At 56.7% G+C, this 51,402-nt stretch overlaps 3 protein-coding genes across 4 annotated transcripts; 1 reads left to right on the forward strand and 2 right to left on the reverse strand.

The window, feature by feature from the left end:
• Positions 1-1,318: 1,318 nt before the first annotated feature.
• Bcar1 (BCAR1 scaffold protein, Cas family member) lies at positions 1,319-34,197 on the forward strand. 2 transcript variants are annotated; one of them, XM_090357268.1, is made up of 7 exons: positions 1,319-1,454; positions 23,221-23,853; positions 29,160-29,321; positions 29,440-29,556; positions 29,740-30,837; positions 31,164-31,253; positions 33,222-34,196. In XM_090357268.1, the coding sequence occupies exons 1-7, from the start codon at positions 1,443-1,445 to the stop codon at positions 33,732-33,734; spliced, it is 2,625 nt and encodes an 874-aa protein (XP_090213394.1). In that variant the 5' UTR covers positions 1,319-1,442; the 3' UTR covers positions 33,735-34,196. The 2 variants fall into 2 exon arrangements, with proteins under 2 accessions (XP_090213394.1, XP_090213393.1); XM_090357267.1 differs by lacking the exon at positions 1,319-1,454 and adding an exon at positions 15,488-15,646 and having other exon boundaries at positions 33,222-34,197.
• Positions 34,198-35,356: 1,159 nt separating this feature from the next.
• LOC150046857 (chymotrypsinogen B-like) lies at positions 35,357-38,122 on the reverse strand. The gene is made up of 7 exons (XM_090357272.1): positions 38,059-38,122; positions 36,942-37,045; positions 36,764-36,843; positions 36,607-36,685; positions 36,320-36,500; positions 36,100-36,233; positions 35,357-35,588 (listed from the first exon to the last, which is right to left on the reverse strand). Exons 1-7 carry the CDS (start codon positions 38,120-38,122, stop codon positions 35,427-35,429), a joined length of 804 nt encoding a protein of 267 aa, XP_090213398.1. The 3' UTR covers positions 35,357-35,426.
• A 3,931-nt stretch (positions 38,123-42,053) lies between these two features.
• LOC150046858 (chymotrypsinogen B-like) lies at positions 42,054-43,661 on the reverse strand. The gene is made up of 5 exons (XM_090356978.1): positions 43,647-43,661; positions 43,479-43,558; positions 43,030-43,391; positions 42,805-42,938; positions 42,054-42,292 (listed from the first exon to the last, which is right to left on the reverse strand). Exons 1-5 carry the CDS (start codon positions 43,659-43,661, stop codon positions 42,131-42,133), a joined length of 753 nt encoding a protein of 250 aa, XP_090213104.1. The 3' UTR covers positions 42,054-42,130.
• Positions 43,662-51,402: the final 7,741 nt, after the last annotated feature.

Below are 51,402 nucleotides of genomic sequence, written 5' to 3' on the forward strand. Positions count from 1 at the left end.
CGGGTAGGCACGGGCAGGGCTAGGTGCCAGACACACACAGAGCACCCTTTGAGGACGTGGCAGCTGTCAGCCCGGGCCCCTCCCCCCCTGGTGGCTGTGGCCTTGTTTGGCCTTTCCAACAACACCTAGCCAAAGCAGTGGGCTGAGGACACTAAGGTACCTAAGTGGGAGTTCCACTCCAGAGGTCAGAGGGGCCAACCCTGCAGAAAGGAGCCTCTTACCAGTGCTGGACCAGGCTGCTGTCCAGGCTCTTCTCAAGACCCCCCTGGTTGGGTGAATGAGGCTGACCCACCCCTGGAGGACAAAGGAGCAAAGTATTCTGGTAATTTGGAGATGGGGGATTTTAAAGTCTGGGGAGCTGGACTAGCCCTCTGGAGAGGCCAGCATGCCTGGCTCCTCTTCCTCCAGTCACCTGGGGCTCCCTGCCATTCCACGAACCCGGAGCACTTGCACCCACAGAGGTGTTTCTTAGGGGGCTCCTTAGGTGGGCAGTCAAGGATGCGCCCTGTGTGCTTCGCTGAGAAGGTGTTTTGGAACCCATGTCAGGTGTGGCACAGTGAAGAAGCGGGGAGGAGGGGGGAAGGTGCAGGAGGCTCAGGAGGCTGAGATCTGAGTGTCACCGTGGGAAGCCAACTCACCAGGCAGAAAAGTGAGAGATTCTACTCTCCAGTCCTCCAAAAGGCCAGAAGCGCCTCAAGTGCTGCAGCACCAGCTTGGAAGGGAAAACGCTCGTGGACCGCACGAGTCCAGGAATGGGGGCCGGGGCAGATCGCTGTCCGGGGCTCCAAAGGAGCCAGGGTTGCTCCTGGAGGGGGATGGGGAGCTCCGAGGAGCCCTGGGCGGCGCTGGCGGGGTACTGGGGACCCCCGGCTCCCCCTCCGTCCCGGGCGGGCACCTGGGAACGCCCTCGGCCTGGCCAAGCCCCGCCCCGGCCCGGGCCGGCTGGCTGGAGCGGGGATCCGGGCCGGGCCAGGGCGCCGCGGCCCGCGCCCAGCAGCAGCGCGGGGGACCGGCCGGGTGGGGGTGGGGCTCCGCTTCCAGAACCGGCTGGGCGGAGCGGATGGAATCTCGTCTCGGGGCGGACGTGGCCCCGGAAGCCTCCCAGTCCAGGTGTCGGCACCTAGGCTCTTCGCCGCATTGGGCCGACAGAAAAATGCCGGGGTCCGGGGTCCTCGCCTTTAACGCGGCCCGCGGCGGAGCAGCCGCGAGGGGGAGGGGCGGCGCGGGTGGCGCATGCGCGGCGCGGAGGCGCGGCCGGACGGTCCGGCTGCCGGGAGCGCGCACGGGAGCGCGCACAGCCCCGCGGGCCGCCGCCGCCGCCTGGACGCCGGGACCCGGCGCCGCGGCTCGAGAGCGGCGCGGGTCGACCCGAGCCGCGGGCCCCGATCCTTGAGCCTTTCGTCCTTTCAGCTGCCCTCCGGGCCTCGGGAGCGGCGGCCAAGATGTCCGTGCCCGTGAGTACCGCCGCCGCCGGGGACCCCGACCCCGCGGCCCCGCGGCCCCGCGCCCCGGCCTGCGCCCCCGCGCCGCCCGCCGCAGGCCCGAGGCCGGCGCACGGCCGGGCTGGGGCTCGCGCCCCGGGTTGTGTCCCCGGGGTGGGGAGCAGGTTGGGGGCGGCGCCCTCGAGCCGGCCTCGCCGTCCCGCGCGCCCTGCCCTCCTCTTCCCGGAGACCGGGTCGGGCCGGGGAGGACGAGGGGGGGACCTTCCCGGGACGGCTGGGTCGCCAGGGTCTTTGTTGGTGTCCTGAATATTCGGGGAGCCCCCGCCGCCTCCCCCCGGGACTCGGGCCTAGTGGGAAGCGGTCCCTGTCACCCCCCTGGGAGCCCAGGGCCGGGTCTGCTGGGCCCGGCAAGCGTGGGGAGGTCGGGGCTGTGCCGATCGCCGCTCTGTTGTGGCTCTTGGGTCCCCAGCTGGGTGGCCAGGCCCGGGGCAGGGTCTGCCCTGTCCCCCGAGAGCCCCCCTGGGGGAGGGCAGCGTGGACCTGTGGGAACCCTGGACCCTTCCCTCCCACACCCCCCCCCCCACTGATCCACACACTTTCTGGGAAGTTTCCTTCCCTCCCTGAACCCCCAGGGCCCTCTGCCCAGCAGCCTCCTTCCCCGTCATCCTGTCTGTGGGGGCTTCTCTGACGTCCTGACACCCCTCCTTCCTAGCCCAGCAAGCAGACTTGAGCAGTTACCAGCCCCATGGCTCCATACTTGGGCCTGACCGCCCTGGGCTTCCGGGTCCCACATCCTTCCTGCTGGCCAGTCATCCTGACGACCTGAGGTGATCAGCCCGATTTCCAGATGGACAGACTGAGGTGGGAGACCATGGCACTGGGTCCTGCTGCCGGAAGAGCCACCCACCATGTGCAGCCCTAGTCTCCAGCCATTGTTTCTCTGCTGAGTCAAGGGCCTTTCCCTCTGATAGGAAGGGCAGCCGGCCAGAGCTGCATCACACCTGAGGGTCTCCATCCAGGCACAGAAACAGACAGGGCAGGGCATGTGGCCTCTTAATTAACTGCCACAGTGTGTGTATGTAGATTCCTGGAGGAGAGATGCTGTGTAAGTGCAAAGCATTGTTATTATAGAATTAAAGATCCTCACTCCTGCCCGCCTCCAGAAGTGGTAATAATGCAGAGTTACAGATGGAAAAATTAGGGCTTCCAGGCGTGTGGATAGGAGCCCCCAACCCCCATCCGTTCTGGTTCAGAGCATAATTGCTTCATCTCTAGAAAGAAAAGACGGAAAATGCCTGCCAAGCCTCTCTTCTATGCGCTGCTTTTCTACAAAGCTTTGGATTGGATTTTTCCCTGGCCCCAAAGCATCAGGGCACCAAACAGCCCTGACCCTTGGGACACTGATGGGATGGATGATATGGACCCACTAAGCCTGCTAGAAGGTGAGGGTCTCCAGGGCGGTAGTAAACAGAATGCCACTCTGACCACATCAGAGCCTGACTGGGTCTTTATTTGGGAGGTCTGTGTTTGGTTTGCTTGCCCAGTCAGTGCAGCGCTCTGGATGGGGAGTCTGGGGTGACATGGAGATCTCTTGGGCAGCTGTCCTCAGTTCTCTTGACACTCAGTGGCCCCCTCTGTAATTAGAGAGGGTAGGAGGGTCTAGTCTGTCTCCTCCATGGCCAGCTTCAGCTTGTAGCCACAACCCTCAGACATCCTGCAGGGGTGACTGGGCTTTCTCCTGAGACCCTGGGTAGTGTCTCAGGTGGTGGACTAGAAGTTCATATCTGGGGCAGAAAATTGCTTTCGTGTGCTGGAGAGGTTCATCGGAAGCTTCCAGGTTGGGCTGCTTTGTCTCTCCTTGCTCTTGGAACCAGAGTGGTGACTGCCATGTGGGCCTGGGAAACCCGGTTGGGTTTTAAGCAAACCCATTCATTTGGGCAGGCTTTTCCTGGCTGGAGCTGACGCAGGCATTTTGACCCACAGAAATTACAAGATGCTTCAGAAGGAGATGGGAGAGAGGAGGTTGGGATGAGCTGGGCCGCTAGGTCCCGGAGCTGGGGCAGAAGGCACTAAGGCTTTCTGTTCAGTGATCCTTCTTCTGAGCACTAAGAGCAGTGCTCAGGCACTGCTAGAGACCAAACTCAGAGAACAACTACTGGAGAACAGCTCTAGATTGTTCTCTGACATCTGCTTTACTCCTGGGCATGGCTGTCCAGAGCTGATCTGCCTTTTCTCTGACATTCACACTTGAACATGGTTGTCACTCACTTGAGACCCTAGCCAGCACTGGCAGGGGACAGTGTTTTAGAGTGGCAAGAGGCCAGAGGCCAGCTCCCAGCTTTCCTCTGTGGTTGATTTTCACCTCTTGTTTCCTGTCTGTGAGGTGGGAGTGCCCCCTCCCGCTCCTCTGTGCTCCTTTTCCCAGGGCTGGGTCCTTTGAAGGAGGGGTGCTGGTCAGTCAGTGTGGAGCTTGTCCAGTGTGCTGGGCATGGTCGGGGCCTCCCGGGGTCATATGGCCAGTAAGAGGTGGGACAGGGTGGAAACCAGGCCTGGTGGAATTCAAAGCCATAAAGTGACCGTCATCTTGGTTGGCCTCTCTAATTGCAAAGGCTGCAGCCTGTTGGCCTAGGCTGCTAAGAGTTTGACTCTGCTTGTGGTTTTCCCAGCATGACTTAGTGTAAGCTTCACTTTTTTCTAGTGCTGGGGATCCAACCGAGGGCACACTTACTTGTAACTCTGTTTGTGTCTTTGTAAGACAGGCGACTTGGGCTGGGAGAGACCAGGCAGCATGCCCAGACCTGGGCCAGCTAGACTTTCCAGGTCAGTCTGGCCTTGACCCAACTCCAGCAGTAGCCAGTGGAGATCAGTGAACTGGGTGTACACCTGCTTGAGCCCTGACCAGTGATCCTGGGGTCCCCTCTGGGCCTGGCTCTGGGCCAGCTGGTACTGTGAGTGGGAAAGCTGGCCAAGGAGCCACAGAAGGCTGCCCTGAGGCTCACAGCTAGCCCAGGCAGCTGGGGCCTCACAGAAAGAGCACAGAGATAGGGAGGGGAAAATGGCCAAGTCCAAAGTCCTCAGCCTTACCCTCTCCTACAGGACCTTGGCTCTGCCTCCCCGCCCTTTGTAGGAACTGATCAGGTCCAGCCCTGTGCCTTCTGTCCTCTTGCTCACCCAGACAGCACTGGCCCTGATAGGCCCCGCACATCCATGGCTTTGCATAGGTAGGATTAGGGCTGGGGGTGAGTCACACCTAGCAAGCACTTGGCCTTGAGTTCAAAATACATAGCTAAATAAGTAAACAAGGAATATAACCAGGCACAGCAATCCTAGCTAATCAGGAGACTGAAATCTGAGGATCTTGGTTTGAAGCCAGCCTGAAAAGGGAGATCTGTATGACTCTTGTTTCTAATTAATCACTAAAAATAGAGGTGAAGCTGTGTAGCTTGAGTGGTAGAGTGCTAACGTACCGTGTAGAAGCTCAGGGACCGAGCCCAGGCTCTGAATCCGAACTTCAGGATGCATCCAGGCACGGGTGGCTCACTCCTGTAATCCTAGCTACTCAGGAGGCTGAGACCTGAGGATTACAGTTAGAAGCCAGCCCAGGCAGGAAAGTCCATGAGACTTCAATTAACCACCAGAAAGCTAGAAGTGGAGCTGTGGCTCAAAATGGTAGATCCCAGGGACGACACCCAGGCCCTGAATTCAAGCCTTGTGACTGACCCTTTCTCTTCTCCCACCCTCCCCCCCCCTCAGGCTGAGTTCATATTCCAAGACCAGCATGGGGAGGAGGGCCGGGGATGAAAATAAAGATGGGGTCTTCTGCTGCTGCCAGGTCTCCTCTGAGACTGGGGACTTATCCCAGCAAGGACTCTTCCTCTGGCTCCTCACACTGCTCACCTCCCAGTTTATCTCTGGCCACCTGCTGAGGTATGGGATCTGTGTGGGCAGGTGGCTGGCTGCCTCCCGATGCAAGAGGGTCCTGAGAGGCCGCTTCAGAGGGTCTGTTCGGTAGGTCAGCAGCAAGAGCTCTAGAACAGTGCTGGCTGTGTGCCTGGAGTGGGTTGCAGAACCTTCATGCACTTCAGCTTCTCTCCCATCTGTGTTCTGGGCCTAAAGTTTGGGGAAACCCCTGGTGAGTGAGGAGTGCAGGAAGCTGTTGGGAAGAGGTTCTCCTAGCGGCTGCTGGTGTGAGGTTGTCACCTTTTCCTGCCTGTCAGGTGGTGGGGGCTAAGAACCCTTCCCTGATTCCTGCCCAAGACAAGGGGCTCCTGTCCTCTGTGCCCCTGCCTCAGTCGTGGTTCTCACCAAGGCCTTAGGAATGGGATGCCCAGGCCCATTCCTTGCCTTGGCACCACAGACTGAGACCATTCCCTCTTTTTTTTTTTTTTTTGCTAGTTCTAGGGCTTGACCTCAGGGCCTGGACACTGTTTCTGAGCTTTTTTTGCTCTGGGCTTGTGCTGTACCATTTGACCCCAGCTCCACTTCCAGCTTTTGTAGTGGTTAATTAATTGGAGGTAAGAGTCTCATTCTTACCTGCCTAAGCCGGTTTCAAACCTCCTGTCCTAACCTCCTGAGTAGTTAGGATTACAGGTGTGAGCCCCTGGCGGGAAACCCTCATGGGGATATCAGCTGCCACTCCTCATACACCCTGTATCCCAAGCCAGTTGGAGACCCAGGCAGGCCAGGAGCCGAGCAGGGCAGCGGGCAGTAAACTCCCAGGAGTGGTACAGGCTGGTCCTCAGGCATGACATGCAGCAGCCTATCCCATGTCACCCGCCAATCATGGTCCCTCCGGTGAGCACGGAGGTAGGGGTAGCACTTCAGAACTCTCACTGCCCACCTAGGGCTGAGGATGTGTGCATTCAGTGGGCAGCTGTGCCCCTCTCCTGCCTCTGCGCTCTTGCACGCCTTGCTGTGGCTTTGTCACCCTGCCCCTCAACGCTTGTCTCTGCATCTCCACCTCCTCCCAGTCTTGATGCCTTGCTGTGGCTTTGTCACAGCTGCTTGCTTTCATTGCATCCTAGCCAAACCCCGCTGCTTCTTTGTCTCACTCTTGTTCATTGTTTACTGGGGCATTGCCTCTCTCTCCCCAGGGTAAAATGGGACAGGTTAGGAACCTTAATCCACAAGGGTGCCTACTCTGACCCGAGGGACGGATCTCAGGTACTTAATCTCTTTTCTAGGGAGGATTAGAGACCAACAAGGCTTTTCCATCATTCTAATTTGTTAATTAATCCTTGTCAAATTCCAAGAAGTATTCAAAGTGGAAGCCACCGATAGTCTTAGAGCATCAAAAGATTGAAAGCTATGTAATGTACGGGAAGGAAAAAAAAATTCAGAAGGCTTTGGATAAGTACGAATAAAAATTTAACTTTAAAAGTCAGACACTGGTGCCTCACATCTGTAATAATAGCTACTCAAGAGACTCAGATCTGAGAATCACAGTTCAAAGCCAGCCAGGGCAGGACTTTTATCTTCAATTAAACACCAAAAAAGTTGGAAATGGAGCTGTGGCTCAAGTGATAGAGGACAAAAGCCCAGGGACAGGGGCCACTGAGTTCAAACCCTAGGACCAGCACTAAGTAAGTAAGTAAGTAAATAAATAAAATGTAACCTTAAGCTCCTGCCAGCCAGGACAAAAGAGTAACATAGTAGGTTTAGAGTAGCACCACCACCTGTGAGTTGTGTGTTCCTTTCTGCTTTTGTTGTTTTTAATTCCAAAATAGTACATGTGGCCATTCATTGTTTTCTTCTGTGCTTTATTTTTGTCTGTTGAGACCTTTAATGAGGTAGATTTTTACATATCATGAAACATAGAACCATTGGTGTTAAGATATGTAATTGGATGAGATTTTTGTTTTTTAATCAGTCTTGGGGCTTGATCTCAGGGCCTGGGTGCTGTTTTTGAGCTCTTGCTGAGGGTAGCCATATACCACTTTGAGCCGTAGCTTCACTTCTGGGTTTTTTAATTTTTAATTTAAATTTTTTTGGGGGCGGGTGGCTTGGGCCCAGGGCCTGAGCACTGTCCTTGGACTTTCTCAAGGCTAGAGCTTTACCACTTGAGCTTCAGCACTACTTCTGGCTTTTTTCTATGCATGTGGTACCGAGGAATCGAACCCGGGTCTTCATGCATGCTAGGCAAGCACTCAACCACTAGGCCAAACTCCCTCCCCTGACTTCTGTTTTTTTGAGTGGCTGATTGGAGATAATCTCATGGGGCCTTTTCTGATCAGGCTAGCTGGGAACCATGATCTTCAGATCCTAGCCTCCTGAGTTGAGCGTTTTTGGTTGTTTTTTCCTCCTGTTCCTGGGGCTTGAACTCAGGCCTAGGCCCTGTTCTTGAGCTTCTTTTGCTTAAGGCCACTCAGTGGCCATTGTCCCTGGGCTTTTGTCCTCTACCACTTGAGCCACAGTACCACTTCCAGCATTTTCTGTGTATGTGGTACTGAGGAATCGAACTCAGGGCTTCGTGTAAGCTAGGCTAGCACTGTACACTGAGCCACATTCCCAGCCTGTTTTTAGTTTATTGGAGATAAGTCTTTCATGGGCTTTTCTGTACAGCCTGTCTTCAAACCACTATGAACTCTCTAGTTGATGGATAGCCTTTGTCTACTATGTATTCCTTTAAACACTGGTATGTTATTGGCATATGCCCTGCTCAAGTATTTTATAAAATGTAGCTGATCATGTAACTCCAGGCATGCCCAGAAAGTTTCTGGTACTCCCAAATTCTGAATCTACCAAAGTTGCTTGTTCAGAAATTTGGTTTGACCACAGTCCTCCAGGTTTGACTTTGAATGTTCTCTTCCCGGGTTACCTGGGAAGAAGGGCTAATGCTATTGAGTCATTATGTCTCCCGTCTAGCCAGAGATCCTGGCTAGCAGGGTACAGAAAAGCAGGAGGAGAAAGATGATAGAGTTTAGAATCCTGTCCTCCTCCCTGCCTTCCCCAGGCTGGCCCTCCACGGAAACACCGAGCCAAGCAGACACACCTGACCGCTCCCGCTACAACTCTGGGAGCCCCAAGCCCAGTGGACAGCCCATCTCCACCTCTCAAGAAACCAGGACAGGAAATGAGTTGTCAGAGCTACTTGGGCGCCTAGGCCCTCGCCGCTCAGCTCTTCATACCCGAGGAAAGAGCTGCTCACTGCTCACCCGTGTTGTGCTTCTTTTCTGCCTAAAGAATCTAAGCAAGATTCACAAATGTGCTCAAATGCCTCTGCCTCAGACTGCTCCCATATGCCTTGTAGGTCAGCACCTCTCCTTCTGGTCACCCTTCTGCTTTGTTCCCCTCCAAGGCCTTCTTATTGCCAGGAGGTGGGGTTACCTGTGCATGCCCCACAGCCACGGCGGGAAGGTCTCCAGGAGGGGACTGTTTGCGTGCAGGTTTCTAGTAGGGCACCTGGCATGCAGTAGATGTTCATTCTGTAGGGGTGGATGATAGAGGTGGACCTTACAACTAGCCACCCCACATGTGGGACTGAGACCCTGTCCACTGTCAGTCAGCATTGACTGTGGAGCTCAAGGTGATACCTCTCCAAAGATGTGGTCCTAGAGCTCCACTTGAGCTTTGAGGTTTGGGGGAAGGAAGGGACTCTCAGACACCTGAAGAGGGGCGCATATATACATATGTATATGTATATACACATACACACACACACACACACACACACACACACACACACACACACACACACACATATATATATCTCCAATCTTGGGGGCTTGAACTCAGGGCCTGGGCACTGCTCTTGAGCTTTCTCAAGGCTAGCACTCTACCACTTGATCCACAGCACCACTTCTGGCTTTTTGTGTGTATGTGATACTGAGGAATCAAACCCAGGTCTTCATGCATGCTAGGACAAGCAGTCTACCACTAGGTCATGCTCCTGGCCCAAGAGGGGCATCTTTGCAGAGGCTGAGGAGATGACGAAGGACTTGGTGAGAGGTAGGCCCAGAGGGGTCCCCTTGATCCCTGGGATGTGATGTGCAGCAGGGTGGGTCTGGACTGTGACCAGGCTGGGTGGCTGTGCTGCTGGCCATGGGATACCAGCGTGTCCTGGCCTGCCTGTGCCACCAGCAGCCTTGGGCCAGCGCAGGCCAGGTTGTTGACTGATGTCTTCACCAGCTGTGCAGACTGAGGCTGTGCTTGAGGTCCCAAGGCCAGCTGGACTCATTGACGTCTGCTCCTGCCTGTGAGCACTGAGCCTGGGCGAGGCCTTGGCCTGGATATCTGGGGCAACACAAAGGCCTGCTCTGTAGACTAGAGCAGGCCCAGGTGGGATGGCTCTGCACTTGTCCAAGGAGGAAGCTTCTCTCATCCACTCTTTCCTGTGCCCCATCCTGGATCCCTCAGGCCCCAGGCCCTGCTGATCCGCGACTTTCCTGATCCCCTAGCTGGCGGAACCTAGCAGAGACAGGCATTTCTCTTCTCTCCACGTACATCGCTGTGCACAGGCACCCGTGTTACGGATGTGGCTAAGGGGTGGGCAGCAGATGGCATGTGAAGTCACCCCTCTGCCTGATCTCCTAGAGCTGGTTGCCATGGGAGAGGCAGGAGCATATGGCTTGGCTGGGAGGCATCTTGACCACACCCTGTCCCTGCCCACCCAGCCTGTAAGACTGGAGCAGGGGCAGCCACGGCAGCTGAGCTTTCTCTCCGAGGCCGGGAACCTGCACTCCTCCCCCCTCCCCCCTTGTTCCCCTTTGTCCCTCACTTCTGCCAGTCCAGCTCTTCCCTGGAGTTCTGAAGGGCTAATGAGAATGCAAGCACTTGACCTCAGAGTCAGCAGAGAAGACAAGGCCTTAGGTCCAGCTCCCTGGGTGGAGTCAGAGCCACTAGGCAGTGTCTAGGTGTCTTTTTGCTTTTAGCTGGGGCCTTTGCACTCTACTCTCCACCTTAGAAAAAAACAATGGAAATAACTGAAGATGTGGGACACTGGATTTCCTGGTCCCCAGGCCCAGGTCTGGGGTACAGGGGACCTGAATCAGTTTGTCCTAGCATTCCCCACCTCCGCTTGCCCCCAGAGCTGTATGTCTGTAGCTGGTAGCTCCTTTCTTTTTATTTATTTTTTATTGTTGGGGTAATGTATAGAGGGGTTACAGTTACATTCACCAGATTGTAGGTGCATTACTTCTCACACATTGATACCTCTTCTGGCAGCTCCTTTCTTTATCCAAGTCCAGGTCTCTGGTCGTTGGCCTGAGCCATCGATCGTGCGGAATCTGTCAGTGATGACAGACTGTCTCGTTGGTCACGCCAGTTTGGAAAGGTTGATGACAAAGCTCTGTGTGGCTGACAGCGTCACCCCTTCTCCCCAAAGAAGGGCATACTCTGCTGCTTGGGATCACCTGGGAGTTTTTCTATGGGTGGCTGGATGGGCAGTTAAGGATGTGAGCTCTGCCACTTCCTGGCAGAATGAGCTGGTGCAGGCACTGTCCTCTGAGACAGGGTTGTGTCTTTCCATTCAGATTCCCAGGAAGCGTGGACACTGACTGTGAAAACAGCCAGATTTACTTCTTTGTGCTACCCACAAGGGGCCCTGTATTCTCACCCAGGTTTGGAGCCTGCCACTTTAGAGGATGGCCCAGAAGGGAGGTGACAGTGCCTGTGGCCTTCCAAAGACATGGTGTCTTCCTGTCCCCACAAACACTTACCTCCGGCCTCAGGAAATCCCATCCTAGTGCCACTCCCATAGCCTCCCGAAGCCTGACCGTCTAGCCCACCCTCACACTGCTGGAGCCGCGCTTCGGGGAGAGGCTGTGTGCTGTGCTCTCTTTCCACTTCCTGTATATGTGTGTATATATATATATATACATATATATATGTATATATATACATATATATATGTATATATATATAGTTATTGGTCGTGGGGTTTGAACTCTGGGCCTGGGCACTGTCCCTCAGCTCTTCAGCTCAAGGCTATTGCTTTACCCCTTGAGCCACAGCACAACTTCCCATTTTCTGTTGGTTAATTGGAGATTAGAGTCTCACAGTCTTTAGTACCCAGGCTGGCTTTAAACTGTTGGGCCAGGAGTTTGGCCCAGGGGTAGAGTGCTTGCCTAGCATGCACAAAGACCTGTGTTTGATTCCTTGGTACTACATACATAAAAAGCACAGGCAGTGGTGCTGTGGCTCAAGCGGTAGAGCACTAGCCTTGAAGAAAGCCCAAGGACAGTGGTTAGGCCCTGAGTTCAAGCCCCAGGACTGGCACAGTTTTATATAAACTGTGATCCTCAGATCTCAGCCTCCTCCGTAGCTAGGATTGCAAGCATGAGCCACTGTCCCCAGCCGAAAATAGCCTTCTTTGGAGCTGTGCAGTCTCCTTTGAGGGGCTTGATTTGGCTCACCCATCCCCTAGGATTGGGCATTTGTATTATGCTGCTGTCTTTTACTGTTGAAAATGCTTCAGTGGACATTGTTGGGCACCAAGGAAGAATTGTTCTAGCTAGGCACTCCTATAATCCCAGCTGATCAGGAGGCTGAGATCTGAGGATTTAGGTTGGAATTCAACCCAAGACTTACTTTCAGTTAGCCAGCCAAAAAACTGAAAGTAGAAGCGTGGCTAAAGTGGTAGAGTGCCAGCTTTGGACTGAAGAAGACAAGTAAGAGCTCAAGGCCCAGTACCAGCAAGTGTGTAGACATACACACACACACCCACACGCACACTCACACGTAACCCCTAAAAGAGATTAGCTCTGTTGTGCCCTGAATCTGTGCTGAAGCTAAGGCTCAGAAAGCACAAACCCTGCCCCAGGCTTTTATGCCCACCTAGGCTCCAGTAGGAGCGGCTGGGGATGCTTTAATGGCCCATCAAACATGACTACACTAGGCCCAAGGGACTGGTACAAGTGTGAGTTCATCCTCAGCCTTGTAGGAGGTGCCAGGCCATTCCTAGGGGGCTGGCAGCTGTCAAGGAGAGCAGGGTGCTCTCGTGTGGTTTGCTCCCCCCATCCTTCGGCAGCCCTCTACCCCAGCTCAGCTTCAGCTGGGCTCTCTCTCCTCTCTGCCAGACCCACCATGGGTAGCCTATACCCACCTGTGTGGGTATTGCAGTCCTGCGTGGGTACCTGTATGCCTGTGTGGATACCTGTACACCTGTGTGGGTGCCTGCACTGGGTGTTTGTAGGCACACATGTTTGACTACCTCATTATACCTGCGACTGGGGCAGCCTTCCGTTTCCTCCTCAAAGCTACCTCTGAGGCCCCACTCAATAAACAGATTCACTGCATTCCGTTCTCACCACACACACGGGGCATGGTGAGGGGCTGGCTGTCAGTGCTGAGTGCAGTTCTGTCTGCATCTCAGCTCTCTGTTGCTAACACCCCTAAGTATGGCAGGAGCCTTTGGCTTTTAGCCTGAACTGGCCTTTGTCCCTAGTTCTCTGCCTGCTGCAAAGTAACCAAGATGGCAGAGGTCTGGTAGTTCCACCATCCTGGCTGCTCTCTCTGTCCCTTCTTTTTTTTTTTTTTTGCCAGCCCTGGGCTTGAGCTCAGGGCCTGAGCACTGTCCTTGGACTCTCTCAAGGCTAGAGCTCTACCACTTGAGCCTCAGCACCACTTCCGGCTTTTTTCTATGTATGTGGTACCGAGGAATCGAACCCGGGTCTTCATGCATGCTAGGCAAACACTTTAACCATTAGGCCAAACTCCCGGCCCCTCTCTCTGTCCCTTCTGTGCGTGGGGGATGGGGTGAGGAAAGGGCCCATCATTTGGGCCTTCGGTCTCCTCGTCTGTAAAATGGGGTCCATGCTGAAGCCCATCGGGCAGGATTACTGTGGGTGTGGACTGAGTGCATCTGCCACAGGGCACTGTATCTCTGTTGGCCCTGAGGCAGGCCTGGGGTACAGTGAGGGGGGTTTGTCTTCCATAACTCTAGTGAGTGCCCCTCCCCCTCCAGCCTGGGAGGGTGCCCCCCCTCACAGTGGGGTGTCAGTTCTGGGGCCTTGTTTCTGAAGCGGAAATGCCATTCTAGGAGGCACAGGCTGGGGGGGGGGGTTGTTTAAGTGGAAAAGGAGCAAATTTTTGAAATGCCTGAGCTTGAGCCCACATCCCCTCCCCCGCTGCCGCCTCCTCCTCCTCCTCCTCCTCTTCCTCCTCTTCTTCCCACAGCAGCCCCACCCCCACTGTCACTTTAACACTGTTTTGGAATGAGGTCTCCCATTCCCAGGGTCCTAATCACCCCCCTTTCTGTAGTGCCCTCTTTTGGTCAGCTGGAAGGAAGCAGTCACCAGCCTTTTGTGTGCCTGCTCCTCCCCTCAGAAGTGGAGACCCACACAGACAGATACTTGTACGTAGATCATTGGGTTCAGTCGTTCAGTCGTGCTTCCTGCAGCCTTACGTGCTGGCCACTCACTCCAGGCTGAAGGGTTGGGAGGGAAAGAGGAAGGGGGCAGGGGCAGGTACAAGGCCTGGGGACCAGCAGGAGATGTTCCTGGCTGTGTTGAGAGTGACATAGATGGCTAGTCTTGGGGAGGGCACAGGGTACTGTCTAGCTGTCCCTTACAGAACTTCGGGTCACAGCTTCTTATTCACTCCCATGATGTGAGTTCTGCCCAGTAGTTTCTAAGCCAGAGCCTGGGGGAAATGCAAACACCTGGTTTTTCAGGAGGGTTGGGAACTGAGCATCTGTTCTAAGCATTTTTCCAGAAGGCTTGTGCTGGCCCTTCCTCTTGGATTTTGCAGATGAGAAAGGAGTCCAGAGGGAGAGAGCCTGCCCAGGTGAAACATCAGACCCTGGACTGTGGGCTAGGCTGAACTGCGAGTGACAGTTGCCTGTCAAGTAGAAGGTAGGGCCTGAGTAGGTGGCCTTAGGCTTGTGTGTATGGCCCAGGCCTTTCCTGCTGAGTGAAGCCTGGTCTCCTCCATTGCTTCCCTGGTACTGGAAGGTGCTCAAGACTGCTGATTGTTGCGGGCTTGGAGCAGGTTCTAGCTCAGTTCTTCTCACCTTTCACTGTGTGTGGCTAGGCTATACTCAGACTCTCACACCCTGATTACATGGTGTGACATCATTGATGTGCAACTTAACAAAGTGTGTAAGGGAGGACTTAGGAGAATGGACCATTCTCCAGCTTCCCTGGGATGGCTTTTTGTTCTCTCTCATTTTCAACATATACACACATACTCATTCTGTCTCACACACAATTTGCTGAAGTAGATGGGTTGGAGCAGGTGCAGGGAAGATTCTGAACAGTGTTTTTTTTGTTGTTGTTGGTTTTTTTTGCCAGTCCTGGGCTTGAGCTCAGGGCCTGAGCACTGTCCTTGGACTTTCTCAAGGCTAGAGCTCTACCGCTGGAGCCTCAGCACCACTTCTGGCTTTTTTTTCTATGTATGTGGTCCCGAGGCACACTACCACTAGGCCAAACTCCCGGCCATTCTGAACAGTTTTAGACCTGGGCTGGGCTGGGCTGACTCAGGATTGGGGGGGGGGGCACTGCGACTTGAGCAGGGAGCTTGGACTTCAGGAGCTGAAAGGTGGGAGACGGTTCTTGTCTGGTGCAGGTAGGCGAGGGTGAGCCCTGGCCTTGCTTTGCTGGAATCCCCAAGGGTGGGGGACTTCCCCGGGAGGGGAGGAGAGCTGCTCCTAGAAGGGCTGTCGCGGACCGGGCCGCCTGCTCCGCCTGCAGTGGCGGTTCTTCTTCCCCCCTTTCCCCGAATTCAGATCTGAGTCGAGGGTCGGCTGGCGGGGGAGGCCAGCGGGTGTCCGTCGGAAAGGTGGGCGCTGCAGGAGGGAAAGGCCACCCCGTGTTCCCGAGGTGTGGGCGCGGCGGGGCCGCGGCGGGGCGTGTTCCCGGCGGCGGCGGTGGTGCTGTGGGAAGCGGACGAGTGGTGCAGGAAGAGGGATTTCCCGTGCTGGAGGCCGCCGCCGGGCGGGGCCGAGCCGGCCAGCCCAGGACCGGGCGCGCCCACCTCTCCCACGGCGCGTGCGCGCGCTCGCGCGCTCCCGGACCGCGGCTCATTTGCATGGGGATCCGCGGTGGCCAATGGACGCGCGGGGCCGGGCATGCCGGGAGCTGGGCTGCGCCAGTCCGCCGGCGGTGGCGGCGCCGGGCGGAGCGAGGTGGGACCGGCTCTGGGCGGCGGAGGCTTCCCGACCCGGAGTCTCGGCCCGGGCTGCCACGGCGCGCTGGGGGCTCCGAGCCCGCGCAGCCGGGGCGGCTGGGTGTGCGCTCGGCGGGCAGCCGGACACCATGAACTACCTGGTGAGTGCGTGGGCCGGGCGCGCGGCCGCCGTCCCCCCCCCCCCCCGCGCTGGAAGGGTTAAGCCAGCGGCATTTCCTGCGGGACCCGCGGGTCCTGGGAACCGCCGGCCGGGCTGCCGCGGGCTCCCGGGGCGTCCCGGAGCCGGGGCTCCCCGGCGACCGGGGAAGTCGCTGGTGGGCAGCCCGCCCGCCCGCCCGTGCCCTCGCGGGCTGCTTGTGACCTTGGGCCTCGGTGTCCTCGACCCGGAGGGGCTCCCGGGCGGAGAGGGGGCCGCCCGGCCGCGCCGCAATTTCGGAGCGCCCCGACTCGGGGTTGGGGTCGAGCGGGGTCGTCGGCGCGGCCGCCGCGCTCCGGCGTTAGTGATTCACCGCCGCCCGCCGCCCGCCGGCGCTGGATTCCCGGAGCGGGGCGAGGGCGGGGCGCCAAGCTCGGGGACCCGCGTCCAGGCAGCCCGGCCCCGGGCCGCGCTGACCCGCCGCGGGGCACGCTGGCCGACGGGAAGGTGCGGGGCGCAGGCAGGATTTGGGGTGCACGTCGGGGAAGCTCCCGGCCCGGCAGCCCGCGGAACCTGGGTGTCCGGTTGGGCTTCAATAGCCCCATCTCCCGGCCGCTCGCTGCGGAGGCTGAGCCCAGGCCCCGTTGTGCCGGCCTGTGCCTAGGGCTGCAGGTGGTTGGGAGGCCGGGTGGGTTGGCCCCAGGGGAGGTTGGGGTGCGAACCCACTTCTAGGGCGACAGGTTTCCTTGTTTCTGTGCCCCTGATGGTGGGGAAAGGTCTAGCCGAGAGGCACGCCTGACCCCAAGTTTGCTGCGGCTGTGCTCCCCTTCACCCAATGGCCGTGCGTCATCCGTCCCTTCCGAGTCCAGCCAGGTGAGAGGGTTCCTCACCGGCCCCGGCTGGGGGACGGAGGGCTGCTGGGCCCGTGAAGCGGGCATGGTGTCTGGAGAGTCAGAGCTGGGCGCAGGAGGGGCCCTTGGAGAGTCTACCTCTGGCTGACCCGGTTAAGGAGGGAGTCCACCGGAGCTGGGTGGAGGCAGGGCAGGGCAATGGCAGATTCTGCCAGGAAAGTCGCCTTCAGCTAGGGGAGGAGGACTGTAGCCTCTGGCATTGCTGGTTTTGCACCATCTTCGTAGGTAACCAAGGGATTGGAGTTAGGGTAGCCTCCTGTTTGCCCAGGAAAGACTCGCGAGATAGCCTCACATTGCACTTACATGGAGAGTACAGATGAGGAAACTGAGGCAGAGGGACATTTTTTTCTCTGAACTGGGTCTAGAACCTAGTCTCCATGTGTTTTTCCATGTATGTCTTTGCTCCTTGCCAGGAATGGGGACACCCAGAGCTGTGAGGAACTGTTAACTTGATGGACCTCTTTGTCTCTAAGGCTGGGGTCCTTGAGGTCCTCTTTTTTTCTTTTTTTTTGGCAGTCCTGGGACGTGAACTCAGGGCCTAAGCACTGTCCTTGGGCTTTCCTCAAGGCAAACACTCTACCACTTGAGCCACAGCACCACTTCCAGCTTTTCTGTGAATGTGGTACGGAGGAATTGAACCCTGGTCTTCATGCATGCTAGGCAAGCACTCTACCACAAGGCCAAACTCCTGGCACCAATCGTTATTCTTTCAGTAAGTCCCACCACTTTTTTCCTGGGCCTGGACAGCTCCCTCCTCAGCTCAAGCTGTTCAGCAGGGGAAGTGGGCTCTTTCAAAGCATCCTGGGAGAGCCCGTGTGAATGTCAGACTTGGGGCATGGCAGCAAGGTAGTAGAGTAGTGATCATTCTCCATTAAAGGCATTGGACATGCCTCATTTCCTCCAGGTCTTTAGATCCACAGATAAGGGACATGATTGAAGGGGAAGCTTTGCTCTCCATTCTGTCCTGAGCATTGAGAAGAGCTGGATTATGTTTTTGTTTTTGTCCTTTTTCTTAACACATACATACTACCCCCATACATACTACCAGACAAGAAATAGGCCACAGTGGAGCCTAGGTGGGAGAAGTTCTGAAGAGGGATTATGGAGTAGGGCCCATCTCCATGGAGCACCCTAGAAACCACAGGTTTGGTAATCATTGTTTTAAGCCAAAGAACCTTACTTTTTTTTAAAATATATTTTTATTGTAATTAATAGAAGGGTTACATGATATTTGCCAGATAAATGGTGCCTTAATTCCCACACATTGATACCCTTTCACATGTCATGGTCCCCATTTCCCTTCCCCCCTCCCCCACCCCTAAGAACCTTACTTTTTGTGGCATTGTCTCCCTCTGTCCCTGCTTAGGCCTTATGACCTACTAAAGGCTATGAACTAGAACTAGAGAATGGCAGAGCTCCAGAGAGGTTCAGCTGGGAAGATGGAAAAACTAAGACTTCGTATAGAGTGAAGTCCCTGTCTCTTCTGCTGACCCTTCTGTGATGATCAAGTCTAGTCTGGTTCTGTCCCTAAGTGAAGGATCTGCCTTTCTGATCCTGGTGTCTGTGGCAGGACACCACACCATCAAAGTGACTTGAGCCAGTCCACAAACCTCCAACAGGGCCCTGGGATCTGGGAAGAACAGCTCTAGAGTATACTGAGGTCTGCAGGTGCCATATCCTGTAGCAGGAGGGCCCCCTTCATGTCACTTCGTCTCTGCGCAGCCTCCCCAGCCTGGTGCTTGGACACTTTGTCCAGAGTTGGGGCAGGGTTGTAGAGTAGGTTGTCAGGGACTTGCTCTGGCTCTTCTCTGGCCCTGGACCAAGGTCATCTGTCATTGCTGCTGCAGCCAAGGTGAGACCATGCTTGTGCAAGGCAGTTCCTGGATGTGATTTCCCCCCCCCCCCCCAGGTGGCTTCCTTTCCATTCTTTCCTTCTCCGGGTCTTTTTTTTCTGGCTAAGTCTCAGGAATGGAACTGAGGACCAGCACATTGCTCCTGCTTTGTGCCAAGGCCTCACATACTCCTGAGGCAGGCAGGCAGGCAGGCAGGCAGGCAGGCTGGCTGGCTGGTTCCCCTTGGGACTAGACCCAGATGCTGGCTGCTCAGTTATCCATGGGAGTGAAAGGGAGGGTGCTGGTAAGGCTGATTTGTCTAAGGTCTACCCTGGACATCTGCACTGGGAAGGAAAGGGATGTCGTCAGCCAGTGCCCCCTTGGGTCCTGGGTCAGAGCAAGGGATGGTCAGCATGTCAGCTAGGGGTTCTGCTGCATATGGGTTGCTCACGAGTAAGGGGTGACTGTGGGCGCATATCCATTGGGTCTGTATCCATAGCCACCAGGCGCTCTTGTAGGGCAAGCAAACAGAATCTCCCAGAAATAAACTTGGCCCGTGTTTGCAGTGGTTGTGGGTATGAAGGGAGCCAGTGTTTGTTGAGTGCCCACTGTGTATATGGCTCTGTACTTTGAGTGGGTGCCCTGTGTGTGTGTGTGTGTGTGTGTGTTGGAGTGGGAACAAGGCAGCATGGGGAAAGCCTGTGAAATTTCCATTCATGGGTTCTGTGAATCTAAGCATTACCCCAGGAGTCCAGCCTCCACTATCTCCCAACCCCAGATCTGCCTCCCTTGCTTCCTGCCTCTTCAACCCTGGCTGAATCTGAGCCTTCAGTCTCCTAGGGTCACTGAGGGTAAAGTGAGATGATCATTTCGGAGGAGAGCCTGTCTTTGGCCTGGGGTTATTGTTAGGAGGCTGCTCCTTGTCCCTCTCTCTGGCTACTCTCCTGGCTCACTTGGGGCTGGCTTGTGAGTGTTGAGTACATATTCCTGCAGAGGCTTCTGTGGTCAGTGGTACTGTAGGCCCTCCCGGAGGCCTACAGTGGAGAACTCTGGAGTGTCTTCTGCCTTCAGCTCTCCCTGCTACTGGCTTGCACTTCCCATGCCCCCCACCCTCTAGTCAGGGTGTGGAGTGCCTACAGAACCTCGAGGGTTTTTGGAGGCAGTGCTGAGAAAGGCTGAATAACCATCGGATGAGTGCAGCACTCTTCAGGGCGTGGTTCTGGCATGAGGTGCTCTGTGACACAGGAAGAGTCATTCTCAGAGCCAGGCAGAGCAACCCTGTCAGCTCCTGTGTGCAACGCCAGTATGTTTGGAGCAAGCCTGGCTGGGAACACTGTGCCGGACCAACAAGTACCTGCTCTGTGCATCTCCCTCTCCTCCAGTACGGGGGTTTCAGAGCTCCACCTGCTAGGCTGGCACTCTACCTATTGAGCCAGACCTCCAGCACTTTTCTTTTTGCCAGCTATTTTGGAAGATAAAGTCTAGTGAACTCTTCTGCCCTGATTAGCCTTGAATGGCTGATCCTCCAGACCCGTCTCTTCAGTAGCTGTAACATACCGTAAATCAGACCTGGTGCCCCATGCCAGGTGCCAAGCAAGTGCTCTACTACTGAGCCACACCTCAGCCATGGCACATTATTGTTTGTTTCCTTTCAGCCCTTACAATGGGGCTGAAAGCTCATGGGTGGCTTTGTTGAATTTAGACCTACACTGTCTCTTTGTGCTTGGGCAGAAGCAAAGCCACACTGTTAAGCTTGTGAGACCAGGGCTGCCATCTTGGGCTCTGGTTGGCCAGCGAGGAAGGGACCTGCTCGAGGCCATACAGCTGAGGGAGGGAGAGTGGGAGCCAGTTCTGAGCTGAGGTGCTGTTCCGGACTTGAGAGAGAAGGAACTGCAGGGCCCTGTGGAGGCAGAGAGGCTGAGAGGGTGGTGTGTGGGCAGCCCAAGCAGTTGGTAGTCAGGCACCAGCAGTGCCCAGGACCCAGGCCAGGCAGGGTAGAGGCTGCCACTGGGGCTCTGATGCAGGCTGAGGAGCGACTGGTGCCAGGCACTTGATTGCCACGTGCTCAGTCCTGGAGGTGCTTCCTGCCTGGCTCCAGCTGCCCAGAACAGTACTGTTGTGCTGCCAGCACACAGCAGGCTGAGCTCATGCTGTTAGGGGGTGGGGGGGGGGCACCAGGACTCACCTGGCCAGCCAGTCTTCTCCCTGGACTTCACCCTAAGCAGAGACCTGCACCCCATGGCTTCCCTGCCTTTGCCCCCCATGGCCTGCCTGAGGGCCTGGCTCTGCCTCAGGGGGCGGCACTGCCAGCCTGCACTCCACTTGAATCCAGAGGGGCCAGCCCCTCTGTCTACACTCCTAGCCTCTGACTTGGCTGGAGGGGAATTCTTCAGTGACTCACTGTGCTGGCACTTCCTGTGGTCACCGGGATTGGGGGACGGCCCCAGGTCAGGGAGTGAGGGTGGGCCTGGTGTCCCGCCCCTCGGGATGTGATTGCTGGAGGCAAGCTGCAGACCATATTTGGGAAATTTACGTTTCTTGCTGGGAGCTTGGGGATGGGGACCCTGAGAGCTGGTGGGTCTTAGGCAGTGCCTGCCTATTCCTCCAGGGCTCTGGCCATTAGGCCTGCTGGAGCCTCTAGCTCTGTCTCATCCTGCCTAGCCCATGAGGGGATCCAGTGCTTGCTTTTTCTAGGCATGTATTTTCTTTTTCAAGCTCCAAATAAGAAGTGCTACTGGAGAAAGACTGCAAAATAAAAAAAGAAAGCAAACTTCTATCATCTTGAACATTACCCATGATATTTGCTCTCTTCCCCCATTTTAAATTTTTGAATGCTTTTTTTTTTTTTTGGTCTAATTTAAGTCAGTTTTATGCTTTGTTTTGTTTTGGATCAGTCGGACTATGTTATGTACCTAAATGATCCTCAAACCCTCAAACTTAAAACCTCCTGCCCCAAGTCCCAGGTAGGTGGGTATGATCACACCTAGCTTCAGTGCTTTTGTTGTTGCTGCTGATATGAGGTTTGAACTCTGGCCTCTTGCTTGTTCAGCTTGTTTGCTCAGCTGGCACCCAAACACTTGAGACACACCTCTAGCTTTTTTTTTCCTTTTAAATTGTTATTGTGAAGGTATTGTATAGAGGGATTATATTTACGTAAGTCCTTGTTATCCCTTCTCTCCCTCTCCTAGTTATTCCTTCTTTTGCTGGTTATTTGGAGATAGAGTCTCGGACATTTTTGTCTGGACCTTGCTCATGATGAATGTCCAGGCATTGAGTTCAAGATCCAAATTCCCTCCTCTCCCTGCCATAAAAGAAGCACTTTTCAGCTTCTGCTGTAACAGCTAGAATGACCTGAATATGATACTGCAATCGTTTCTAGACTTCTAGTCCATGAGTAGTGTGTGTAGCAAGGTACACGGGACAGAGCTACGATGGCACGCTTCTGGAGTATGCACAATTTCAAAGTTAGGGATTATTTCTAGAATTTCTTTTCTTTTTCTTTCTTTCTGTCGTGGGCTTAAACTCTGGGTCTGGGCACTGTCCCTAAACTCTTCAGTTCAAGGCTACCTACCGCTCTATCCCTTGTGCCACAGCACCGCTTCCAGTTTTCTGGTAGGACTGTCAAGGACTTTAGTGCCAGGGCTGGCTTTGAATTGCGATTCTCAGATCTCAGCCCCCTGAACAGCTAGGATTACAGGCGTGAGCCATCAGCACCTGGCTAGGCAAATGAATTTTAACTGTGTTAAGTCATCCCACCATGATCTTGGTACATTACATACATGCATACACATGAGTAGACTCTCTCTCACTCTCACACACACTCTCTCTCTCTCTCTCTCTCTCACTCTCTCTCTCTCTCTCTCTCTCAACTTAGTACTAGGAGTTGAACTGAGGACCAGGGACTGTGCTTACTGGGCAGGCACCATCACTTGAGCCATACCTTGAGTTATTTTTGCTTTAGTTTGAGATAGGTTTTATGTTTTGTGTTTACTTTCAGTAGCCTCAAACCCCGATCTCTGCCTTCTAAGTAGTAAGGATTACAGATATGAGCCATAACATCTGATCCATTTTCCCCTTTAAGTTTTTTTTTATTTCCCTAGTTCTTTGACAGAACTTTTAACAGTTTCTCGTTTCTCCTTGGTGCTTCTTGAGATTATTGCTTGAGCAAGTTCTCAGATAACTTGTAGCTTCTGTTACATGATCTTTGCTCTGACGTTTCTCATCAGTTACTCATTCTTCCAGCGACGGGCTTACATGTGATCATATATGGTCTGAAGAGTTACATGTGCACGCTCCCCCCCCCCCGTCATTTTCTTCTTCCTGGCAAGTTACAGTGACCAGAGAAGCAGGGGTCTGTTCTCAGACTGGTGTAGGGAAGCACCCTGCTTTCTTCTTAGCCTTAAGGGAAAGTGAGGTTCTCCATTAATTACTAGGTTTTTGGTAGACATTCTTAAACAAATATGTTGTGTGTCTCAGTATTTTTACCCTAAGAAGCTGTAACTCTTGGCAGACTCCATTCTTATATCTCCTGAGCAAATCTCATACCATCTCTAATAACCTGGCGGTTGTGTTCCCACCACCATCCTTAGTGAGTGATGCCACGTGACCATAGCAGTTGTCTTAGGAACATCTGAACATCTAGAAAGTCCTCTCTGGGGTGTTAATTGTGGCTGTTGCCAGCTTAGTGGAGTCCTGCCAGGTCAGCTGGGCCTGTCTGCTGACTGACTTTGTGTTGCTCTTCCAAAGGCACATCCAGGTGCCTCTGATCCCAGGTGGGATGGACTGGGTGGACGTCCGTGCTGCTCCTTCCCTCACCCCGTGTCCTTTCTCCCCAGAATGTGCTGGCCAAAGCCCTCTATGACAACGTGGCTGAGTCTCCAGATGAACTCTCCTTCCGGAAGGGCGACATCATGACAGTGCTGGAGCGGGACACACAGGGCCTGGATGGCTGGTGGCTCTGCTCGCTGCACGGACGGCAGGGCATTGTGCCCGGGAACCGCCTCAAGATTCTGGTTGGCATGTATGATAAGAAACCAGCAGGACTTGGCCCGGGCCCACCTGCCACCCCAGCTCAGCCCCAGCCCAGCCTCCCCCAGGGCCTCCAGGCCACAGTTCCCCCGGCCTCACAGTATACACCCATGCTCCCTGCTACGTACCAGCCTCAGTCTGACAGCATCTACCTGGTGCCCAGTCCAGGCAAGGCTCAGCAAGGCCTCTACCAAACCCCTGGGCCCAGCCCGCAGTTCCAGTCACCCCCAGCCAAGCAGACGTCCACGTTCTCAAAGCAAACACCTCATCACCCCTTTCCCAGTGCAGCCACAGACCTCTACCAGGTGCCCCCAGGGCCTGGCAGTCCGGCCCAAGACATTTATCAAGTGCCACCTTCCGCTGGCCTCGGGCATGAGATCTACCAGGTCCCGCCATCCATGGACACCCGCAGCTGGGAAGGGACGAAACCGCCAGCAAAGGTAAGGCTGCCCTGGCACAGCTGTGCAGCACACAGGGTTAGCCCAGGCCCAGGTGTCTGGGTGTGGTAGAGTTCAGTCACCTTAGGTTCCTCGCTCCGGCAGGGATTTTGCGTGTTTGGGGAATATGTTCATCTGACGCAGATGCATGTGAATGAAGACATCAAGCTATGACAGGCCGGGAGGCATAGAGAATCTTCCTGCTTCCCAGGATTGGCAGGTGAAGCCAGAGCAGGTGGGACACTCTGGAGGGGCCTGGTGCCCACTGAAGAGCTAGATGTTGTTCTGAGGGTACTGAGTTTTAAATAGGTTAAAATTCTGACCAGAGTTGAGGGTACAGTCCAGACTCAGGCAGGTAGCCCAGGGAAAAGAGGGTATAAGGTTTGAAGTGGCATTAAAATGGAAGAAATAGCCTGGCACTGGTGACTCTATCTCTAACCACTCAAAAACTGGAAATAGAGCTTTTGGAAACAGAGCTGCATCTCAAAGTGGTAGAGCACTACCCTTAAGAAAAAGAGCTGTAGGCTGGGTGTAGTGGCACACGCCTGTAATCCTAGCTACTGAGGAGGCTGAGATCTGAGGATCACAGTTCAAAGCCAGCCCGGGCACTAAAGTCTGTGAGACTCTTATCTCCAGTTAACCACTAGAAAAGCAGAAGTGGTGCTGAGGCTCAAAGGGGTAGAGTGGTAACCTTGAGCTGAAGAGTTCAGGGACAGTGCCCAGGCCCAGAGTCCAAGCCCCATGACAAAAAAAAAAAAGAAAAGGAAAAAGCTTTAGGACAGCACCCAGGCCCAGAGTTCAAACCCTATGACATGGAAAGGGAAGAAATTAGCCAGGCATGGTGGCTCACAACTGTACTGCCAGGTACTTGGCAGGTAGAGGTTAAGAGGTCACAATTTGAGGCTAGTATAGGCACACGTGCATAGTTTGCTAATGGCTGGCTGTGGTGGTGGCGTACCTGTCATCTCAGCAGTTGAGCAGAGCACAAATAGAATTACGGTTTACGCCAGCCTGAACATAAAGAAGCTGGTGGCGTGGCTCGAGTACTAAGAGTACTTACCTCAAGTGTGAGGTATTGAGTTCAGATACCAAGAGTCTCCCAGCCAGCCAGCTAGCTATCTGCCCATCCATGCATATCAGGAGGGTGGCAGGTCCATTAGGAGCACATGCCTTGGGCAGCAGAAACATGTATTTGACATAAACCACATCTGGAGGTGGACATGCCAGGACCAATAGCGTCTGTATGACCTCCAGCCATCATGGCTCTATATTTTTGGTAGGCAGGAAAAGGGAAAGAGACAAAGACTGCATTTTTTCCCTAACTTTTCTGGGGGCTACATTTCTCTCCTGTTGCCAGAAAATAAGCCTGCTTCAACCAGCCACACAGGAGGCCACACTAGAGCTTTGCTAGAGAGCGCTATGTATGCAGCTACCCTTTAAGAAGTCCAGTGTCAGCCCTGTTAACCTGCAGGCCCAGCCTCACGTCCTCATCTTGCACAGTCCAGAGCCCACCTGTGTCTAGAAAGAAAATGACCAAGACAGCCGTGACTTTTTTGTGTATACCCATTGTGGGCTTGAACTTAAGGCCTGGCGCTGTCCTTGAGCTTATTTTCCCCAAGGCCAGTACTCCGGGTTGGAGCCACAGCTCCATTGCCGGCTTTGTGGTGATGGATTGGAGATGAGAGCGTCGTGGGCTTCCTTGCCTAGGCTGGCTCCTAACCACAGTCCCCAGATCTTAGCCATAGCTTTAAACCTCTGTTTCCAGAGCTGCCTGGGCTCAGGTGGGCACTTTGCCTGGTACCACCTGGGTAGCAAGTAAATACATAGTGCAACTCCATTCCTGCCAACAGATGGGCCTGGCATCTAGGAGACCTGGCCACCATCCATTCTTGCCCTCCCTGCACCTTTAACTGTCTGGCCAGTCTGTTGGCTGAAACCTGTCAGGCTGATTGAAGCAGCTAGAGCAGAGCAGGGCCCTGGACAGGGACAGTTTTATTGTTTGGCATCAGAGCAGTGCCTGGCAAGGGAGCCTTAAGGACAAGTGCAGTCCACGCCCTTCACATGCACCCCTACCTACGTGGGTGGCACACAGAACTGTGCATGCACACACCCACCTCTGTGGGCCTCATTTCCCAGTTCTTCCTCCCTCCCCACTTCTTGTGACCCAAGTCTTGGTCCTGGTTCAGCTGGTAAGTTGGGGCAGGAAGGAGGAGGAAGCAGAGTGAGGTCTCCATCTGGCCAAGGGCCCCGCTCTCACGGCTGCAAGGGCCACTAATGATCATGCTGCCTAGGCCCCGCTCTGGGGGCCCAGGAAGCGGAGCTGGGGAGCCCTCCTAGCCTAGGCAGCGTGATTTCCACATGAAAGCAATGCTTGTTTGCCTTAGAGAACGGCTAGAGGTAAAATTCCCATCAGGGGTAATCGCTGGGAAATTTGGCATATTTTGGCTGGCTTATCCCCCATTTGCCTTTGACAGATTCGTACATGTATTTTTGCATTTTGAGGTAGTAAATCCAATGCTGCATATCAGAAGCGTTTTCTGGTTACTCAGATTTCTTCCTGAGCTGATGGCCCTGGTTGATGTGTTTTACTGTGCCTCAGTCTCCCTTGGAGGTCTCTGGTCCCGTGTGTGTGTGTGTATCATAGGGCTTGAACTCTTAGCCTGGGTGCTGTCCCTGAGCTCTTCAGCTCAAGGTTACTGCCCTACCCCTTGAGCCACAGTCCCATTTCCCGTTTTTCTTTTATTCTTTTTTTTCTTAGTGATTAATTGGATATAAGAGTGGCAGGATCTTGGTCTTTAGTGCCTGGGCTGGCTTTGAACCGCAATCCTCAGATCTCAGCCTCCTGCGTAGCTAGGATTACAGGCGTCAGCCACCGCGCTGGCTCCCTCGTGTTTTTATTATAAACTATTATGCATATCTTAGTGTGTGATTAGTGCTCAGATGTCAAGGTCTAGCCTTCATAAGCCTCAAGGCTCTGAAGAGACCCAGTCGTGGTCATTCTAGTCTTGATCAGCTCAGGAGGTGGTAGGACCCGGGGTGGGTAGGAGGCGCCCTACTGCTCAGGAAACCAAGGGGATGGTGGCAGGGCTGGGGCCAGAGGCCGCAGACCCTCCCTGCGGGCTCTGTTTGGTGTGTGGCTGGGCAGAGCAAAGTCCTGGCCCCTCCCAGGCACCGTGGCCTTCTGAGCCGGGAGTGGGTGCAGGGAAGCTGAGCTCTTCAGGCAAGTGGGACCCCAGAGACCCTGAGGGGACTACATCTGTGGAAAGCGCAGATGCAGAGCCCCTGCCTGCCTGGCAGGGAGGACGTGCGGCCTCTGTCGTACTGTCCAGATTTCATCCTTACCTGGGGTGCTCTATCTCCTCGCAGGTCCTCGTGCCAGTCCTTGAGGTGGGGGGCTGCAGAGACCCCCAAGATACTCCCATGGCACTTGATTTCCAGAGAAGAAAAATGAGACTGCTAGATTGGGGGTGGGAGTGGGGCTGGTACAGCAGGGCAGAGAGCTGGCCCCACTCAAGGGGACACTGCCCATTTTGCAGGGGGTGGAGGCTTGTTCTGGGACTGCCGGGGGGGGGGGCGGCGGAGCTTGTTCTGGTCCTTGCCCAGCCATTTCCTACTTCAGCCCCCTTTCCCTGCAAACCCGGCTATGGACATGGAAAAGGGAGGGAGAGCAGCCCTCTCCTGCCCAACCCTGGCTCTTTGTGCGTGTGTGCATGCGTGTGTGCATGCGTGTGTGCATGTGTTCTCCAGTGTGGGTGTATCCCCTACCCTGGGGCTCCCAGGTCCTGCTAATGGGGCCTCAGGTGCAGACGGGGTGTCCTGTGATTAGCAGAGCCCGGTAGCTCTCTGGAGAGTCCATTTCTCTAATGAACTCCCTAGCCGCAGCCTACTCTGTTTTGCTAACAGAAGAAATGTCTGCTGGCCAGCATGGCTGCTTGCTGTCACCTGACTCTGCAGCAAGAGTGACAAACTGCCCTTGAGCCCTGGGCGTGGGGTCGGGTCCCTAGCTTGTGCTCCCAGCCCTTGCCTTTGCATAGCCGCAGGGGCCTGCAGGGCCTGTGGGGCTGAGGAGGCACTGGGTCTTCCTGGCTCACCTGCCTGCCCGGGGAGTGGGCAGGTAGCTGGGCACAGCCCTTGTCAGCCTTATGGAGCCAGCTCCTACCTAGGAGGCCAAGGGGCTTTGCCGGGTCCCTGCAGCCCCTTCCTGCCTGCTGTTGGAAGGTTCCAGCATCTAAAAAGAGCACTGGACAAGACTCAAGCCTGAGGCGCGGGGAAGGAGATGAGTCTGGAGAGGCTGCTGCATCTCCGCCCCCAGACACGGGGGGGGGGGGGGGGAGGGAATGACACCCACAGAGAGGCCCAGGACACAGCACCAGCCTGCCAGCTCTGCTAGAGTCACAGATGCTCAGAAGCCCAGCTGGCCCAGCTCGCTTTGCTGCCTGGGGGCCTTGCCAGACCTGGGCCACCAGTGACCGCACTGGGCGTGGGAGGGGCTGCCTAGCACATGCCTGCTGCCAGCCGGGCTGGCAGGGTTCACTGAGCCTGAGGGGGTGTGTGTGGGTAGAGCCCCAGTCAACCCTGTCCCAGACATCCCCTTTGATTAGGGAACAAAAGGCCTTTCTGTGAAGAGTCCGGGGAGCTTTGGAGGGTGGTGGGGAGGCTGGCTGGAGAATCCTTTACCAAAGACTGCCTGCAGCCCGCCCCTTCCAGGCTGGGTACTGGCTGAGGACAGTGTGGTTCTGGCTGGGTACCCATCTTAGGGCAGACCCCCCCCCCCCCGGGCCTGTGCTTGCCCTGCCAGGCCACCTCTGCCCCGCGGGGTTCTGTACTTATGTCTGGAGGCACTCTGCCAGTGGCTCGTTCTGTGACTGGTCACTCCCTGCTAGGCAGGCCCTGGTGGAGGGCAGCTAGGGGCTCACAGGAAGGAGGCCAGGACCCCGTAACGGTGGCCCCTTACCTACTGGCAAGACCGGAGCCCAGGCCTCCCCCTGCCTGTCCACTGCCATTCTACCCACATTCTCCCCCTGTCAGAATGTGAGGGGTAGAACCTTCTGGGTCACTTGGCTGTAGAGGCTTCAGTTTCTTAGCCTTTCTTCCAGTTAGCTAGAAACAAAACCTAAAGGTCTAACGTGTGCCAGGGGTATCTCACCCCAGAAGGGCAGAGGGCACACCGGGAGAGAAAACCTGGGCCTCTGCACCCATTCCCTGTGTCCTGGCACGCGTCTCCCCAACACAAGTGACTTCCCTGGGTGCCACAGGGGCGCCAGGTGGACCTAGGGGACTGCTGGTTAAGCACAGTGCTTTGCCCGCAGGTGGCGGTGCCCACCCGCGTGGGCCAGAGCTACGTGTTCGAGGCCTCGCAGCCTGAGCAGGATGCATACGACTTCCCACGCCACCTGCTGGCCCCGGGACCCCAGGACATCTATGACGTGCCTCCTGTTCGAGGGCTGCTTCCCAGCCAGTACGGCCAAGAGGTGGGTGTGGGGCTAGGGAGGGCGGGCAAGGTTGTGGGTGCCTGGGGGCTTTCCACTCCCACCAAACCTAGGTGGCTCTGGCTCTGTGTCACGCCCTCGTTCCATCCCCATTGCCCAGGTGTACGACACGCCTCCCATGGCCGTCAAGGGTCCTGCTGGCCGAGACGCATTGCTGGACGTGTATGACGTGCCCCCCAGCGTGGAGAAGGGCCTGCCAGCTGCCAATCACCATGCGGTGAGCAGTGTGCGGGGGCTGGGGCTGGGGCAAGGGAGCTCAGGAGCAGGCGGGGTCCCGCCACAGGGCAGCAGAATGGCGTGACATCAGGATGGGTGGCATCTCTGTGTGGCTGGCTGCCTTGCGCCCCTGGCTCGTGGGGTGAGCAGATAGGTGACAGCCTTGACTCCATCTGGTCCCCAGGTGTACGATGTTCCTCCGTCGGTGAGCAAGGACGTGCCCGACGGCCCGCTGCTGCGCGAGGAGACCTACGACGTGCCCCCTGCCTTCGCCAAGGCCAAGCCCTTTGACCCAGCCCGCCACCCACTGGTCCTCGCGGTGCCTGCTCAGGACCCCCCGCCCGCCGAGGACGTGTACGACGTGCCTCCCCCCGCTCCTGACCTCTACGACGTGCCCCCGGGCCTGCGGCGGCCTGGCCCTGGCACCTTGTATGACGTGCCCCGGGACCGGGCACTTGCCCCGGAGGTGGCGGACGGTGGCGTGGTGGATGACGGCGTGTATGCTGTGCCCCCACCGGCGGAGCGGGAGGCCCCCTCTGATGCCAAGCGCCTGTCGGCCTCCAGCACGGGCAGTACACGGAGCAGCCAGTCGGCGTCCTCCTTGGAGGTAGCCATGCCGGGCCGGGAGCCCCTGGAGCTGGAAGTCGCCGTGGAGTCCCTGGCACGGCTACAGCAGAGTGTGAGTGCCACCATAGCCCACCTTTTGGACCTGGTGGGCAGTGCCAGTGGATCTGGGAGCTGGCGCGCTACTGCCGAGCCTCCAGAGCCCCCGGTGCAGGACCTGCGGGCAGCCGTGGCCGCAGTCCAGGGCGCCGTCCATGAGCTCCTGGAGTTCTCCCGCAACGCCGTGAGCAACGCCACCCACACTTCTGACCGCACCCTGCATGCCAAGCTCAGCCGGCAGCTACAGAAGATGGAAGACGTGTACCAGACACTGGTGGCCCATGGTCAGGTCCTTGACAGTGGCCGGGGAGGCCCTGGGTTTACCTCTGAAGACCTGGACCGCCTGGTGGCCTGCTCACGGGCTGTGCCGGAGGATGCCAAGCAACTGGCCTCCTTTTTGCACGGCAATGCCTCCCTGCTCTTCAGACGGACCAAAGCCTCTGCCCCAGGGCCAGAGGGGGGCGGCTCCCTACACCCCAACCCCATTGACAAGGCCAGCAGCATCCAGTCGCGACCCCTGCCCTCGCCCCCCAAGTTCACCTCCCAGGACTCTCCAGATGGGCAGTACGAGAACAGTGAGGGGGGCTGGATGGAGGATTATGACTACGTCCACCTGCAGGTGGGTGCCCACACGGCCACGACACGGGCCCCCGCCCCAGTGCTTCTCCACGCTCTTCCGACTCCACAGGGTTCTTCTAGAGGGAGGGGTGGGACCCAGGGAGGTGAAAGGAGGATGCCGTGTGGGTGGAGTGGATGCTCCCTCTCACCCTCTGTGAGTGCCACGCCTGTGCCCAGCCCCTTCCTTTGGGAGCTCCCCTGTTGGGCCCAGTGCCACTGGACCAACTCTGACGAGTGTGTGCTTGTAGCGCCACCTGGTGGACTGCCTGTGCTTTGCATCCCACCGATCTGCTGGCCCTCTTAGCCTAGACCTTGTCTCCCTTCCAGGGGAAGGAGGAGTTTGAGAAGACCCAAAAGGAGCTGCTGGAAAAGGGCAACATCATGCGGCAGGGGAAAGGCCAGCTGGAGCTGCAGCAGGTAAGACCTCCAGCCCTGCTGGGGGACCCTTGACCCAGAGACCAGGCTTCCCCTGAAACAGTGGCCGCTAACAGGCCTCCACCTTGCCTGGGCAGATTCCACCCTGGCCAGTCATTTCCCAACTTGATGATCATCTCCTTCCCCCCCTCCCCCCCCAGTACTGGGTTTGAACTCAGGGCCTCCCACTTGGTAAGCAGGCACTCTACTGTTTAAGGTAGCTCTCACTATACAGCCCAGATTTGTTTGGAAATCCTGGGCTCAAGTCACCCTCCTCCCTCAGTCAACTGAGTTACTGTGAATGTACTACTGCATACCTGGCCTGGGTTGTTTACCATAAAGTTATTACCAGAGCGACGGGGCTGCAGTCCAGTGGTAGTGTGCTTGAAAGGTAGAGTGCCTGAGGCCTGGACTCAATTCTCAGGTCCCAGTAAATAGGTACAGTTAGGTTCTCACAGAGTAATTCTAGACCTAGAAAATACAGAGCGGCGTGAACATGGCTTCCCACGCCACCCGGTGCCTGCCAGCAGTGAGTCTTGGGGGAGTCACACTCTGCCTTGTCCACAACATTTTTCATAGTGTTAAACGTTCTTCATAAATCCTTTTTTAAAGACCACATGATTTCTATTGTTGAATGTTAGCGCTCTACCCGATTTTCTTTATTGTAGATACCGGTGCTCTGTTTTTCTGCAGGCAAAGAGTTTGCTTCATCTTTTCAGTCATTTCCCAAGATAGAAAAGGGGTATTTCTGAAACACTTGAGTGTTTGATTCCTACTATGAGGGAATTTGAAAAATTCAAATACAAGGCCTGGAGTGTAGCCTAGCGGTAAACTGTTTGGCTACTATGCATGAAGCCCTGGGTTCGATTCCTAGGTACCACATACACAGAAAAGCCAGAAATGGTGCTGTGGCTCAAGTGGTAGAATGCTAGGCTTGAGAAAGCCCAAGGACAGTGCCCGGGCCATGAGTTCAAGTCCCAGACTGGCAAAAAAGAAGGAAAGAAAAAGAAATAAGAAAAATTCAAGTACAAACTAATACAAAGACAAAAATATTACCCATCAAGATTGTTTCACCATACTTTCCCTGGGCAAGAAGGGGCAAAGGACACAGCCTGTCCCTTCCCTGAGCCCCGGCCACAAAGGTGTAAGGGGGTCCCCACCATCACCTCCCCACCCCCAGTGAAGCTGACAGTGTAGACAGATGCCTCAGGGGAGCTCGTGCAAAGTCAGTGCAAGGCGTGTAGGAATAGGGGTGTGTTAAAGTTTGAAAGGTAGACTGCCTGTGGCTTTAAGAAATAGACATGGTCTGGGTTGTAGCTCAGTGGCAAAATGCATGCATGCCTTAGCAAGTGCAACATCCTGGGTCTGATCTCCTGCACCAAACAGAAAAGACAAGAGAAATACAGTTTAAAAGGGGGGAGGGAGCAGAGCTCAGGAGTTTGGCCTAGTGGTACAGTGCTTGCCTAGCATGCAAAAAGCCCTGGGTTCGATTCTTCAGTACCACATACACAGAAAAAGCCAGAAGTGGTGCTGTGGGCTCAGGTGGCAGAGTGCTAGCCTACGAGCCTCCCTCTATAATCTTTTTGTTTTTAATGGTGATGGTAGTGGTGGTGGCGCTGGAACTCTGGGCCTGGGCCCTGCTCCCGAGCTCTTCAGTTCAATGCTAGGGTTCTACCACTTGAGCCACAGTGCCACTTCTGGTTTCTGGTGGTTAATTGGAGATAAAGGCCTCACCACCTTTTGTGCTGGGGCTGGCTTTGAGCCTCGATCCTTAGATCTCAGCCTCTTGAGTAGCTAGGATTGCAGGAGTGAGCACTGTGTCCGGCTCGCTGTGTAACCCTCCAGCACTTTTTAGCCCTCGCTCCCGTTGCTGTGGACTTGTTCCCACTTTTACCTGGGTGAACAGTGCTGGGAATGGCTGAGACTGAGTGGGCCGAGAGCCTCACTGGGCCTCTTCCCTGACCTCCCCAGCTGAAGCAGTTTGAACGGCTGGAGCAGGAGGTGTCTCGGCCCATAGACCATGACCTGGCCAGCTGGACACCCGCCCAGCCCCTGGCCCCGGGTGGCACAGGTGGCCTGGGACCCTCGGACCGGCAGCTGCTGCTCTTCTACCTGGAGCAGTGCGAGGCCAACCTGACCACACTGACGGACGCCGTGGAGGCCTTCTTCACCGCCGTGGCCACCAACCAGCCGCCCAAGATCTTCGTGGCCCACAGCAAGTTCGTCATCCTCAGCGCCCACAAGCTGGTGTTCATCGGGGACACGCTGTCCCGGCAGGCCAAGGCGGCCGCCGTGCGCAGCCAGGTCACGCACTACAGCAACCTGCTCTGCGACCTGCTGCGGGCCATCGTGGCCACCACCAAGGCCGCGGCCCTGCAGTACCCGTCGCCCGCTGCCGCCCAGGACATGGTGGACAGGGTCAAGGAGCTGGGCCACAGCACCCAGCAGTTCCGCAGGGTGCTGGGCCAGCTGGCGGCCGCTTGAGAGCTCGTGAGGAGGGGAGGCAGGGAGAGTGGCAATGCCTGAGTTGTACACCAGGCACCAACTAAGAGCGTGCAGCCAGTGTCACGCAGGCTTGGGGACAGGCACCCCAGCTGGGCCGCGGGCCCCGTGTCCGTGGCTGTCCAGGCTTTGTACATATTGATGCCGGGCGGGCGGGGGGGCAGCGCCTCCTCCGGCACTGAGGGGCGCTGGCCACTGCTCTTCCCCAGAAGGCGCTGAGGGCCAGGGGCCCGGGCCAGGCCAGCCCAGGACTCCTGGACACACAGGTGCAGCGGCCCCGCTCACCTCTGCACCCGGGGAAATCCTCAACAACTATTTTTCCTAACTGATTTTCCAATCATTTGACTAATTGCCTACATTGAATAAAAGTTTAAGAGGTAAAGTAACTTGGTGAGAGGGCCTGGGTGGGGCGAGGACCTCAGTGGACCTGGGCTTCAGGGGAGGTGACTGGAGTGACACTGGGTGGGCGAGGGGACAGGGGTCTCTTCAGAAGGCTGGCACTGGGGGAGGCCGCTGTGTTGTGCAGAGCGCGGCGGGGTGGAGGGGGAGCTGTCAGCCATGAGGGCCTGACCTGGAGGTCCGTGGGGTCAAATGCTCACAAGGATTGTTTGCTCTGTTTGCTGTTTTTTGTTTTGTTCTCTGCCATGCAGAGACTTGGACAAAGAGCCCGGGTACTGACCCGAGCTCAGGGCTGGCGCTCTATCACTGGAGTCACGTCTCCACTTCCAGCTTTAGTAGAGGGGTGGCCTGTGGATGTTCCTGGCAGACTTTGAACCAGCATCCTCAGGCTCAGCCTTCTGAGCAGGAGGACAGGCAGGGGTCTCGGGCGCCTGAGGTTTGTCTTCTGCACTGTCCGTGTGTTCATGGTGATTGACTGTCGTGCCGTGGGCATGAACGGGAGAGGCTGTGAGCACTGAGGATGGCGCCGTGCCCTCCCCATCAGCCTTCCCAAGGTACCCAGAGGCTGTTGTGCCTAACTGCGGCCCCTCCCCCCCACCCCCACCAGTGACCTGCACCTAGATCACACACGCCAGCCACCATAAGGTGACACTTCTTGCAGGGGGACAGGTCTGGGAGGGGCAGTGTTGTGTCCATGTACGTGCAGGCTTGGCGTGGCGGCGATGCAGGCCGGGCTGCTGTCCTGGCTGTGGCTGGGATAGGATAGGAACGGAGCAAGCCAGGGTGTGGCCTTCCCTCACCATCGCCCTGCTGGCCAGGCCTTGGGCTGCCAGGGCCATGAGGCCTGGGCTCTGGCTCTGCAGGGGCCTGGGAAGGAGGCCACTCTGGAGCTGCCAGCCTGGGGAAGAATCCACACCACAAGTGTGTGTGCAGTGACTCTGCTCTGGAAGGCCTCAGCACGCACACAGGTGCCAGCTGCCACCCCTAGGGTGGAAAGGCCAGGCCACCACGGTCACACCCCCCACATCCTGGCAGCTAGCTTATCCCCCTTTCATCTGCCTGTGACCTTCTGACCAGCCAGCTGATGGGAAAGGGACAAGAGGTGCCGCCCTCCCAGAGCCTCCCACCCCCAGCCTGGCCCAGCCCAGTGGTCCAAGGTCAGGACCAGAGGAGGCCCCAACAAAAGCCAACATCACTGCTGAGGGCTAATGAGTTCATTGAGGCTTGGGGGAGAAGCAAACAGGAGGAGCTGAGAGGCGAGGGCGGGGCTGTGGCTCAGTTGTTCTTCAGGGTCTCCTTCACCCAGGGCAGCAGTGCTGTGATGCGGGTAAACACAGCTGGCATATTGGCAATGCATTGAGGACTGCCCCAGGACACGATGCCCACCTGGCTCCAGACTCCCCCTTTCTCACACACCAGGGGGCCGCCAGAGTCGCCCTGCAGGGACAGGGACACAAGGTTTGGGTTTGTCCTGTAGGCAGCCTGGCCTCTGCTCCTGGCTCCCAGAGGCCCCTCCATGGCCTGACCCCAGCAGGCCTCTGCCTGCCTTCCCGGTGGGTTGTGAGAGATCTCAGCAGCTGCTTCTGGGTGGAAATTTCTGGAAGTCTGTGCTCCCCCATCTCCGGGGAGAGTCCAGGAGAAAACTCAGTGCAGCTGGGTGCAGGACATGGAAGCACAGGGGGGGCTGGCTGTGGCTGTGCAGGGCAGGGCGGCTGCGGCCTGGAGCCCGGGGTCTGCAGTGTCCCCTGTCCAGGCTATGCCCAGCTCAACTCCCAGAGCCGCCATTCACACGCACACTGAGCGAACTCTGCAGGGTGGCAGCTGAGACTGGACTTGCAGCCTTCACCCCTGCTGAGGTGGTTGGTGACCCTGCAGGAGCCCAGCCCCCTCACCCCTACTGGACAGCCACGTGTAGAGAGGAGACAGCGGGCAGAGCCCAGGGCCGCACCATGCAGGGGGAGGTCCCATGTCCTCCAGCGCAGATCATGTCGTCTGTGACGTTTTTGCCCCAGTACTCCTGACATTCAGGAGTGGACACGAGGGGCAGCACGGCCTGCTGCAGCCTGTACCAACTCTCAGGTTCTGGAAGGGCAAAGGAGCGCCTGCTCACTGCTCAGTCCTGCCCAGCCTGGCAGCTCCCACCATCACCCAGCGGACAACGTACTCACTGGGCAAGAGTGTGTCGCCCCAGCCAGTGATGACACACGGTGTCCCGGGAGGAAAGTCAGCCGCGTCACAGGCCAGGCACACGGGAGACACAGTTTTGGTGAAGCGGGCCGGTGTGGCCAGCTTAATCAGGGCGATGTCGTTGTGGACCGGATCTATGCTGGCCTCGGGGTTAGGGATGACCTGTGAAGGAGACCAGAGCCCATGCGAGGCCAAAGGAAGAGCCCAGGCCCTGGGGTCTTCCAGGAACCCCCTCCTTCCCGGTGGCCCGTCCAGCAGGCCAGGCTACCTCTTCAATGTCCAACACCTGGACGTCCTCCTCATCGGAATCCAGGTCATATTCCCCCGCCACCACCTTGTCTTCTCTCCTACAAGTAGGGGTGAGATGGGAGAGGAGCCTGCTCCCCTCCTCCACCATCTACACCCCCAGGTGGCCAAGAACTTACGTGACCATACAGTGGGCAGCTGTGACCACCCAGTACTCACTGATCAGGGCACCTCCGCAGAAGTAGATGCCACCTTTGTACTGGAGAAGAGAAAGAAGGGGGTACTCGAACCCACCAGCAGAGCAGCTGTGCTGGCAGCCACCCATGTTGTGCCACAGGCCCAGAATCTCCTCCTCACCTGAATGTACACCATCCAGGGCCAGGAGCCAGGGACGGCGTCCTCCCCACCGACCACCCTGGATAGGCCACTCACCACAGGAGGAATGGCAGGGGTGCCACAGCCTGGGGACGAGGAGGTGATAGCCAAGGTTGGCACTGGGGACCCGACCAGGTCTCCCCTCCTTCCACCTCCTGTCTCCTCCCAGACTTGGGGGATCCCAGCCATCTCCTCCATCCCATCCCTGAAAAGTCAGTCTCCCCCTCCCCTGCCCCCTCCAAACCTGAAACCCCACAGATGCAGCTGAGTGTGAGGCAGTCAGGACCCAGGTCAGAGGACGCCCATTCCTGCACCGGGCCCAGCTCCACTTCCACTGAAAAAGTCAAAGCAAATCACAACTTGAGGAAGGCGAGGTGGTCAGCAGGGCCCATGGCTGCCGTGTCCACGCAGACAGAGGGTCTGTGCACAGCACGGCACAGTTGCCACCCTCTCCCAGGTGCCAGAGGCTGAGACCATGAGCAAAGCTCCCTCCATTCAGGGACCCCGAGGCCCTGAGTAAAGAGAGCTTTCAAAGAGGAGCTTCTAGTGGCCTCCCATCTGTCAGCCCAGCTCCTGAGGAAGCTGAGCGCAGAGGCTCATGGTTCCACGTCAGCCTGGCAGGAAAGCACCTGAGATTCTCATCTCCATGGCACCCGCCAGGTGGAGCTGTGGCTCACACGGCAGAGCACCAGCCTTGAGCAGAAAAGCTCAGGATCAGTGCCCAGGCCCTGAGGCCCAGTTCCAGGAGCAACTCCAACAGCAGACCCAGAAAGACAACCGCCAACAGCTTCAAGATGCCAAGGGGAGGAGTTGAAGGGGATGAGCCACCACCGTCCCTTCAGTGTCGTCCCTGTCCCCTGCACGGTCCACCTCTCTCCTCCTCTGGAGGACACAGAGTGACTGGGCAGGGATGGAGAGTGGGGTGCCAGCTGCCAGGTTCTGAGGGGATTTGGGGAGCAGGGGGAGCTGGGATGTGTGTCATTGTCCCAGTGCCCACCACAGCCATGAGGCCAGTGAGAGGAGAAGAGGACAGGGACTGGCTCAGGCTCACGACACAGTGCCCAGCCAAACCAGCCTGAAATGCGGTGAGAGAACCAACCTTCCTGTCCTCCGAAGGCAGCGCCCAAGAGAGCCCAGCAGCAGAGGAGCCAGAGGCACAGCATGGCGAGGCCCCACACAGGTGCAGTCTACCTGCCGGGCTCCTGCTATATACCAGCCTGCAGCTGGTATCTGAGACCTGAGTGCAGAAGCCTCTTCTGGGCGAGTGTCCAGTGGGCAGAATGTGCCAGAGCAGGGCACGGGATCCTGGGATGGCAGCAGCTGCCGTCCACCGCTGAGCTGAGGCCAAGGGCTCAGGGCCATGGTGGGCTGGACAGCGGGGCTGGACCCATGGCTGTGTGCTACAGCCCTGCTGGCCGGGTGGGTTGAACTCACTCAAGGTGTGTCCTAGCCTCGAGGGCTCCAGCTGGAGCAGCTGGATTGTTGGGTGATCTTGGACTAAGGAGGTTCCCTTCCCCTCGGGCTCATGGCGTCCTGGGGCCCCTCGAGCTGCATGGAGCAGCCATGGAGGTCTTGTTATCTGAATCAGGTGATTGCAGGGGAGCAGCGAAGCACTGGTCCTTCTCTGGTTGACATGGTGAGTGGGTTGCTGGCAGTTGTGGAACTGAAGGAGAATACTGGGGTGAGGTGGCCGTGAGATGAACGCCCCACAGGCGCAGGAGCGCCTTTCCCTGGCTGCTTTTGACTTCCCTCGTGGGACCAGAGCTTTTCTCCTCCCTGCAGGGGCCAGTGCGCTGGTTCTCTCACAGGTTTCAGTGACAGACTCTGGGCAACCTTGGGCCACTCCCTTCCTCTGTGTCTCTTCCCCTTTTGGTTCCAGTCCTGGGATTTGAACTTGGGAATGAGTTGGACACTGTACCTGCACTGGTTGGCTGGGGTGGTTAGGGTGTCGTTTGTTTCTGCTCATGGCTGCTGTTCTTCCACTTGAGCTGTCACAGTTCCACTTCTGGCTTTTCCGTAGTTCACTGTAGCTTGGATTACAGGCATTAGCCCCCGAGACTGACTGCACTTGTCATTCCGGAGCTGGGAGCCGTTCATGGCCCTGGCTCAGTTTAGAAAATGGTCTAAGGAGGAAGAGTCAGCCGCACATTTCAGGCGGAACAGCAGGACCGCAAACATGCTGTGTCCTGCCTGAAGGAAGCCACACTGTCACCCATTGCTCACCAGGCCCCTCCCGAAGAGACCAAAGGACACCAGCGCCCCGTTCAGAAAGCCTGCTTGGGAGAAGGAATAGAAAAAGCAGTTGGCTTGTTTTTGTTTCGTGGTTGGTTGTGGGGCTTGAACTCTGGGCTGGACACTGTCCCTGAGCCTCTTTATTTATGCTCAAGGCTAGTAGCACTGTGTCACTTGAGCAAAGCACCACTTCTGTTTGCTTGTTTTTAAAAGTAAATTATGGTGCCAGGAGTTTGGCCTAGTGTAGAGTGCCTGCCTAGCAAGCATGAAGACCCAAGTTCAATTCCTTGGTACCACATACATAGAAAAATACAGAAATGGTGCTGTGGCCCAAAGTAAATTATCCATCACCACCATCCATTAAGTTGTAATGATTTCATTGATTATTATTGATAACAATGCCAGAAGGTCCATTTTCTTTTTCTTTTTTTTGGTGGGGTTTGAACTGTGGACCTGGGTGCGATCCCCGAGCTCTTCAGCTCAAGGCTCTCACTCTACCCCTGGAGCCACAGCGCCACTTCCAGTGTTGTCATGGTCAACTGGAGAGAAGAGTCTCACGGACTTTCATGCCTGGGCTGGCTTTGAATCGTGAGCCTCAGACCCCAGACTCCAGAGTCGGCAGGATTCCAGGTGTGAGGCGCCTGGAGAAAGTCCACTCTTCGGGGACATTTGTCACAGCATTGTGCACTGAGGAGACTGAGATGTGAAGATGACAGGTTTGAAGCCACCCTGGGCAGGAATGTCTGCGGGACTCTTACTTCCAGGTACTGGACAGAAAAGCCAGAAGAGAAAGAGTGGCTCACAGAGTAGAGGTCTAGCCATGAGGGAAGAAGTCAAATGAGAGTGAGGAGGACAGAGTCTGGGTAACTGCATGGGGGAGGGGGGAGGAGAAGGGCAGAGGGAGGGAGGAAAGAGAGAAGGGGAGGGAGGGAAGGAGGGGAAATGGGAGGATGAGGAGGGAATTAGGGAGAAAGACAAGAAGGAAAGACAGAAGGAAGGCAGACAAAGAAAAGGAAGAAGGAAAGAAAGAGAAAAGTTTTGAAACAGCTAAGGGGTCTTAGGATGGGAAGTGGCTGGGGCAGCCAGCGGGGGGAAGTGGGGACTGCGGGGGATCAGGCCCCTGGGGAGAACCCTCTGCTCTGGAGAAGTTTAGTCCAGGGCAGCAGGCATGGTGGGGGAGGAGGAGGAGCAGCCCAAGGAGCCCAGATGAGGCTGGGAAGGAAGGAGCAGGTGCAGCTGTGCTGGTCCCGCCCTCGAGGGCCCCGCCCCTCTCCATCCCATGGACTCCCAGCCCTGGGAACCCCCAGCTGGCCATGGCAGTCCAGCCAGTGTCCCGCAGGCTTGGGACAGGCACCCCAGCTGTGCTGGGGGCCCGGTGTCCTTGGCTGTCCTGGCTTTGTACATATTGATGACAGGTGGGGGGGCAGGGCCTCTTCAGGGTACTGAGGCAGGGCACTGGCTGAGCCTGGGCCAGGCCAGGCTGGCACCAGCCAAGGACTCCTGGACCCACAGGTGCAGCAGCGCGGTCACCTCTGCACCCGAGGAAATCCTCAACAACTATTTTTCCTAACTGATTTTCCAATCATTTGACTAATCGCCTACATTGAATAAAAGTTTAAGAGGCCAAGTAACTTGGTGAGAGGGGAGAGGGGAGAAGGGAGAGGGGAGAGGTGAGAGGTGAGAGGGCCTGGCGGGGGGCGGGGGCCTCAGTGGACTTGGTCTTCAGGGGAGGTGACTGGAGTGACACCGGGTGGGTGAGGGGAAGGAGGTCCCTTCAAAGGAAACTGAGGTGGGAACTGGGGGTGAGGCCCCAGGGTGGGGTGGAGCGGGCTTCCCAGTTCTTCCCCCTTCCCCACCCTCCCCCTACCCCACCACTACTCTGGAATTTCTGCTAAGAGCCTGGGCACTGCCCTGAGCACTGGACCCTGCGGTCACATCTTTACTTCCAGCTCTCTTCTGAGGTGAAGCTCATTGGCACCAAGGGTGTGGTGGACCTTCCTGCCCAGACTGGCTTTGAACCACAGTATTCAGGTCTCAGTCTCCTGAGTGGCTAGAAGCCCTGGTGGGAACCCCTGGGGTCTACTGCAAGGTTTGCTTCTTGCCCCTGTCAGGGTGTGCGATGATGACTTAGCACTGGAAGAAGAAATCCAGGAAAGGCCCGGGAGAGTTGCTAGTGACCAGCGAGGGTGAGGACAGCGCCCTCAGCCTCCCCTTCCATCACACCAGGGGTGTTGTCCCTCAGCTGTGGCCGCTCTCCCCTCCTCCAGGCTCCTGAAGGACACGGACAGCCTCCTGGCCAGAGGTCAGCTGCCCTGGCTCCACAGAGTGGCTCTACTTGGGAGGGGACAGGGCTGGGGCGATGGTGCCCACAGACACTGGCTCTTGTGTCACCCTCCATGGACATGCAGACTGGCATGGCTGGGATGAGGACAGGGTGGTGTCTGGCACACTGCTGTCCTGGCTGTGGCTGGGGAGAGGGAGAACAGCTTCTGCCTGCCGCTTCTAGAATTTTCTTTTGAGCACACTGCCTAGGTGGGGAGGAATCCACACCACAGGTGTGTGTGCAGAGACTCTCCCTGCACTCTCCCTCACCGCCACCCCACAGCAGGGCCTCTGAGCATGAGTGCAGGGGCCAACAGCCGTGTCCAATGGGGATGGGGTGGGGAGGCCAGGCTGCCGTGGTCCTGCCCATTACGCCCTGGCAGCTCGCTTACCCCCCTATTTCAGAAGGACTGCCCTTCTGACCCCTCAACTGATGGGGTGTAGGCACTCTCCCAGACACCCTGACCACCCGGTGTGGCTCAATCCACTTTACATCAGTGAAGGTTCAAACTCAGGAGCAGACAACTCAGACAACACTGATGGCAGTGGAGCGTTTATTGAGGGCGGTTGGAGAGCCGGGTAAGAGGGAATTCAAAGATTCAGAGCAGCGCTGTGGTTCAGTTAGCCCTCACGGTGTCCTTCACCCAGGACAGCAGCGCAGTGATGCGGGTAAACACAGCTGGAATGTTGGGGTCGCATTCAGGGCTGCCCCAGGACACGATGCCCACCTGGATCCAGATTCCCCCCCTCTTACACACCAGGGGGCCGCCAGAGTCATTCTGTAGGGAAAAGAAAGGGAGGCATTGGTTTTGTCCTGCAAGCATCCCGGCCTCTGCTCCTGGCTCCCAGAGGCCCCTCCATGGCCTGACCCCAGCAGGCCTCTGCCTGCCTTCCCGGTGGGTTGTGAGAGATCTCAGCAGCTGCTTCTGGGTGGAAATTTCTGGAAGTCTGTGCCCCCCCATCTCCGGGGAGAGTCCAGGAGAAAACTCAGTGCAGCTGGGTGCAGGACATGGAAGCACAGGGGGGGCTGGCTGTGGCTGTGCAGGGCAGGGCGGCTGCGGCCTGGAGCCTGGGGTCTGCAGTGTCCCCTGTCCAGGCTGTGCCCAGCTCAACTCCCAGAGCCGCCATTCACACACACACTGGGCGAACTCTGCAGCGTGGCAGCTGAGACTGGACTTGCAGCCTTCACCCCTGCTGAGGTGGTTGGTGACCCTGCAGGAGCCCAGCCCCCTCACCCCTACTGGACAGCCATGTGTAGAGAGGAGACAGCGGGCAGAGCCCAGGGCCGCACCATGCAGGGGCCTGTCCCTTGTCCTCCAGCGCAGATCATGTCGTCTGTGACGTTTTTGCTCCAGTACTTCAGGCAGTCAGACTCGGACACGAGGGGTATCTTGGCCTGTTGCAGCGTGTTTGAATTCTCACTGCCTAGAAGGGCGGGGCATTGAGGAGTTAGTGCCTGGCACCCAGCTTGGCCAAGCAGCTCCCACCTCCGCCAGCCCCAGGGCAAGCTGCTCACTCTCGTGAGTCCAGCCCCAGCCTGTTATGAAGCACGGGGTCCCCGGTGGGAAGTCAGCCGCGTCACAGGCCAGGCACACGGCAGACACAGTGTCGGTGAAGCGGGCCGGTGTGGCCAGCTTAATCAGGGCAATGTCAGCGTGCAGAGGAAATATACTGGCATCGGTGTGATTGAACACCTGTGGATGAGAACAGAGCTCCACGTGAGGCTGAGGAAGGCCCCACAGTGTGCACACGTCTGGGGGCTGTGCCTTCCCCGTGCCCCGTCCAGCAGCCCGGGTTACCTGTGCAATCTCCAGAACCTGGGCGGTGGCGTCAAGGGGATCCAGGTGAATAGTGCCCGCCACCACCTTTTCAATCTTACTAGGCATTGAGATGAGCAGAGGTGAGATGGGAGAGTGGGCCTGCTCCCTCCTCCACCCTGCAGAGCCCCCGGGCTGCCGGCCTTACTCAAACATGCAGTGGTACGCAGTGAGCACCCATTCCTTGCTGATCAGTGTCCCCGCACACAAGTGATTGCCATCGTTGTCCTGTGGGAGAAAAATGGGAGGGTCACAAGTCCCTGGGGCAGCACCCCATGCTCACCGCCACCCACCCTGCCACCCATGTCCCTCTCACCTGCAGAGATACCATCCAGGGCCAGCAGCCAGGAAGAGCGTCCTGCCCATTGATAACCCTGGGCGGGCCACTGACCACAGGAGGCTTGGCACGTTTCCCACAGCCTGGGAACGAGGGGGTGACAGCCAAGGTTGGCCTTGGGGACCCACCCAGGACTCCCCTCCTCCCACCTCCTGTCTCCTCCCAGCCTTGGGGGATCCCAGCCATCTCCTCCATCCCATCCCTGAATAGTCAGTCTTCCCCCTCCCCTCCCCCCTCCAAACCTTTAATCCCACAGAAGCAGCTGAGAATGAGGCGGCCAGGACCCAGGTCAGAGGACGCCCATTCCTGCACCGGGCCCAGCTCCACTTCCACTGAAAAAGTCAAAGCAAATCACAACTTGAGGAAGGCGAGGTGGTCAGCAGGGCCCATGGCTGCCGTGTCCACGCAGACAGAGGGTCTGTGCACCGCACGGCGCAGCTGCCACCCTCTCCCAGGTGCCAGAGGCTGAGACCATGAGCAAAGCTCCCTCCATTCAGGGACCCTGAGGCCCTGAGTAAAGAGAGCTTGAGGGGCCGGGAGTTTGGCCTAGTGGTAGAGTGCTTGCCTAGCATGCATGAAGACCCGGGTTCGATTCCTCGGCACCACATACACAGAAAAAAGCTAGAAGTGGTGCTGTGACTCAAGTGGTAGAGCTCTAGCCTTGAGAAAGTCCAAGGACAGTGCTCAGGCCCTAAGCTCAAGCCCAGGACTGGCAAAAAAAAAAAAAAAAAAAAGAGAGCTTGAGCTCAGGGCCTGAGCACTGTCCTTGGACTTTCTCAAGGCTAGAGCTCTACCACCTGAGCCTCAGCACCACTTCTGGCTTTTTTGTATGTATGTGGTACCAAGGAATCAAACCCAGGTCTTTGTGCATGCTAGGCAAGCACTCTAACCACTAGGCCAAACTCCCGGCCCAAAGAGAGCTGTCAAAGAGGAGCTTCTAGTGGCCTCCCATCTGTCAGCCCAGCTCCTGAGGAAGCTGAGCGCAGAGGCTCATGGTTCCATGTCAGCCTGGCAGGAAAGCACCTGAGATTCTCATCTCCATGGCACCCGCGAGGTGGAGCTGTGGCTCACATGGCAGAGCACCAGCCTTGAGCAGAAAAGCTCAGGATCAGTGCCCAGGCCCTGAGGTCCAGTTCCAGGAGCAACTCCAACAGCAGACCCAGAAAGACAACCACCAACAGCTTCAAGATGCCAAGGGGAGGAGTTGAAGGGGCTGAGCCACCACCGTCCCTTCAGTGTCGTCCCTGTCCCCTGCACGGTCCAGCTCTCTTGTCCTGACAGGGATGGAAAGTGGGGTGCCAGCTGCCAGGTCCTGAGGGGATTTGGGGAGCAGGGGGAGCTGGGACGTGTGTCATTGTCCCAGTGCCCACCGCAGCCATGAGGCCAATGAGGGGAGAAGAGGACAGGGACTGGCTCAGGCTCACGACACAGTGCCCAGCCAAACCAGCCTGAAATGGGGTGAGGAACCAACCTTCCTGCCCACCGAAGGCAGCGCCCAAGAGAGCCCAGCAGCAGAGGAGCCAGAGGCACAGCATGGCGAGGCCCCACACAGGTGCAGTCTACCTGCCGGGCTCCTGCTATATACCAGCCTGCAGCTGGTATCTGAGACCTTGAGTGCAGAAGCCTCTTCTGGGCAAGTGTCCAGTGGGCAGAATGTGCCAGAGCAGGGCACGGGATCCTGGGATGGCAACAGGTGCCGTCCACCACTGAGCCCAGGCCCAGGGCTCAGAGCCACAGTGGGGCTGGACAGGGGGCCTGGACCCATGGCTGTGTGCTACAGCCCTGCTGCTGGGTGACTGGGTCTAGCGGCTCCTGTCTCAGCCCCAGCCTAGTGGTTGGAGGTGTAGAGGACCCCAGAGGAGCTGTAAAGATTTTGGTTTCTTCCAGAAGCCCTGGGCCGCTGGAGGACCAGGCCTTCCCTCCATGGTACAGCAGAGGCTCAGGTGGAGGCCTGGTGTGGGGTCTGGTGCTGAGGATGGATCCCAGAGGCCAGAGAAGACTCCACTCCAGGTGTGTTCTAGCCATGAGGGCTGTGGGTGGAGAGCTGGATGGTCAGGTGCTCCTGGACTAAGCAGGTTCCCTTCCCCTAGGAGCACATGGCATCCTGGGACCCACGGTGTCCATGGCCCAGCCCGGGCGTCTTGTTATATCAACATAATTGTTAGAGCACCCCATAATTGCTGGTAAAGTTTGGATCAAGTGATCACAGGATTGAAGGGAAATGCGGGTTCAACTTGGATTGACAGGGTAAGTTGTTTCCTGACAATTTCAGAGCTGAGGGGCAGGAGAGGCTGGCAGGAGTAGGATGAGAGCCCCAGAGGCACAGGGCTCATCTCCATGGTTGCTTTTAATTTCTCAGGGTGGTGACCCTGGTGTTGTTTCTAGCATAGGTTTCACTGCCAGACAGCCAGGGGACCTTGGGTCAATAACTTTCACTCTTCTAATTTTTCCTCTTTTTTGTTTTGTGCCAATCCTGGCACTTGAATTCAGGGCCTGGACACACCCCCATATGTTGTTATTATTATCATTACTACTAGTAGTAGTTGTTGTTGTTGTTGATCAGTGGACTTGAACTCTGGGCCTGGGCATTGTCCCTGAGCTCTTCAGCTCAGGACTACAGCTCTACCACTTGAGCCACAGCACCACCTCTTGTTTTCTGCCTGTCTATTGGAGATATGAGTTGCATGCACTTCCATGCCTGGGCTGGCTTTGAATGGCAGTGCTTAGATCTCAGCCTGCAGAGTAGCTAGGATTCCAGGGGTCATCCTCCAGCCCCAGGCCCTATGCCTTATTTTGGTATTTTTTTTTTCAAGGCTGGCTGTCTCCCACGTGAGCCACAGGTCCTGCTCTGGCTGTTCCATAGTCGCGTGGAGAAAAGAGTCAAACACACACGCTTTCCTCAGCCCTCAGTGTCCTGATGAGCTAGGATTACAGCCAGGAGCCACCAGAGCCAGATGCATTTGTCTTACTGAAACTAATCGCCTGTTCACACCTCAGCCTCATTTTAGAGATGTTCTGGATCCTCTGTCCTGCTCTTCCTTCCTTCCCTTTCTTTTCCTTTAACCTCTCTCTCTCTCGCTCTTGCTCTCTCTCTCTCTCTCCCTCCCTCCCTCTCTCCCTCCTTCCCTCCCTCCCTTTCACCCTCCCTTCCAGCTTGGGGCTTCAATTCAGGCCCTGAGCACTGTCCTTGGACTTTCTCAAGGCTAGAGCTCTACCAGTGGAGCTACAGCACCACTTCTGGCCTTTTTCTATGTATGTGGTACCTAGGATTCGAACCCAGGTCTTGGTGCATGCTGGGCAAGCACTCTTCCACTACACCAGATTCCTAGCCTCCCTCTCTCCTTTCTTTGCCCTTCTCCTTGTCAGGTGGCCCTGGGAACCTGCAGCTGGCCATGAGTGTCCAGCCAGTGTCCCACAGACTTGGGGACAGGCAGTCCCAGGGTTCTGCAGGCCAGTGTCCTTGGCTGTCAAGGTCGTGTTCCTTTTGATGACTGGCAGTGGGCAGCGCCTCTCTGGGCCGTGAAGCAGGCGCCCACTGAAGCTGCAGCTCCTCCCAGCAGGCGCTGAGGCCCAGGGCCGGCACCTGCCTCTGGAATGCTGGACAGACAGCTGCAGCGCCTTGAGGGTCTCCACACCAGGAGAAAAGCCTCAAGAACTGTTTTTCCTGGTGGATTTTCCAGTCCTTAGACTAACAGTCGACATTTAATAGAAGTTGAAGAGGCCAAGCAATCTTCTGAAATGTGAGAGATGGGAAGGCATGGGGTGGGGGAGGGGGGCCTCAGCCCTCGTCTGCCTCAGTGGACCCAGGCTCAGGGCAGGTGACTGGAGTGAGACACATGTGGACAAGGAGTAAACAGTCACTTCAGAAGGAAACCAAGGCCTGGGTGGAGGGGTGAGGCCACTGTGTCCTGCAGAGCCAGAGAGGTGGGGAGGCCGTCTCACCTGCTGCTCTAGAGCAGCTGTCAGCCACGATGGCCGGGCCCTAAGGTGACCCAGGCCCACACAGGGAGTGTGGTGTATACACGACTTTCCTTTTTCTCATTTTATTTCATTGTCGGGGTGATGCATACAGGGGTTACACTTACATTGGGTGATACATTACTTCTCAAACCTTGACACCACTTCTCATGTTTTTCTCCCCTATTCCTGCACCCCCACCCCCATAAGAATTGTTTGTCTTATTTTTCTGTTTTGATAGTACTGGGGTTTGAACTCGAGCCTTTGCTCCTGCTACCCAGGTGCTTTACCCAGTCAAACCAGCCTGAAATGGGGTGAGGGAACCAGCCTTCCTGCCCACCGAAGGCAGCGCCCAAGAGAGCCCAGCAGCAGAGGAGCCAGAGGCACAGCATGGCGAGGCCCCACACAGGTGCAGTCTACCTGCCGGGCTCCTGCTATATACCAGCCTGCAGCTGGTATCTGAGACCTTGAGTGCAGAAGCCTCTTCTGGGCAAGTGTCCAGTGGGCAGAATGTGCCAGAGCAGGGCACGGGATCCTGGGATGGCAACAGCTGCCGTCCAGCGCTGAGCTGAGGCCCAGGGCTCAGGGCCATGGTGGGCTGGACAGCGGGGCTGGACCCATGGCTGTGTGCTACAGCCCTGCTGGCCGGGTGGGTTGAACTCACTCAAGGTGTGTTGTAGCCTCGAGGGCTCCAGCTGGAGCAGCTGGATTGTTGGGTGATCTTGGACTAAGGAGGTTCCCTTCCCCTCGGGCTCATGGCGTCCTGGGGCCCCTCCAGCTGCATGGAGCAGCCATGGAGGTCTTGTTATCTGAATCAGGTGATTGCAGGGGAGCGGCGAAGCACTGGTCCTTCTCTGGTTGACATGGTGAGTGGGTTGCTGGCAGTTGTGGAACTGAAGGAGAATACTGGGGTGAGGTTGCCGTGAGATGAACGCCCCACAGGCGCAGGAGCGCCTTTCCCTGGCTGCTTTTGACATCCCTCGTGGGACCAGAGCTTTCTCCTCCCTGCAGGGGCCAGTGCGCTGGTTCTCTCACAGGTTTCAGTGACAGACTCTGGGCAACCTTGGGCCACTCCCTTCCTCTGTGTCTCTTCCCCTTTTGGTTCCAGTCCTGGGATTTGAACTTGGGAATGAGTTGGACACTGTACCTGCACTGGTTGGCTGGGGTGGTTAGGGTGTCGTTTGTTTCTCTCGTGGCTGCTGTTCTTCCACTTGAGCTGTCACAGTTCCACTTCTGGCTTTTCCGTAGTTCACTGTAGCTTGGATTACAGGCATTAGCCCCCGAGACTGACTGCACTTGTCATTCCGGAGCTGGGAGCCGTTCATGGCCCTGGCTCAGTTTAGAAAATGGTCTAAGGAGGAAGAGTCAGCCGCACATTTCAGGCGGAACAGCGGGACCGCAAACATGCTGTGTCCTGCCTGAAGGAAGCCACACTGTCACCCATTGCTCACCAGGCCCCTCCCGAAGAGACCAAAGGACACCAGCGCCCCGTTCAGAAAGCCTGCTTGGGAGAAGGAATAGAAAAAGCAGTTGGCTTGTTTTTGTTTTGTGGTTGGTTGTGGGGCTTGAACTCTGGGCTGGACACTGTCCCTGAGCCTCTTTATTTATGCTCAAGGCTACTAGCACTGTGTCACTTGAGCAAAGCACCACTTCTGTTTGCTTGTTTTTAAAAGTAAATTATGGTGCCAGGAGTTTGGCCTAGTGTAGAGTGCCTGCCTAGCAAGCATGAAGACCCAAGTTCAATTCCTTGGTACCACATACATAGAAAAAAACAGAAATGGTGCTGTGGCTCAAAGTAAATTATCCATCACCACCATCCATTAAGTTGTAATGATTTCATTGATTGTTATTGATAACAATGCCAGAAGGTCCATTTTCTTTTTCTTTTTTTTGGTGGGGTTTGAACTGTGGACCTGGGTGCGATCCCCGAGCTCTTCAGCTCAAGGCTCTCACTCTACCCCTGGAGCCACAGCGCCACTTCCAGTGTTGTCATGGTCAACTGGAGAGAAGAGTCTCACGGACTTTCATGCCTGGGCGGGCTTTGAATCGTGAGCCTCAGACCCAGACTCCAGAGTCGGCAGGATTCCAGGTGTGAGGCGCCTGGAGAAAGTCCACTCTTCCGGGACATTTGTCACAGCATTGTGCACTGAGGAGACTGAGATGTGAAGATGACAGGTTTGAAGCCACCCTGGGCAGGAATGTCTGCGGGACTCTTACTTCCAGGTACTGGACAGAAAAGCCAGAAGAGAAAGAGTGGCTCACAGAGTAGAGGTCTAGCCATGAGGGAAGAAGTCAAATGAGAGTGAGGAGGACAGAGTCTGGGTAACTGCATGGGGGAGGGGGGAGGAGAAGGGCAGAGGGAGGGAGGAAAGAGAGAAGGGGAGGGAGGGAAGGAGGGGAAATGGGAGGATGAGGAGGGAATTAGGGAGAAAGACAAGAAGGAAAGACAGAAGGAAGGCAGACAAAGAAAAGGAAGAAGGAAAGAAAGAGAAAAGTTTTGAAACAGCTAAGGGGTCTTAGGATGGGAAGTGGCTGGGGCAGCCAGCAGGGGGCAGTGGGGACTGCGGGGGATCAGGCCCCTGGGGAGAACCCTCTGCTCTGGAGAAGTTTAGTCCAGGGCAGCAGGCATGGTGGGGGAGAAGGAGGAGCAGCCCATGGAGCCCAGGGGAGGCTGGGAAGGAAGGAGCAGGTGCAGCTGTGCTGGCCCCGCCCTTGAGGGCCCCGCCCCTCTCCATCCCATGGACTCCCAGCCCTGGGAACCCCCAGCTGGCCATGGCAGTCCAGCCAGTGTCCTGCAGGCTTGGGGCAGGCACCCCAGCTGTGCCGGGGGCCCGGTGTCCTGGGCTGTCCAGGCTTTGTACATATTGATGACAGGCGGGCAGCGGGGTGGGAGGGCAGCGCCTCCTCAGGGCACTGAGGGGCGCCGGCCACTGCTCTTCCCCAAAGGCGCTGAGGGCCAGGGGTCTGGGCCAGGCCAGGCCGGCACCAGCCAGGACTCCTGGACCCACAGGTGCAGCAGCGGGGTCACCTCTGCACCCGAGGAAATCCTCAACAACTATTTTTCCTAACTGATTTTCCAATCATTTGACTAATCGCCTACATTGAATAAAAGTTTAAGAGGCCAAGTAACTTGGTGAGAGGTGAGAGGGGAGAGGGCCTGGGGGGGGCGGGGGCCTCAGTGGACCTGGTCTTCAGGGGAGGTGACTGGAGTGACACCGGGTGGGTGAGGGGAAGGAGGTCCCTTCAAAGGAAACTGAGGTGGGAACTGGGGGTGAGGCCCCAGGGTGGGGTGGAGCAGGGTGGGGTGGAGCAGGCTTCGCAGTTCTTCCCCCTTCCTCGCCCCCCCACCCCACCATTACTCTGGAATTTCTGCTAAGAGCCTGGGCACTGCCCTGAGCACTGGACCCTGCGGTCACATCTTTACTTCCAGCTCTCTTCTGAGGTGAAGCTCATTGGCACCAAGGGTGTGGTGGACCTTCCTGCCCAGACTGGCTTTGAACCACAGTATTCAGGTCTCAGTCTCCTGAGTGGCTAAGAGGCCCTGGTGGGAACCCCTGGGGTCTACTGCAAGGTTTGCTTCTTGCCCCTGTCAGGGTGTGCGATGATGACTTAGCACTGGAAGAAGAAATCCAGGAAAGGCCCGGGAGAGTTGCTAGTGACCAGCGAGGGTGAGGACAGCGCCCTCAGCCTCCCCTTCCATCACACCAGGGGTGTTGTCCCTCAGCTATGGCCGCTCTCCCCTCCTCCAGGCTCCTGAAGTACACGGACAGCCTCCTGG

The sequence above is a fragment of the Megascapheus bottae genome, chromosome 24 (assembly GCF_031878675.1).
Source record: "Megascapheus bottae isolate mThoBot1 chromosome 24, mThoBot2.hap1, whole genome shotgun sequence".
Lineage (NCBI taxonomy): Eukaryota > Metazoa > Chordata > Mammalia > Rodentia > Geomyidae > Megascapheus > Megascapheus bottae.

Excerpts from the sequence above, each read along its gene's own strand:
- Bcar1 (XM_090357268.1), top strand. Across the intron at positions 29,557-29,739 it reads CAGCTGCCAATCACCATGCG|GTGTACGATGTTCCTCCGTC; the intron begins GTGAGCAGTGTG and ends TCTGGTCCCCAG. Across the intron at positions 31,254-33,221 it reads GCCAGCTGGAGCTGCAGCAG|CTGAAGCAGTTTGAACGGCT; the intron begins GTAAGACCTCCA and ends TGACCTCCCCAG.
- LOC150046857 (XM_090357272.1), bottom strand. The coding sequence starts at position 38,122 with ATGCTGTGCCTCTGGCTCCTCTGCTGCTGGGCTCTCTTGGGCGCTGCC. Across the intron at positions 36,844-36,941 it reads CCTGGATGGTGTACATTCAG|TACAAAGGTGGCATCTACTT; the intron begins GTGAGGAGGAGA and ends TCTCTTCTCCAG. Across the intron at positions 36,686-36,763 it reads GCTGCCCACTGTATGGTCAC|GAGAGAAGACAAGGTGGTGG; the intron begins GTAAGTTCTTGG and ends CCCTACTTGTAG.
- LOC150046858 (XM_090356978.1), bottom strand. Across the intron at positions 43,392-43,478 it reads GCGTACCACTGCATGTTTGA|TAAGATTGAAAAGGTGGTGG; the intron begins GTAAGGCCGGCA and ends CTCAATGCCTAG. Across the intron at positions 42,293-42,804 it reads AAGGGACAGGCCCCTGCATG|AATGACTCTGGCGGCCCCCT; the intron begins GTGCGGCCCTGG and ends TTTTCCCTACAG.